This window comes from Vicia villosa, unplaced genomic scaffold (genome assembly GCF_029867415.1).
Source record: "Vicia villosa cultivar HV-30 ecotype Madison, WI unplaced genomic scaffold, Vvil1.0 ctg.003004F_1_1, whole genome shotgun sequence".
In the NCBI taxonomy this organism is placed as follows: domain Eukaryota; kingdom Viridiplantae; phylum Streptophyta; class Magnoliopsida; order Fabales; family Fabaceae; genus Vicia; species Vicia villosa.
The window spans coordinates 104,567-176,655 of NW_026706089.1; the positions used below are offsets into that span (position 1 = coordinate 104,567).

The 72,089-nt window shown below is 35.4% G+C and overlaps 3 protein-coding genes across 4 annotated transcripts; all 3 read right to left on the reverse strand.

Moving 5' to 3' along the window:
* Positions 1-34,628: 34,628 nt before the first annotated feature.
* On the reverse strand, positions 34,629-38,673 carry LOC131640223 (uncharacterized). Its single transcript, XM_058910635.1, has 6 exons — positions 38,102-38,673; positions 37,896-38,022; positions 37,507-37,797; positions 37,325-37,426; positions 36,728-37,209; positions 34,629-34,764 (listed from the first exon to the last, which is right to left on the reverse strand). Exons 1-6 carry the CDS (start codon positions 38,671-38,673, stop codon positions 34,629-34,631), a joined length of 1,710 nt encoding a protein of 569 aa, XP_058766618.1.
* A 201-nt stretch (positions 38,674-38,874) lies between these two features.
* On the reverse strand, positions 38,875-41,997 carry LOC131640224 (uncharacterized). Its single transcript, XM_058910636.1, has 2 exons — positions 39,772-41,997; positions 38,875-39,691 (listed from the first exon to the last, which is right to left on the reverse strand). The coding sequence occupies exons 1-2, from the start codon at positions 41,865-41,867 to the stop codon at positions 38,875-38,877; spliced, it is 2,913 nt and encodes a 970-aa protein (XP_058766619.1). The 5' UTR covers positions 41,868-41,997.
* A 4,286-nt stretch (positions 41,998-46,283) lies between these two features.
* LOC131640221 (putative disease resistance protein RGA4) lies at positions 46,284-52,392 on the reverse strand. Of its 2 annotated transcripts, none has more exons than XM_058910632.1 (2): positions 52,256-52,392; positions 46,284-51,372 (listed from the first exon to the last, which is right to left on the reverse strand). In XM_058910632.1, exon 2 carries the CDS (start codon positions 51,369-51,371, stop codon positions 48,846-48,848), a length of 2,526 nt encoding a protein of 841 aa, XP_058766615.1. In that variant the 5' UTR covers position 51,372; positions 52,256-52,392; the 3' UTR covers positions 46,284-48,845. The 2 variants fall into 2 exon arrangements, with proteins under 2 accessions (XP_058766615.1, XP_058766614.1); XM_058910631.1 differs by lacking the exon at positions 52,256-52,392 and having other exon boundaries at positions 46,284-48,696; positions 48,819-52,235.
* Between the last annotated feature and the right edge of the window lie 19,697 nt (positions 52,393-72,089).

The window sequence follows — 72,089 nt, forward strand, 5'->3', positions numbered from 1 at the left end:
TGATGATTTGTAATACGTGATGTTATATATATTTGTGATGTTGATTTTGTGACTAAATGAAGGTGAAATATTATAGTGACGTGAATTACCTCGAATAAATGGTAATGTGATTGTGATATAGGCTTATGCCTCGTGACGATATGTGATTTTGATGAGTATGCTGTGTTGTCTTGTTTATCGAGTCACATTCCATATGCATACTCTGTGGCGGCCTGAAAACTATGGCAAACATGACGGCCTGAAAACTATGGCAAACATGACGGGCCAAATGGCAATTGGTGACGGGGGCTGAAGCTCAGATTGGTACCACATGCATATACATGAGTCATGTCCCATGTGTCATATGTGATTTATAGTTGTGATGTTTTGTGGCTATGTCGTGATTGTATTTCGTGACTTGCTAAATGATGGATGTATGTGAAAATGTGAATTGATGATTATGTGAATTGTATGAGGATATCAATACTTGGGAATGCGATTAACTGAACATGTCTTAAGTGAATTATATGTGATGTTTTGTGACTAGATGCGTGACTTATATGCAATGTTTTGTGACTATATGTATGACTTATATGCGGTGATGTTTTAGGACTAGAATTGTGATTCATACATGTGATGTATCGTGAGTTGGCTTGCAAAGTAAATGAATGAGATATATTTATAATTGATGTGAATATGCCGTGTTGTGACTTGTAGTAAGATGAAAAGTACGTGAGATTTGTGATTTGGTGAAAGTATGAAGGGTATGGCGATATTAATGCTTGCGATGTGATAACTATATATGCCTGAATCCTAATATACAATTTATCATGCACTCACTTATATGATTTGATATCTCACCCTTCTCTCTTGTTCGCCGTTGCTTTTATATAGGTAACGTGCAGGTGTTCGAGTATGAAGATTTAGTTGCTGTTAATCGAGTCGGTTGTCGCTCTGATACGTAGCAATCGGGGGGATGATTTATGCTGTTTATGATTGTTGTTGTTTATTATTTTATCTTAGCTGAATGAGATGTTATTGATTTTAAATATTGAGAATTATGATTCCGTCATGTTCTAATGAAATAAGTTATTATGTTTTAGAAAGTGCTATGTATCCGCTAAATGCGATGAAGTGATTTATTGTTGAAGTGAATATGTGACGCCTCATTTATTTGTTGAGAAATTTTTAAATACTCTGATATTTTCTGCATTATAATTGCCGGGTAGAAATGGGGTGTTATATATATATATATATATATATATATATATATATATATATATATATATATATATATATATATATATATATATATATATATATATATATAATGTAAATAATCTAAATTCCAATATTTTTATCTATAATAGGGGATCAAACCCCTGCTTTTAAAAATAAAATTAAAAAAAATTAAAAATTATTTTTCTTTCAACTCAATTATTTCTCTTATTTTTCATTCCCTTCTTTTCAATTATTTTTCAGAGTTTGTCACTTCTTCTCTTTCATTTTGTACGTTTTATGTTACTTTTTTTTACCATTTAAGGTTTGTAAAAAAAATATTATTCTTTTTCTGTGTGGTTGTAATGAAAATTTTTGTTTTTTTTTTTCTTTGTGCTTGTAATGAAATATTTTAAATTGATTCTTTAGACTTTAATTATTAATTTTGTGGGTTTCTAGTGAAGTTTATGTTTCGTTACAAATAACCATCACGAGTCTAGAATCAATTCATAATAGTTGTTAGGATTGAACCATATTAACAAATAAAGTTTACAATTTTTTAAGTATACCTATATAAAGTGAGAGTAAGTATTGTATGGAAGAATTGAAACATGCAGAGCAATGAGAGCAATATGTAATATTGTAAGATTTACTATTAAATTTGTGGTTTTTGAGTCAAATTCAATAACTAAATTTCATTTTATCCAATTTAAAAGAATGAATGTTGGAAGCATTATGGCATTTTCTTCATTTGAGACAAGAGAGAGGTTATAGGGATTCTCTTAATTGAAAGATACCTTTAGCAATAAGAAATTTTAATTTGATGCTTGTTTGTTTGTCAATGGAAATGTTTCAATATAAACAAAACAGTGAAACACTATCAAATAGGAGCTCGAGTATCAAAGACTAAGTCAAACAACATTACACATATCACAGTAGATAGTGAGTATCATATTCTAAAAATAGTATGGATTTATAATTTAGTTATTATTTTTATATTTAACAATTTATTTATCTAATTAATTTTAACTCAATCATATTATGTTATATTATACAGTACTTTGATAACTTCAAGTTTTTTGCTTACTCGAAAGATAAATTGAATGAAATTAAGGATTGGAGTGAATACAGATAAGTGAAATAATAGTTACTTAGAGAAGTTTGTAAGTTATCAATTGTGATCCTAGAAGTTAAAGATTAATTAATAATTTTTTCAAAAAAAAAAAATATATTGATATAATATATGAGTGCCATTTTGCTTTCTTTCAAATGCTTTTTTCCACCACTTTAAGTGCAACCATTGAAAATATGCATTTTTGTGGACCAAAATTTTAAATTTATATATATAGAGTCTTCCTTCTCTAGATGAATGGCCATAATAGAGTCATCCTTCTCTATTTCATTCTCAAGAATATGCTTTATTATTCACTATGACATTTGCATATTATCATTAATGTATATAATCTACTTAGACATTTTAGATGTGTATCTTGTAGATTCTTTAATTAGAGACTTTCTCTATATTGTTGTCTTTTAACTTCCATCATTTATAGGTACTATGCCCAACAAATATTTATTGATCCCAAAAATGAGGTAAACTCTTGTTACAATTTAACAAAGAACACATAATTATTCAATTCCACCAAAATACGAACATGCAAAGTATCAAACAAGTCAAGTTCTATCACACGTCCAAAATGCCCCAATTTCTTTTATTGTAAACTCATCATATTATATTATAAAGGAGAGTTAATACCGAAAGCAATTGCAAATAAAGAAGTTGGTTCTCAATACTCTAAGAGCATACCACATATCCTCAGCCTTACTTGAGCATGTGAAATCTTCAAATTGAAAATGAAAAAAAAAAACTACTACTTATATTTTATTCAAATTGAAAAAAGGATTATTCAAATAATAAATTCCATTTTTGTCCTGAATTAAAAGAAAAAAATATTTTAATTAAATTATTTATCTTTTTAATAATTTCATTCTAAAAATTTAATTTAATAAATTTAAATTTGTTTCCATTTAAAATTATTCTATTTAACCAATTGTGTTCTAAAACTTGCTTTTTTATACAAACTTTAAGAATACCCTTAGTTCTCTATATTAATATATCCTTGCTTAAAAAAAAAATCAATAAAGATAAATAAATAAAGTTATTTACCTTTTTATAATATTGTTAATCTTTTCTGAAAAAAAACTAAAGATATTATTTGAGAATTCAATAATTAATATTGTATTGAATTTTGTATACTTAAGTTTTTCAAAGTTTGGTTTTTTTGTGCGGTGTAGGATAAAGCCGTAGTAGGCATACATATGACAACATCCCTAATGTATTGTCAACAATAACTGCACCTACCACTCTAATGCCCTTAAAAATCCACTATAAAACATGACTAGTATTCATATGTTTAACACACCAACACTAAAAACCACTAGTTAAAATGGCTTCTTTTTCTCTATCCTTTCTAGTGTTCTTCCTTGCATCTCTTCTTCTCATCTCTCAAGGTTTTGCTACTCGTGTTAACCCTACTGAATATACACGACCAACTCCTGTATTACCGCCACGTCGTGGCAGGCCACCACCAACCCCCACCCCGGTTTTACCTCCAAGAATTTACAGGCCACCGCATATCCCTCCGGTGTACACACCACCAAGTGAGAGCAAGCCTTGATTCATGATATCCATGTAAGATATGAGGCTTATGAACTACAATATATATCTATTGAATAAGTGGTTTACTGCTGGTTGTTTTTTATAGTAATGTATTTTGCTACTTTTGTAACTATGATATGATGTAATATCTAGCATTTCAACCTCAAGACTCGAGAGTATTATGATATATGTTTGACATGAATATAAAAAAATACTTGAGATTAGGTTTGTAATCTAGTTTATATATAAAAAAATATTTACTTTCTGGCACACCAAATTATAAATTTTTTTTATGATTGTGATGTGTTGATTGGTGAAATCGTGAATAATTTTCAATTTTTCACAACAAGAGAGATACAAGCACCCGATTGCTTCTTTTGATCAATCGATTTGTAGTGGAATATTAATTAAAATTTTGATATTTAAAAGATGAGACTTGAATGTATGTCATGCATAAATGTTAGGAAACATTTAGAATGGTTTATATGAAAATACTTTGAGCATCTAAAGCTTATACATAAATGAACTATTTATTGTACCTTAACACATGATCCAATCTTTTAATTTTTATAATAATCAAAGTTTATAAAATCTTGATACTTAATTTCAAACTTTTCCTTTGATATTTCTTTTATGATATTAATTTCCCATAAAATACTTTATCAGTTTGGTGGTTGAAGTCTGATTGTTTGTATTAAAAGTGCATGTGTTATGTAATGTTGTAATGAGTTTGAAGTATCATTAATAAATGTTTTTTAAAAAAAAAAAAAAGAAAAAGAGATTTACCATTAAATATATAATATAAAATACATCAAAGAGGGTAAGGTAATTTATATCTAAAAGCAAATTATTTTCCGTTTGAAAAAATATTTAAGAAAACAAACTTTGAACCCAGAAAATTTGCTACTATTAAAATCCATTATAGAATTTTTGTTCAATTGTCCTTAAATTTCAAGCACTTCATGTGTTTTATTTAAATTAGATTTTTAATATTCAACATGCTTTTATAATTGATTTTTATTGGATTTCTCGTAAATCACTAATGGCAGTGTCTTGACCGTTAATAATTATTAAATTGACGATAAAGATTTATTAAGGCCGGTGTATATAGTATAGAAAAAAATGCTTAACTATCACCTCAGTGATGACAAATCACAGAGATGAATGCGCATTTTATTTTTTTTAATTACATTGTTTTCACATAATATGAAAAATACATTGCATGCAACAAATCTTCGATGATATCAAGACTTAGATGCTAGAGGTCTCATGCAAGAAGCTAGAGATCTGTTTCTAGCTCCAATGGAAATTTTTAGTTTCTGCACTTGCAATTCATCCCATGGATATGTTGTAGCGGTGATAAATATTTTCTCTGTTTGAGAGGGCTTCATATTATTAAGGATTAGGGTAAAATATATTTTACGAGAGTTTTATAGTAAAATATGATTATTATACTCCTTAGCTAAACAATAAACCGAGGTAAATTATATCTCCTTTAAACTATCACCTCCTCGGTTTTTGATTAAAACAGAGGTGAATAATTCATTTTTAAAATATTAGATTTTTACACAAAAAATTAAGATAAATTATTTAAAGTAAATATTTTCAAAGGTTAAGCTCCCTTCTTTGTGTAAATAGAAGCTCCCTTCTCTGTTTAAGTTCCAACTTCTAAAAGAATGATGCTTGAATTTCATAAATTTGCATCCAAATTGATCATTTTTTAGCAGTCTATTTTTTAAGAGAGAGGAGTATACAAGAAATGCCGTACTATTTCTTTGGTTGGAAATGTACAATAAATTTTTAAGCAAGATTATTTTTTGCACTTCCAATCTATCAAATGAGCAAAAATACAACAACATCAACACCATTATGTGAGATATATTGCAAGGGCAGAAAAATGTTTTGTTCTAGATAGAAGAATATAGAGGATTTTTTTGGTTTGTAATATATTCATCCCATAGAATGATGCATGCGAGTTTTGGACGGCTTCATATAAGTAAGACTTATGCTAAAATCTGTTTGACGAGTGCTTTTATAGTGAAATTAGATCATTTGATCCCTTGGTTATATCAAAAAACCGAAGGGTTAGTTCATTTAGTTTACACTTATACACAAATAAAAACATAAAGTGAAAAAGTTGAGATTCGAAGCGGGTCCTGGTTTGTTTTTACCCTCGGGTTTCTTAACAACCAAGAGAATATGTTGTTTTTATTATTAACAAAATAAGACATGACGCTCCTAGGCATAATACCTTTTTTTAGCGGAGGTGAAAGCTTTGTGTGTTGTGAAATCTATGTCAAGAACAAAATATAAGAGGTTTACTTTCTTCTAAAGAACCCCACAAAGATAAGGAAAAGGGAGGCAATAAGAAAACAATGAAATTGGTACTAAACTATTATTCTTTACTTTTGAAACAAGATTACAAGTGTTACAGAGTAAAAAATAACCTCTGTCACCCTAATTAGGATTTGTAGTGTGTAATGATGAGAGATTAATAAGCTACTTATAATAAACCTAACATACTAAACTAATGGGGTTTTTTCACAAATACTCATTACAAGCTAACTCAGGATACAAGCTAACTTAAACAGTTGGGCTAAATAAATAGGCTCAATTCGATATGCTAACAAACCTAGCAATATTGACTAAAGCATGTTAGAACAACTTCGACTACAACACGCACTACTTCGATAACAGCATGCGAACAAACTTCGATCTCATGCTTATTCTCTATGGAACCAGAAGCACCCTTCAATATTAAAGTTCAATCTAATATCTCATATTCATGTTTATATGCAGTAGTGATTCTAAATAGTTCTTTACCTTATAATCTTTCTTTTTCTTTTTGAATTTTATTCCCTGACAATTAAGGGTGAATTGTCTTAGGCAGTTATAATTAGATATACAATTTTAATTAATATTTAAGTCATATATTAAAAAAAAATTAGGGACGTGCCATCTTAGATTAATGAATCTAAACATTTCCACACTATCAAAATAAATCTGAAAATAGAATGGTCAGACCATAATTCAAAATATTAAAATACATAAAATATTAAAAGCAATAAACCAAAATGCAGGTTTGTCAAATAAGGCGACCAAAGTTTTATTATTTTTTAAAGGATAAATATGTTTATCATCCCCTATTTTGTTGTTCTTAATCTTTCAAAATAATTTTTTAAAGAATGTTCCTTTTAAATTTTGCATTCACATTTTTCCGAAATCCTAAAATTATCGCTTAATAATAAACTGTCACAAATTCTATTGTGAAGTTGGAAAACTGCTGTTAAATTACAATAAGGACATAATAAAATTGATTATAAATTGTGATTGTTTATTTTCTCTTTGAAACAAGATTACAAGTGTTAAAAAATAACAAGTAACCTTTTTCAATCTAATTAGGATTTGTAGTGTGCAAATATGAGAGATTAGTATAATATTTATAATAAATCTAACATACTAAACTAATGAGCTTTATATCAAATATCCATTACAAGTTAACTTAAACAATTGAACTTAATAAATAGGCCAAATTCGACATACTAACAAACCTAGCAATATCGATTATAAATTTTAGAAAAACTTTGACTCAACACGCACTACCTTGACAGCAAAATACGAACAAGCTTCGACCTCATACTTATTCTCCATCGAACCAGAAACATCCTTCGACCATATTAAAATTCGATCCAATATCTCATATATTATATATATTAGTAGTGATTCTAAATAGTTTTTTACATTATAATGTTTTTTTTTTTTTTCTTTTTGTTCCCCAACTCAATTAAGGGTGAATTGTCTTGAGGCGGTTATGACTAGATGTACTATTATAATTAATATTTAAGTCATATATTAAAAACAATTTAGTGACGTGCCATCTTATATTAATGAATCTAAACACTTCCACACTATCAAAATAAATCTGAAAATAGAATGGTCCTTATATATTAATGTGAGTATATTAATGAGACCATATTACATAAAATATTAAAAGCAATAAACCAAAATGCAGGTTGGTCAAATAAAGCGATCAAAGTTTTATTATTTATAAGTTTATCATCCTCCTAACTATCTTAAATTTTATAAATAATCTTTTAAATTTATTTTTTTAAAAAATAAACCTTATAAAATTTTGCATCCACACTTTTGGTTCTGAATTCTAAAATTGTCGTTTAATAACAAACTATCACAAATTTTATTGCTAAATTGTAAAACCGCTACTAAATTGCAAGAAGAACTTAAAATATAGATAAAATTTTTTAAGAGAATCATTCTTTAAAAAAATATTTAAAAGAATAAAAAAAATTATAAATTTAAAACGATCATAATTATATTTAACTTTTTTTAAAATCAAAAAACAAAAAATATATTTAATCTTCAAAAAAATATAAATCAAACATTTTCAATGCGGTCCCGAAAAAGATAACACTCACTTTCATAGTATACAGAGAGGCTTTTGATTTTGAACTAAATATCAAGTAAGTGTGGTCCAAAGTAATATATTCATCTAATTCGTAGGTGAATTTAATTTTAGTGTTTTTTAAATTTTTTTCTTTCTTATTGTGAATTTATTCGATTTGAAAATTGACTATCAAGCCAATATCAAAATAAAGAAATTATATATATATATATATATATATATATATATATATATATATATATATATATATATATATATATATATATATATATATATATATGATATCAAATAACACAAAGGTGTCAAAGTTTATTTTGACACCAAATCTCAACCGTTAAAAGAATTAATCAAATTGATATTTTAAATAAAACTAAATATTAAAAATAAAAACAAATTATTTTTTTTTTCCTAAAAAAATGATATATATATATATATATATATATATATATATATATATATATATATATATATATATATATATATATATATATATATATATATATATATATATATATATATATATATATATGATTTTCTAGAGGGTTCAAAATGATATAATCTACTAGATTATAGGGTTCAAAATGACCGAATCTTCAAATGGCAAGGTTGGTTTTAAAAACAAATATTGTACAAGGTTTAAAACGAGATAATCTTCAAATCTTAGGGGAATTCTTGCAACTTTTTTTTTTGTAGGGGAATTTTTCAAACCAACTCCATATGGCAGGGGTGAAAATAGGTATTAACCCTATATATATATATATATATATATATATATATATATATATATATATATATATATATATATATATATATATATATATATATATGAGGAGGGATACTCCTCATCATGATAATTGATTATTTTCGATCTAGTGGTTAAAATTAATCAGTATTATTTTTCTCTCTCCACATTTAATTACTTATATATAATGCAGGATCCGATGACATCATGTGTAAGTTTAAAAGATTAAATCGCAATCGTTAAAAGAATTAATCAAACGATCTTATTAAATGAAGTTAAATAAAAAAGTGGCATATTCTTTCTCCTTAAAAATAAACATTTTTTAAGATTGTTTGATTGAATGTATTTAACAGTATAGAGATTTGGTGTAAGTCTTAGACTTACAGCTAGTGTCAATGGATCATATATATATATATATATATATATATATATATATATATATATATATATATATATATATATATATATATATATATATATGATCCATTAACACTAGCTGTAAATCTAAAAGACTTACATCAAATCTCAACCGTTAAAAAGATTAACCAATGGTCATATTAAATCAACTAAAAAAATAAACGGTGTTCTGAACTAGCCCAATTGTTCTAATTGGGCCAATCAGCTCATAGGTATAAAACGACCCAAGAAGCATTGGCGAAATCCATAAGGGCCAGCAGGAGGAAACCTCCCCCTCAACCGGACACGGCTAATCAGTGGGTCTCCCACAGCTAAGGGTTATGCTAGCATGTAGGGCATTCGTCCCCGCCAACGGCTAGTTCCTTCTGCTCGGCTAGCCAAGACCTAGTCAACGGTTTCCTCTATTACGCTCAGGCCCACAAATATAGCTTGACTCAATCCTCACAGAAGAGAACACTATAAATAGCCCTCTACCTCTAGAGGGCAAGGTAGTCCAAACTTTGTCCAAAACTTAATACTCTTTGTATTAAGTTTTGGACAAAGTAAAATCGGTGACGGAGGAGACACTCCTTTTTGGCACGGCTGCTGGGCTTCTTCTCAGCCCCTCATGGTCGCTTTTCCGGAGCTCTACGTGGCTGCAACAAATGACGGTATGTCCGTGGCAGATGCAAGTTTTTTCGAGGGCTCCGTTTGGAGGTGGAACAGGGAGGCAGTGCTGTTTAAATCCGACAGCAGCAGCGTGTTAAGTGCCAAATTGTAGTTATTTTGTGTATGTAAATAGTGGCACTTATCGATACTTTTTGTTAATACTGTTTGAATAATTCCCCGTTTTTGTGTATATTTGTATAGTTTGTGTTTTGTTACGTTTTCGTGTAAATATATACCATTTGATAGTTTTGTTGTCTTTTTGTAGGTATTTATGCGTGTTCGAAGCTATGAGAAATAAAGTGTCGAAGACACGGCGGCGAATGCGTTTTTGAAGAAATAAAAGTTGCTGTTCTGTTGAGCCCGCTTAGCGCGCTTTTTGGCGCTAAGCGCGGTCTGGAAATTTTGAAGACCAAGTCTGGCAGAGATTTGGGCGCTTAGCGCGGGTATATGGCGCTAAGCGCGCTCTTGCGGTTTGAGAAAAATAAAGGGCAGCTCGCTTAGCGCGGTGGGCGCGCTTAGCGCGGTCTGCGACTTTCAGACTTGCATATATGTTGTAAAATCACATTTTTTTAGTTTTTTTATCACCTCTTCTTGACAAGTTGAGCTCTGACCCATTTTTGATAGTTTAGAGATTTAGGAAACACCATTGGATGCGACGTCATGTGGATTGATCATGGATCTGTCTCGATTTCATTGTACCGGTGAGATCTTTCCGGTTCATCTTCTCTCTTCCCTTTGTTTCATTCCAATGGTGGGTGTTGTATGTATATTTCTACTCTGATTGTATGTATATTTGTGGATCTTGGGATCGTTTATATATTTGCTTTACAAATCATCATTGTTGTTGTTCTTGATCTTTTTGTTTAAATGCTCTGGATTTGTGTTGTTGTAGACATGGACACCATAGATCTTGATTAGGAATGATAAATGTTAGTTTCTGGGTTGCAGACATGGATTTAGGACTAACAATCGTAGTGGGTATCGAGTCTAATGCCTCCGTGTTGTTTGTGTCGGTGGAGAAATCGCTGATGTGAATAGTGCGGTTGAGCTTTCGTCGGTGTTGCAGACATGGGCACCGATGTGGCGTCTCGAGTGATGCCCGGTGATGTTGATGCGTATTGTGAGTGTCGAGCGATAGATCTTCGGATTTAAGTATTAGACGGGTAGAACAAAATAAAATTCCATAACTCTTTCTCTTAGACTATTGAGAATGTTTATCTGCTTTTATTTATGTTTCCCGCATTTACCTTTCCGCAACCAATCATGAAACTTAGAACGTGAGATAGTCGAACGGCAGTTTTTCTCAACCAATCTCTGTGGACACGATAATTCCCGGATAACTATTTCCAAATCTTTTGTTGCTTGCCCTATACCGCTTCAACAAAATGGCGTCGTTGCCGGGGATTGGTTTTGAGATTAATCGCATTGCGATGGTTTTGTGTTTTAAGTTTCGTAAATATGTGTATATCGTATATTTTGTGCATAGACGCATACTTGTATAGTTATACTTGTTTCGTTTTGTTTGGTGAACTTACTAAACAAGTTGAACTCGGATTAGCTCTTAAATTACATATCTTCACTTTTCAACTTGTTTAGTCAATTTCACCATTCCGTTGTAAATTTGTGTTTTTACACATACTTGTATATACTTTTGCTTTTGATTTGTTTGTTAAGTGTTTGGGCAGGACATTTTCTTTAGGTGGCGTTTGAGGCGAAAGCATTGGCGTACCGCGAGGAAGTTTCTTACCATTCGCGAAAAAAATAAGAGGCGTCGAGCTAACGACGTAAAACGAGCGCTTGTTGGGAGGCACCCCAACGATTTTGTTTTTCTGTTTTTCTGTAAATGAGTAGTGTAGGTGTTAAGTGGAGGCACACTGGAATTTCTATTTTGTTGCACTGTTTTTTATCTTTCTGGTGTAGCGCGCTTAGGGCGCTATACCGCGCTTAGCGCGGTCTGTAGCTTTTGGCTAATGAATTCTTTTTAATGATTCATTTGACTCGCCTTTTTCCCACTTACACCAAGGCTTTATAGTATGTATTTTATAGTTATAATTTTAATTCTTTTGTTGTTGTTTAGACTCAAATTTTGGCTCGATTACTTGAAGTCGCATTTGGTAATTCTTCAATTTTGATTGATTCAACATGCCAATTGTGCGGTAATGATTGTTCGAATTTGTACATAGCAAGGTACTCGTTTATCGCTTTCTATAGCATAAAATGTTTAGGAGACTTTTCATTTGTACAATTTTCATATTATTCATTCTTTTTGCATAACTTGCTCATGACTTGAATCACATTAGTTTCCCCTTTTTACCATAAATGTGAGGTGGCTTTCCATTGTATATATATGTGAGTGACCGACATTTCTTGTTTTAACTGGATACTATTATGTTTAATCTTTCGTCTGTATTGATTTTGTGAATGCACGAAAGTGATCAAGGCACTTGTTTGATGTTGAGCACAACTACCATAGCTAAATATCAATTCACCTTGTGAGTGTGTGAGCATTAGTAACCCCCTTTGATCCTTTTTGTCAATATCCATATTGTTTTTGCTTAATGCTTGTCTATGATCGTTTGGTTTTCAATTGTGTTTGGATGTTGATTCTTTGTTTCTTGAACTCTCAACTATGATTTATAGTTTGAATTTTTACCTTGCCTTAGAAGGTAGGGAGTATTCTTATTATGATGATAGTTGTATTTAAGTTGGGGAGAGGATGTTTGCTTACTTATATTGTGGTTGGTGTGAGGTTGTGAAAAGAACAAAAGAAAAAAAATTGTGAAAAAGAAAGAAAAGAAAAAGAAAGAAAAAAAAATTGGAAAAAGAAAAGAACAAAAAGAGTTTGGAATAAGATTTGTGTTAATAAGTATTGTGTTTGGTGTGAAACATGCGGTTAAGGAAGAAGTTTGATTGAAATTCCTTTGTTTGAAACTTTGTGGAAGTAATTACTCCCTTCGGTTTAGGCAAGTTTTTGTTTCGATTAGCTTTAGGACTTATCACTTGTTTGTTAACCAAGCCACATTACAACCTTTAAAGCCCTTGTGATTCGTGTGGTTGCGTTTTCGATACTATTTTTGGATGAATGCATAATTTGGTATATTGTTTGCAAGTTTGTCGGGTGTGTGTCAAAGTCCTCACCTTTTGGTGTTTTTCATCTACCGATGAATTTTTGCTAGGCGTGATTCGTGACTGAGCTTGTTTTGTTTTAGAATGTTTTGTATGATTTTTGTACTTATGATTCGTTTCTTTTTCATGTTGTCGTTGTAGGATAGTGGTAAGTATTTACTTTGTTGGTATGTTTTTGTTTGAATCGTACAATTGTTTCGTTTTTCCAAATCTTGTTGATTCTTGATTCGTTGGATTTTTACTTTTGCGATTTGAGTGTTTGGCCTTGTTTGAGGACAAACAAATTAAAGTTGGGGAGAGTTGTTAAGTGCCAAATTGTAGTTATTTTGTGTATGTAAATAGTGGCACTTATCGATACTTTTTGTTAATATCGTTTGAATAATTCCCCGTTTTTGTGTATATTTGTATCGTTTGTGTTTTGTTACGTTTTCGTGTAAATATATACCATTTGATAGTTTTGTTGTCTTTTTGTAGGTATTTATGCGTGTTCGAAGCTATGAGAAATAAAGTGTCGAAGACACGGCGGCGAATGCGTTTTTGAAGAAATAAAAGTTGCTGTTCTGTTGAGCCCGCTTATCGCGCTTTTTGGCGCTAAGCGCGGTATGGAAATTTTGAAGACCAAGTCTGGCAGAGAGTTGGGCGTTTAGCGCGGGTATGTGGCGCTAAGCGCGCTCTGGCGGTTTGAGAAAAATAAAGGGCAGCCCGCTTAGCGCGGTGGGTGCGCTTAGCGCGGTCTGCGACTTTCAGACTTGCATATATGTTGTAAAATCACATTTTTTAGTTTTTTTATCACCTCTTCTTGACAAGTTGAGCTCTGATCCATTTTTGATAGTTTAGAGGTTTAGGAAACACCATTGGATGCGACGTCATGTGGATTGATCATGGATCTGTCTCGATTTCATTGTACCGGTGAGATCTTTCCGGTTCATCATCTCTCTTCCCTTTGTTTCATTCCAATGGTGGGTGTTGTATGTATATTTCTACTCTGATTGTATGTATATTTGTGGATCTTGGGATCGTTTATATATTTGCTTTACAAATCATCATTGTTGTTGTTCTTGATCTTTTTGCTTAAATGCTCTGGATTTGTGTTGTTACAGACATGGACACCATAGATCTTGATTAGGAATGATAACTGTTAGTTTCTGGGTTGCAGACATGGATTTAGGACTAACAATCGTAGTGGGTATCGAGTCTAATGCCTATGTGTTGTTTGTGTCGGTGGAGAAATCGCTGATGTGAATAGTGCGGTTGAGCTTTCGTCGGTGTTGCAGACATGGGCACCGATGTGGCGTCTCGAGTGATGCCCAGTGATGTTGATGCGTATTGTGAGTGTCGAGCGATAGATCTTCGGATTTAAGTATTAGACGGGTAGAACGAAATACAATTCCATAACTCTTTCTCTTAGACTATTGAGAACGTTTATCTGCTTTTATTTATGTTTCCCGCATTTACCTTTCCGCAACCAATCATGAAACTTGGAACGCGAGATAGTCGAACGGCAGTTTTTCTCAACCAATCTCTGTGGACACAATAATTCCCGGATAAATATTTCCAAATCTTTTGTTGCTTGCCCTATACCGCTTCAACACAGCGTCACAGTTTCTTGGCAGCATCTCGTGGATTACGTGGAGCACATAGTGCCTTTGGCCGGCACGAAGGATATGTTCAGCTGGAATCTTTCTGAGGATGAAGCATTCACGGTTAAATCTTGTTTCCATATGTTTTATGACAAGCTGTCCGGGTTACCTCTTCCCGAACCGGTGGTAAAGGCTACAACTTTTCTGTGGAAAGTTAATGCTCCATCCAAATACCTGTTTTTTGGCTGGAAAATTATTCACAATAGGAGTGTAACCAAAGACCAATTGCATAAAAGAGGGGTTTTAGATGCTAACGAATTACTCTGTGTTTTCTGCTCGTCGGCGGAAGAAAATCTAGAGCATCTTCTTGGAGGCTGCACGGTTTTGAATGCACTATGGCAGCAGGTTCTGGTTTGGATCGGCGACCTTATGGATGTGTTGTTGGAAGATTTTTCGCACTTCCCTTTCTTCTACAACAAGGTGAGAAATTTAACCGAGAGAGATAGCGGGGGTCATTTGGTTAGCCTCATGCTGGACCATTTGAGTGAGCCGTAACAATATCATCTTCAACAATGCTAGCTTTAGTTTTTTGGAGTGCAAGTCCGAGGTGGTCTTCCGGTCTTGGTTGTGGTTGGATTTGAGCCTTAAGAGAGCTCCGCTTTGTAATTTCAATACTTGGCATATTAAACCGCTTTGTTGTTTTGTTTAGCGGTTCTTTTGCTTTGTGTTTTTGTATTTGAGTAGAGCAACCCTTTTGCTCTAGTTAAATTCAATTTGCCTATTAAAAAAAAAACTTAATACTTTTTGTTGTATCTTTGTTTTCTATCTTAATTTGGCATCGAAGTGCCTTCCACAACGCCCTTTTTTCCAACCCTCACAAGAAGACCAATCATGTTGTGCTGGCCCACCGATTCTGATCAGGTATGATCAAATAGCATATTATTTCTCTTAAAAAATAGGTTATTTATAAGACCGTTTGATCGAATGCTATTAACGGTTTAGAATTGTTGTAAGTATTTTAGACTTACATCTGGTAGTAACGGACCCTCTCTCATATTTCTCTAACGATCATATTAAATGAAATTGAAATATAAAAATATATATGATCTATTATTTCTTTAAAAAATGACCGTATAATCAAATGCTATAAACAATTGAGAATTGATATAAACTTTTTAAACTTTCAATAACTGGTGTTAATGGATGCTGGTCTTACACTAAATCTTAACAATTAATAGGAATGAATCACGTTGTGCCTTCTGCTACACGATGTGCCTTCTGCTACAGGCGTGGTTGTGAAAATGTTAGCAAACACATATTTTGCCATTCAAAAAATTAATAACCATCCAGAATAATTGTTCACTTTTAACACCATTGATAATCAAACTCTGGTTGTTAGTCTCTCCACGTATGGTCAGTGACTAGTCAAAGCTGGTTACGCATGCATAAGAATAATACTCCTTTAAATATTGTGCTCTTCATGCACAAGTCAAATTTCGCAGCAAATAATTTCAATCACGGCATCACGCTGTGCATAATTACAAGACCATGCAATCATGATTGATTACAAGACCAAATTCTTTGTACAAAAGTGACGATAATTTATCATAGTTTTCAAACCACACGTTAATTCTAGTCCAACTGCAAATTCTATTATTTAAAAAAAATAAAACCTTTATTTTATATTTTTAAATTATTTTAAAAATACTTTTTATTAAAATTTATAAAATTCTTAATAATTTTTACAAGATCTTAATTAGATTGATATCCAAAATTATTCTGGATTGGACATGTCGCTGACCCATCGTCGAGCACAACCCAGCCCATTTTATCATCGAGGATGGTCCAAAATGCTGGTTCAATCCGTTAAGACCAGTGGAGAACGCATTCCCCACGTGCTCCTCATCCGGGAACATGTCATCAACTGCACCTTTATGCTTCGCGTGACTTACAAAACCGTCTTGCCCTTTGTAACGGGAAATTCCATTGATCTGGGAATTGCGAGGCAGTTGGTCCATGACGATGAGCACGAGCTGCCCATCCTTACTTTCACGTGGAAATCCTGATAGTCATTCATTATAGGCCTCGACACTCGGCCCTTTATGGAGACCATTGGCCCAACGTTGTAGCTCAATATAAATACAATCCTCTGCAGGAGGGTCAGTTACTCAATTCCTTATCCTTTCTCACTACCTATTCACCTGAGCTGAATTAGGCATCAGAGTGTCTGCAGGTACACCCCTTCCTCCGTTGATCTTTCAAGCCTACAACGTTTTGCTGGCCACTCAAACTTTCCGATCACCGGTAAGATCAGTTGGGTCGTCTATGGGAACATTGTTTCCCCGTCTTTTCTTTCCCTGAAACCAAAAGATTAAACAAAAACCTCAGTAACAAGTCATGGCCGGTCAAGACGTTGACAACACCGGCGCTCACGAAACTGTCATATATCCTATCCGAAACGCTAACATTGGCACTGATGCCATTTTGGAGGATGGCACCCCAATGAGGAGAGACGGGTAAACTGATTTCTTCTCATCGGATGACGCAATAGATAATGATGTCCAATACAATGATTCTTGCAAAGGTCCAAAGAAGATGCCAGAGAAATTCCAGCCGATTCTGGTGCTGCCCAACACCAACTCAACCATGGTAGCCATGTTCGCGAAACTTAACCATAACAACACATTGATCTACCAACAAAATGAAAGGATCGGAGCATTGGAGAAGGATCGTCGTTGACGCTCTCCCCCGCGGAGACATTAGCAGTATGAGTTCTAAAGCCCTTCGAAGCGACAACTGGGCGCCACACACCGTTAGAGAAGTCGCTACCCTTGATGATCAAAAAGTGCAACCTTTCTCCTCCTCCGGAGGATTGACGGTCCTGGGTGCCAAGAAAAATAAGGACAATCGACGATCAGAAAATCTTCGTCTGCCTCCGCACAAATCAAATGGACGACTAAAGAACTCACCACCACGTTGCGATGACAGCCCTCAACGAGAGCGGTACGACTATTCTCTGTCACGGTCGCTGATTTGGAATGACGAAGCGACACTCACGAGCCTTTATCTCGAGGCACTTCACCGCTTCTCGTCACCATCTAATGTCTGAGACAACACTCAAAATATTCATGCAGGGGAAAGACAACTCCCTCTGAGCCTACATCGAGAGGTTCAATCAGGAAGTCGTCCAGGTCTCTATGACTAATGACATGAAGAAGTATTTGCTTGAGTAAGGACTGCACCCCCACAGTGACTTCCCCAAAGCAATCGACATTGAAACATACGCCTTGTTAGATGCCCTCCTTGTCAAGGCCCAGGCCAATATTCAATACGAGGAGAAGATATCCGCCAAGTGCTCGGGACTCACGGCACCAAGAAAACGCTAGAGTTTTGAGGCATGATGACCACAAAACATCTCACAACGAAGGGAAATAAAAGAAGAGAATATAAGCCTTGGGAGTCTCAAGAACACAAAGGACCTGCTGGCTGCGTCACTGAGTACACATCGCTGGCCGCTTCTCCCGAACATATTTTGTCCGAGTGCGTGAACTCAAAATAAAGGTAGAGAAAAACACAAGAAATGGGGGTTTGAATTTGGTTTTAAAAACTTCTCCCTTTAAAAGTTCTATTCATTCAGATGATGAAAAGTAGAAAGTGTTATTAAGATAAATATGACATATTCACTTTATACAAGTTCACCTTTAAAATGGTTAATCCTATCCACCCATCAAGGTGATTTTGCCTTATACAAGAATTTAATCCACTATAACCAAACTACTTACAAATGCACATTCTAACCGCTGGTGACTAACAATCAAATCAATTATCAACCTGTTAGTGATCTCTTAAGAATTTTAACATACCTGTCCCCTTAAGAAATTTAACGATCATTGACTCCTTAAGGATTCTGACCTATCCGATCCCTTGAAGGAGATTTCTCCACAATGACATCCTGTCAAATTCTTCTTGAGTCTTCGGAATAACACTTAGTCACTCAAGGAACAATCAATATTAGTTTATTAATAGTTTGTGTTTACATGATTCCCTCTTACAAGTGGATTACACAATTGTTAAATGCAAGAGATGTCAACACAAAAGTGTTGAGCAAGTTATGAGCAACAACTCCTTGCTTCTACATAATTTACAATGATGTATATGATCAGAATTTGGGTAGCATCTTGTAGTGTTTTTTTTCTTTCTCTTTTTATTCTTTATCTCTCCTACATAGGGTTTGGTTCAACTGGCATAACTTCAGCATCTTGAATTGAATTCTTTGATATTCTTTTATAGCCTTCAAAAGCGACGTTGTGAGGATAGAAAGGTCTTTTCCAATATAATCAGTTACTTCCCAATGGATAGTATTAAGTGTAGGTGTTGGATAGTACGACACGTCACTTTCCTTAGCCTGCAACTTGCAACGTTATCAAGAGATTGTGGGAGACAACCTCCGAAAAATGTCTTTGTCATAGTAGAATGTTTAGCGTATTGTTGTACTGAAACTTCTTGAGAAAGTTTTTTGATCTTATCTTCAAATGATGTACTTCTGTTCTCAAGTAATGAGCCTAAAAGAAATCAACTTCTTATCTTCGTCATTCTAATGAATTTTCTTATGAGTAGTTCAGAAACTACTTTGTTATGATGTATAAGAACATTATAGTCGTTAGAATCAGAACCTTGTGCTTGACAAACTAAAGAAACAAATTTTTTGAAATACAAAGCTTGTCTTCTGATCAGAAACAGAATTTTATCTAAAAGGTATATGAGATATCTAATTTGAGAAATGAGAATGGTCCAAATGATCTTTTATGCAATAGTGTCAAAGTCTTTCAGAAATAGGACAATCTCTTCAAATATAAAGAGCAATAATTTATCTGAGGAACAAGTATCAATATATGAGCTTCGAGTCTTAACTTTTGATCTGCATACCTGATATCTTGATTTCTGATCTTCTAACCAAAAGCTTTTTTCTGGTGCATTCTTGTTTTATGGTCTTGGAACAAAGACTCTAAAAAGCTTCTTTCTTCTAGAGACACTTGTGACTTATGAAGCAGCAACTTATTAAGAAGTACACAGGAGTTCATCTTTCTATAGAATATTTAGCATTCCTCAGAACTACTGATGTTACTTCAAAAGTGGATGTAAATAGTCTTTATGTCGTGCTAAGCATATTTCTAATGATTCTTAAGACAACAGTCCTGAATCAATTAGAACTTCTAATCTGCACACTTAAGAAAATATTATAAATAAAATTGGTTACAAATTCGCGCCTATCACATGATAAGGCCACACATTCGATTATTTAACCCTATGACTTAATCTATAAACTTTGTTCTTACATCCAACATCAATCGAGCAATTGACTCTCACGCACACTCACTTACAGTGTGTTTGGTTTGAGAGAGATATAGGCGAGAGAGATAGCGACGAGAGAGACACGCGAGAAATGGAAACTTTTTCTGTTTGGAGCACCAATGAAATACAGAAGAGAGACAAATTTACGGTGGATCCCACCACCTTTTTGTTTCTTTGCAAATTAGCGAAGAAAGTAGCATCATCTCAATTTTTTTAAACCTTCCCATTTGTACCCTCTGTTTTTTGTAACAAAATTCATTGTCATAGTTTCAAAACTATAGCACAGCGTTACTTTACTATTGTATTACTAGATTTTTTCAATTTTATAATAATAATAATAACTATTATTATATAAATGGCTAAACAATAGGTAACTAGAAAATTTATAAAATGAATAAACAAATAGTTGGTTTAATTAAATTATTAATTAATTTCCATTAAAATATACAAATACATTAAATATTTAAATAAGGTGTAAATATTTAAATAAAGTGTGCAGTAAATTAGTTAGAGTTTAATTAATTCAAATAAAAAATATAATTAATTGATATTTTATTTGTTAATTTTCGTAAGGTCATTTTTGTCATTTACATATTTATGCTACTTCTCTCTTCTCTATTTCTCTTTTCTTTCTACTATACCAAACAATAACACAAATCTCTCTTATTTCTTATCTATTTCTCTCTTCTCTTACTCTCTCTTATCTATTTCTCTCTTCACAACTTCATCTCATTGCCAAACAAAGCATTAATGATATGCATCACTTATGCATATGAATGTCAAGAGGTTCTAGTATGGTGGCCCCCCTTGATCAATCATATACTATCATGAAGGTTCCATATTTTATAAACTGACTAGGGTTCCCATATGTATTACTTATTGTTTGGGAATTTCTAAGTGAATTACATCTCAATTCCTTATACTACTCATACACATCCAAGTACACATAAACATGGGAGTGCATAGTCAATAAAAAAAGATCAAACATTCCCACAAGCATTATCAAATCTCACCATAAGATAGGGCTTAATCTAGCTTTGCAACGCACTAGAATGGGTCTCAATTGGGATTATGAAACTCATTTTATGAAGTTTTCAGGGTAAGTCACCGATTTACGCCATGCCCCTTTACATTTTCCAGTGACCTGTTACGGCCACCCGTAGTAGCTACTACGACTAGTAATAGAGCCCAGAATTTGGAGTTTCCTCTCATGAGTTCTTCCTCCTAAAAGTGTGCCAAATTATATCCCTATAAAGTCCATAATGATTATACGCGAAATTTGCAGTTAAATACACATTACCACACACATTTCATTTATAAGCATACACAAAAGAATGATTATTTCACATAATTTCTACTCATAATTATATATGAAGATGCAATGTTCTTAGCATGTTCTTCAAGGTATTCATCATATTCTCATGGCTATAAATCATGAAAGAGGTGTAGAAAATAGAGCACGCAATTAGAAAATATAATGTGTTCATATCTTCATGCATCATACAACAAAACATACAAGAATCATGCATATGATATCAATCACACAGCACCAATCCCTTTTCCCCAACATACATCAAACCATAACATGTGAGGCTAACACTATCAATGAACCCCATCTTCAATTAAACCTAAAATGAAGAGGAGAATGGGGGTTAGAGATGAGTTTGATGATCTTGGGATTATTCTTGAGCAGAACCTCACTTATAGGGAAACTATGATCTTTTTCCAAATCTTTACTACTCGTGTACCAGAGAATGGAGCTTTTTCCAGACTTTATCTCTTTTCTCCTTTTTTGAGTGCGTGTTCTCTCCCTCTCTAAGTTCTCAATCTAGTTTCAAAGGTTTAGAGAGAATAATTATTAGAAGAGAGAGGTTTGGAGGAAGGATTTTGGGTATAAATAGGTTCGATGCGAAATTCCAAGGATGCCCTACTCATTCGCCCAATTTATTAATGGTAGCCCTTATCCCATTTAACAATATTAATAGCTTAAGCTCTAAATTCCTCTAATTAACTAGTCTAAAGGAATGCCACCTAAGTAATCAATAAATAATGTGACAAGTACATGTAGAAGAATCGCGGTATTACACATCAAGGCTAGACTGATATGAAAATTCAAAGAACACCAACCTCTTTTCCATTTATTTTTCTCCACGGGCCCTTTTTGGTTATTTCCAATTGTAACATTAATATGTTATTTTCCTTTATAAATTTCCTCCTTGATTAAGGGCTTTGAATGATATCAAACTCCTTCTCACCATTAAATTTTTCCACAATCTACGATACATATGACTGGGTCTAAGAAAATTTTGATGCTTAAGGTAAACAGTCTTTTTCCATTCTTTAGTTGGTGGAAGCATGAATCATCTTCACATATAGAACACACTTTATATCCTTTAATGATGTACCAAAATAACTGACTGTATGCAAAAAAATCATTGATTGTAAAAAAAAAAACATGACACACATCTTGAAATTAAATCAAAATCCTACCTAAATTAATCATGTGATTTGAATGATAACTTTGCTAAGTTAAAACCTTTACTAAGTCACACTGCAATAATTCTATCCCTATATAACAACAACAACAATGAACATTCAATCTCAACAAAATAACAATAACGTTAAACCTTTAATCTCAAAATAACAACTACAACTACAAAACAACAACAATAAAAACATCAATAACAACAACAACAATAAACTCTCAGTCTCAAACAAACAATAACATTAAACCAAAAATATCTCAATGACAACATTATTGGTACAGATATGAAAACTTATTTATGTACCAGAAACGTGATGAGAGAGTCAAAGAAATGAGTTGGTTGAGTTTCAAATTCCTTTATTCCAACTTTGTCTGAGTTTGCTTCTTCTAGTTTCGTTCGTGTTTCCTTCCTCCTTTGTTTACTTTGCTTGACTTGGAAGATGTAGTCTAGTTAGATTTAGTGAGAAGATGAAGACTGGTGTTTTTGAGTTAATGGAAGACAATATTCTGTCTGTAGGGCGGAGAGGATGAAAAAGGTGCTTTGTTCACTAGGGCTAAAAAAATTATGAGAAATGCAAAAGTGAATGAGAACTAACCTTTTGATTTTGGAAAAAAAAATTGATTGATTTTCCTCTCGGTTGGAAATAAAAACTAAGGGAATATATTATTTATATTTTGATGAAAAATATAATAATATTAAGGGTGCCATTAGTTTTTCTCTCTGTTGGCATTAATAACAAGAAGAATATATTCATATTTTAATTAGAAAATACAATAAAATAAGGGTGTCATTTTAAAAGAAAGTTGCCACATATTGGTTTGTTGAGAGTAACACTAGGAGAGTTGGATTGGGCGTTCAAAATTCCTTTTAAAAGACCTTTTTTAAGGTCCATACCCTTAAAAACTAAGTTCTCTAGTATGTTCTCTAATTTTGTTTAGTGTGATGGGTTGGTGGAAGATCAGTTTGGTGGTTAATGGAAACCTGGTTTGGGATCTTAGGTGGAAAATACTCTTATTTAATAGGGAAAAACAATTGTACGAGGACATTCTCTCTCTGGTACAAGACATCACTCTTTCCCAAGATAGAGATAAGTGGATTTGGAAGCATACTAGAAAGAATACTTTCTCAGTTTCCTCAATTTACCATGTTCAGAGGGTTAGTTCTATTTCTACTTCAGCTTCTCTTTCTACTAAGAGTTTTACCATAACCCTTATTTTGGTTAGTTGTGCTCCTTCTAAAGTCTTCTATTAGAAGCTTTTCAAGACAAACTCCTTCAAGATAGAACTAGTCTAAAAGACGGGTGATTAGTTATCCTAATCGGATATATTGTCCCTTGTGTAGGAACTAGGTTGAGTCAGTTTTCTATATTTTTGCTACTTGTAAGTTAGTTTTGTCTGTGTTGTATAAGATCTTCCATTGTTTGGGTGGAAGATAGCTATTCCTAATGAACCTAGGGTTCTTATTTAGTCTTTATCTTTTTAGGGGGTGGGATTTGGTATTGGGGTGATTTTCTTATGATCTGATACGATATAGCATGGTCCATTTGAAAAGTCTATAATGACGTCAACTTTAAGAGAGTTACAAAAATAATGAAGGAGGTATAAGAGAGAGTTTTTTTTGCTGGAAGTGGTTTCTTGGTTGATCGGAGTGAACTCTTGCACTTCCTCTGTCTGGTTTAAAAATCATATCCTATTTCTAAACCAATAGTGAATCGAGTGATTGCTTTAGTTCTGAGGTAGATATTGACTTGTAACTTCGGTACTCTTTTGATCGGTACTAGTATGTTGATGGTGAAATTGACAATTAGAGATCTAGCTTGTTTCTAGTAAGGTTGGTTTTTAGTTATTTGGACCTTTATCTGGATGCGCTCTTTCGTTTGTTGTGTTTGTTGGGATGTTCTTATGGTCGTGAATTTTAATTTATTTATTTTTTAATGTCTTTTAGACACTGTGTTTGGTGATTATCCTTTTTATACTTTAGTGATTTTTAGACTTTATTAATATATTATTTTTTCCACTAATAACATAGTCAATAAAAAATTTATAAATAAAAGACATTTATAGTTACGGTTTTTAGACTGACACTAAAAACTAAAAATATGTATAGATTAAAGATTGAACACATTATAGATATTATAATTTAGAAAAAAAATTGTATTTTGAAAACACAAAACATAAAGCATTTTTTTAATGGTGGCTTCTAAGGTGAGGGCTCAATTGATCCCTCACCGGTGAAACCAATTGTCTATACCATAAGATTAGATAAATGGTTTAGATTTAGTATAAAACAAATTGAGAACATGAAAAAACTGTTGCACACAATTGATTTCCTCTCTCTTCTCTTTCGGTTTCTCTTCCATGTGACCATGTCACTGCTCCAATACGAGAAGTGTTCATAATGTTAACAATAAAATTAAAAAACTGAGTAAATTTCTTATAAAAGTGATTCTTTCAATTACCTCCTTTTTCTTTCATTTAACTACAAATTTATGTTTATTAGGTCACTGTAAAAAGAGTTAGATTTGTACACACATTCATTCACTTCTTTATCTTCCATTTCTATTCCATCAAAATTCTAGTTTATGTCTGTGCCGCTTGAACACTAACAATGTCAACTGCCCCCTAAAACTATCATAAATATAGCTCTTCACGAGTAACTTATTTGTCCGCTACTTAACTTTTCATTCTATTGTCTTTGTTTTCTTTAATTTTGTTGGAATTCACTTGTTAAAGTTGGAATTCACTTATTTGCCCCCTTAAGCTTTTGTTCGATAGCTTGAGTGAGTCATCCATAAAATTGAGTTCTCGGAGAGTTTGATTGTTCAATTGCATAGTTTATTTACATGATTGCAAAATTTTCAATTTTGAAGTTGCGTGTAAGTTGTTGGGTTGCGTCAACGTTTATGAGAGGAACTTTGATGTGAAGGTTCTTTATGTTTTGTCTAGCATGGATTATTTTCCCCTTTGTGTCCTGATGAGGAAGTTACATCTTTTTGTAATTCTGTTTAATTTTGGAGAAAGAACAAAGGGTGAAAGATGCTGTGAAACATTGACCGAGTAAAAAATGTTCAAATTTTTTATGATAGTGTATGATCAAATATACATGTTCCATTTTAAAATTTGACAAATCCTGTCTATTGATATAATCAGACGGTTTAATTTAAAGTTTTTTCTTTACCCACTGTGGGGTCACCTCCAGCGAAATCCCCAACTTACCCCTGCTTCGGAGATTCATCTCCGAAGTAAATTCTTTTTTTAGATTTTTTAGACTTCGGAAATGCATTTTCGAAAACACTAAAAAATTGGTGTTTTCGGAGATGCTTTTCCGAAATGCATGAAAAATCAGTTATTTTTTACAATCAGGTAAGAAAACCATTACAGAACAAAAATTGTAATTGCATTAATAGTAAATTGGGAAGTCTCTTAATTATTCACCATTAAAGGACAAAAATTGTAATCGCATTGATAGTAAATTGGGAAGTCTCTTAAATGATAGTAAATGTAGAACGAGTTGTAATCAACCTGATTTGAAATTTCAAAGTGCCTTTTCTTTCTCCCCCACCACTCTCAGACGGTTACCTTCTAAGAAATATGGTAACACTTTCCTACTTAAAAGCTTGCTCTCTCACCCATTTTTCTTCCAATCACATCCAAAATCATTTTCGATCTTTACTCTTTTCCTCTACTCACACATTTTCTCTCTCTTGTAACCGCTTTCATCACAATGTCTCGCCGCGGTCAAGAAAACCATCCCGAAAATTGCCGGAGTCAACCATCTCCTGTACATTCTCAATAATCACCCGTCAATGCTGCAGGATCAGGCCGTGGTAGTGGTGGTCGTGGCTCTCGCGGTGGACGTACCGTCAGTTCTTCCTCCTCCGGACATCCACCTCCTCTGAACATCCACCTCCTGCGTCATATGCTTCGCCATAGGTCACCCCTACTCCTACTCCTACATATGTTGCAGCTTCGGTTGTTCGTCTACCTGTTGCAGCGCCGTTTGTTCCATCTGTTGCAGCGCCGGTTGTTACTCTATCTGTTGCTGCGCCGGTTGCTTCCATGAGTTCGACTCTGATTTCCATCGAGAGCCTGACTGCCGAAGTTAAACATAAGGCTACTCTAGAGTCGGCTCCGTCGTCTCAGAAGGCGGTTAGGTTCCCTAACCGACCTGGTTACAGTCAATTGCGAAAGAAAATTCAAGTTCGTGCTAATCATTTTCAGTTGCGAGTGTCTGATAAGGATCTACACCAATATGATGTAAGTATAGTTTGCTCATAAGTTTTTTGAACTTTAAGTGTATAGTTTTTGTTGTTGTTTATTATGTTGGTAAGTTACAATGTGGTATGGATTTCTAGAGGATCGGGACTTTCTAACCTGTTGCAGCGGCTCCTCCATCGTCTTTCTAACCTCATTCTTTTATCATCAGGATCGGGACTTTTCAAATTCTCACTCATATGAGAGTCAATCGGGTTAAAGTTGACTAAAGCACACTTCATATATATGAATGTACTAGTACTCATTAACTGCACTCATACAGTATCCTACAAGATATTTTACAACATGTTTAAATGATAACAACTGTGTTAACAAAAGGACAACAATTTCTACACCTCTTGGTAAAAACATTGGATGAATAATCAAAACAAACCCTAAATTAGGTGTATTTTCTCATTAGGGTTTCATGATCATGAGAGTAATGTGAGGGTTTCATGATCATGAGAGTAATGTGAGTGGAATGTAAGAACAAAAAAACATTAAAAGTAAAGAAATTGTAATTACCGGGAATATGAAAAGGAGGAGGTAGGTGAACAAGGGTTGGGTTTGGTTCAGTGATGTTGAGTTCAAAGATCGGGGGCCGACGTTATCAAAATGTTGACTCATCCTCACCTACCCGTGTTTAACAATATGTAACTTTAATCTTATGTAATGTGATTGATGTAATCTTCATCCGATTAAATAAAGCGAATTGTTCTTATTTGTTATTTTTCTTCTGTCCAGACCTTATTTCGGAAGTGCATTTTCGAATTTCTCCAAGGGGGGTTGAATTCGGAGATGCACTTCCGAATACACCAATTTTCTGAAAAACAACTTTATTTCGGAGAAGCATCTCCGAAATCAATATTTTTCATTAAAATATTCACCTTTTCGGAGATGCATTTCCGAAAACACCTTTTTTTCCAATAAAAGTACGTTTTTGGAAATGAACTTCCGAAACAAGGGGTATTTTTGTAAATTCGTCAGAGGTGACCAAGAAGATTAGGAGGTGGGTAAAGAAATTTTCTAATTTAATGACTCACCCATGAGGGATTTAATAGATGGTGCACTTTAGATTTCACGTTTTTTTTTAATTATTTTTATAAGAGTGAAGATCCAATTTGGTCTCTCACAAAAACTACAGAACCCAAATTAGTCCTCCACAAAAAATAGGACCCGATTTAATCCCTTACAAAATATAACCGGGTCATATTAGTCCTTCTGGGGATATTTTTTTCAAACCGGTTTTTTCTTCTACTTTTAAACCGTGACTGGACCGCCAAGTTGTATTTTATTTTTCATTTTTCATATTTTAAATACTAAATTGATTTTTATTTTTAATTTTGATTTTATTTTTAAACAATTCAGATTTTAAAATACAAAAAAGATAAGATTTGTTCTGAAAAGGAATCAAACTTAAGACATTTTGGTCACATCCTATGCCTTTACCACTATGCCAACGTACACTTGTGACAAATAATTCGCATGATTTATAGTAATATTAAACAATTCTAAATTTAAAATATAAAATACAAAATTTGTACCCATGAGGTCTCAAACTCAAGTCCCTTCAAATTTAATGATAGTCACTTCACTGTACTGTAAATATGAAAAGTGATTTAAGAGCGGGTGAATCAGTTAGATTAATCGGTATTAGTGAATTTTTCTCGATTATGAATGTTAGCAATATTGTTCTAATTTTTTCGAAATTGTTATAATAGTTTCAAAAAAATCAAAACATTGTTAACATTCATTATCGAGAAAAATTCACTAATATCAATTAATCTAATTCATGCAACCCCTCTTAGATTACTTTTCATATTTACAATAAAGTGACTACCATTTAATTTGAAGGGACTTGGGTTTGAGACTCCGTAGGTATCAAAATTTATATTTTTTGTTTTAAATTCAGAATTGTTTAATATTACTATAAATCATGTCAATTATTTGTCATCAATGTATGTTGACATAGTGGTAAAGGCATAGGATGTGACCTAAATGTCTTGAGTTCTATTACTTCTTAAAACAAATCTTATCTTTTTTTATATTTTAAAATCTGAATTGTTTAAAAATAAAATCAAAATTAAAAATAAAAATCTATTTAGTATTTAAAAAATAATAATGAAAAATAAAATACGACTTGGCGGTCCAGTCACGGTTTAAAAGTAGAAGAAAAAACCGGTTTGAAAAAAATATTCCTAGAAGGACTAATATGACCCGGTTATATTTTGTAAGGGATTAAATCGGGTCCTATTTTTTGTGGAGGACTAATTTAGGTTCTGTAGTTTTTGTGAGGGACCAAAATGGGTCTTCACTCTTTCTTTTTATAATAAAACAATTATTTAAAAGAAAAAGATATACAACACGTGGTTACAAATAGTACCCAAAACAAATCAACTATTTTTCAAACATTTTCAAAACTGAAAGTGGTAAAGTCGATTAAAGATTTTGATTTGGATAGTAAATAATAGATCACATGACATCAATTCATTAATTTATTAACAAATAATTAAAAACTCTTTGAGTCAGGTCTAACCCTTTCAATTTCAATATTTTTTTTTTATATAATTTAGGTTTATTTTATTTTAAAAATAACTAAAAACTCTTTTAAAATCTAACTAAATTCATCTAATCAACATAAAATTTATACAATATATTTTGATCCCAAAAAAAAATTATTCAATATATTTGTTACTATATTTCCAATAGACATCGGTGTATTAATATATATTACTACCTAACACTAGGCCACATTCTATATATCCCAATGAATGTTGAAAAGCCACAGAATTGAAATTGCTTAACCCTATCTGACCTCCAATTTTCATACCTTTCTCCAATAATGATGGAGGTTCTCATAGTAAAAGTTGCTAAATGATGGCAGGCCCACTCGTTCTAGATCAAAGCCCAAGTGGATGAATGATTACAAAACTTATTAGACTTTTATTTCAGCTTTTATTTTCGGTTTGTATGTTTTGTTGGGCCTGGCCCTTTTGTCTAACCCACTAGGGTTTTTTATAAACAACTACCAGCCTCCTTGAGAGGCAGAAAATTAATGAAATCAGTTTTATTTCCTTTATCTTCTTCTTTACGTTTTGTGCTTGCTCTCTTCCATTAACATAGATCAATTTATTATATAGTTGTTGAAACCATCTTATCAATTTGGTGCTTTCATCTCTTGTGCTCATGCCCCCCCCCCCCCCCCCCCCCAAAACCCCCAACTCTAAGGAAATCATAGATGAGGCTGTGCAAGCAGCAGGTTTACACCTTGATTCTGCGATCCAAGACACTCAGCAGCAACTCGATGAGCGATTTGCCCTTGCTGCCTCCGATTTACAGCAGCAAGTCGGACAACTCAACACACGTATGGACAAGGATAAACATACGGCTGACTTCCGATATGACACGATGATGTCAATCCTTACCAAACTTGTAGCGCAAAAAGATCCTGCAGTTGCTGCCACCAATCTTGCCGCAGGTTCTTCTTCAGGTACGGTAAAACAACCCTCCTCCACCATTGTTAATTCCATACCTTTTACACAAACCCTAACACCCACCAGCACCCCCCTCCGTAATTCCTCTCAACTCACCCAACCACCCTTTACATCTACCATACCCACCCTCCACCGTGTCGCTACAACCCAACCTCCCTTTACTGCCTCAATGTTCACCGCCTTTAGTAATGTAAACAGCCCTTTCTCACACGTCAACAGCTACACTATTCCTTTCCCCACACCAGGCCTATCACCTAACACGAATATCCCTTTTTCGTATCAACCCCAAATTCCATATACACCTCTACCACACACCAACCCATTACCTACTTTTCGAACCCCCAAATTAGAACTTGTTGCTTTCGATGGCTCTAATCCCTTAGAATGGCTTTTCCAAGCCGAACAGTACTTCAATTTCTATCAACAACCACCTGAAAATCGCTTAGCTATGGTATCCTTTTACATGAAGGGAGATGCCCTTTGCTGGTACAAGTGGATGCATCAGAGTCAGCTCCTCACGGATTGGATTTCGTTTACTAAAGCGTTGGAGTTACGCTTTGGTCCCTCAACCTATACGAACCACGAGGCAGAACTTTTCAAACTTAAACAAACAGGGACTATTGTTGACTATCAGACTGCTTTTGAAAAATTGGAAACCCAAGTTGTGGGTTTATCACTGGATGCAATTTTAAATTGCTTCATTTCAAGTTTGGTTCAAGAAATTCAAAATGAAATTGCTATTATTAAACCTACCTCCATTTCACAAGCTATAGGCCTAGCAAAACTTATTGAATCAAAGATCAAAGACTCCAAACCCAAATTCCAAAAATCCTTCTCCACTTTTTAACCCAAAACCACATCGACCCAATCCACACCCAGCACCCTGTCACCACCCCCTAAACCCATTTCCTACCCACAAGACACTAAGTTCCCCATTCGAAAACTCTCCAATAGTCAACTCCAAGAGCGCCGTGCTCAAGGATTGTGTTTCAATTGTGACGAAAAATTCGTCCCAGGTCATAAGTGTTCTACTGGAAAATTCCTATTACTATTATGTGATGATGACTCTACAAGCGATGCTGAAATTTTGGAGATACAAGATACTATTCCAGATACTGTTTCAGCTCCTGATGATACTTATTTTCAGTTATCTCCTCAAGAAGTCAGTGGCCAGTTTTCCCCAAAAACATTAAAATTTAGCGCCTTCATACAGGGCTTAATGGTAACAGTTTTGATCGACACCAAAAGTACCCACAACATCTTACAACCCCGCATTGCCCAACACCTGAAACTACCCACCAAACCAATTCCGAATTTTAATGTCATGGTGGGCAATGGCTCAAAACTCTCCTGTTCAGGAATCTTCCCACAAGTCCATATCACACTCCAAAACCACCTATTTAGAATTCCCTTCCATTTAATTCCTATTGAAGGAGCTGACGTCGTCCTAGGCATGGAATGTTTACGAACACTTGGCCCCCTCCTAGCAGATTTTTCTATTCCTAAAATCTCTTTTACTCACCACAACACAGAAATTACAATTACGGGAGACCCAAAAACCTTGCCTGCCCACTACTCATTTAACCAACTTTGCCACCTCATTCATACCGACTCCATTGCATCCATACACCTATTGCTATACCAACCTGTTGATACTACCACTGTCAACCCATCATTGACCCATAAACAGCAATTAGAAACTTTAACCACATCCCTTCCCAAACAAATCACAACAGTTTTGAAGTCACACGCTACTGTTTTCTCCCTGCCCCATGGCCTTCCCCCCAATCGACCCCATGACCACCACATTCCCCTTTTACCTAATACACCCGCCATTAATGTTAAACCCTACCGTTACCCCCACTCCCAAAAAGAGGCAATGTCTACTATCATTCAAGACATGCTGCACGAAGGCATTATTAAACCAAGTCATAGCCTTTACTCCTCTCCAGTTTTATTGGTACGAAAAAAAGACGGTTCATGGCGTTTTTGTGTTGACTACCGTGCGCTAAATGCAGTTACGGTCCGAGACCGTTTCCCAATACCCACGATTGATGAACTCTTTTATGAGTTGGGGTCAGCAACTATATTTTCTAAAATTGATCTACGATCTAGTTATCACCAAATCCGAGTTAAGCAAGAGGACACGCACAAAACCGCATTCAGAACGTTTGACAGACACTATGAGTTCTTAGTTATGCCCTTTGGGCTTACTAACGCTCCTAGTTCTTTTCAATCAGCAATGAATGACCTTCTTCGTCCCTATCTACGTCGGTTCGTTTTAGTTTTTTTTTATGACATTTTAATTTACAGTTCTGACCTAGATGAACATGCTTTTCATTTAAAGTTAAATTTAGACTTACTTGTCTCTAACCAATTTTATGCTAAGTTGTCAAAATGCAATTTTGCTGTTCCTACTGTGGATTACCTAGGTCACATTATCTCAGCGCAAGGTGTTACCCCGGACCCGGAAAAGATTCAAGCAATTATGGATTGGCCAAAGCCACGTTCACTCACGACTCTCCGGGGATTTTGGGGCCTTACCGGTTTTTATAGACGATTCGTTCGTCATTATGCCTCTCTCGCCACTCCCCTCACCGATCAGGTAAAATCCACTAAATTGGTTTGGAATACAACAGCCGAGTCGGCTTTTACAAGTTTGAAAACCAAAATGACAGAAACTCATGTGCTTCGCCTTCCTGATTTTCCTCAACTCTTCATTCTGGAAACAGATGCTTCTGCCATTGCTGTTGGTGCGGTTCTGTCTCAACAAGGCCACCCTCTTGCCTTTTTCAGCAAGAAACTCTGCAATCGTCTACAGGCTTCATCCGTTTATGTCAGGGAGATGTACGCCATCACAGAAGCTGTTAAGAAGTGGCGTCAATATTTAATTGGTAGAAAATTCCACATATATACAGACCAGAAAAGTTTAAAGAATTTATTGGTTCAGACCATACAAACTCATGAACAACAGAAGTGGGCTTCAAAATTAGAAGGTTTCCATTTCGAAATTTTTTACAAACCTGGAAGTTCTAACCAAGTGGCCGATGCACTAAGCCGCCGTTTTTCTGAAGAAGAGGCTACACTTCTCACTATCTCGTCACCTATCCCATTATTGCTCTCTCAACTCCAGGATTACTACAAAAAAGCGAATGAGGGAAAAGTGTTACTTCAAAACATCAAGACAGACCCAAACTCTAATCCTTTTTTTCAGATACGAAATGACATTGTGTACTATAAAGACAAGATTTTCATACTGCCGGAGACTGAACTTCGTCAACAGATCCTGAAGGAATTTCACGCCACCCCTATTGCTGGCCACTCTGGGTTTCAGCCTACCTTAGCTCGTCTGTCTTCCTCCTTTCTGTGGCCAGGGGTCTACAAGGATACAAAACTATTTGTCAAAAATTGTGTCACTTGCCAGCAGAACAAATATTTAACAACAAAGAAATACGGTTTGCTCAATCCCTTACCCACCCCAAACCAGGTGTGGGAAGATTTGACTATGGACTTCATAACTCACTTACCTGTTTCTTTTGGCCATACGGTGATCTGGGTTGTCTGCGACAGATTGACAAAGTTCTGCCACTTCATAGCCCTCCCAACCAAGTTTATTGCTAAAGATCTCGCTTTACGTTTCACCGTGGAAATTTGTCGACTACACGGTACTCCAAAGTCCATCATATCTGACCGCGACCCATTGTTCCTCAGCACATTCTGGAAGGAACTCTTTAAAGCTCAAGGCACCACCTTGCGGTATAGTACGACGTACCACCCTGAAACTGATGGACAAACGGAAGTTGTTAATAGATGTTTAGAGACCTACCTACGCTGCTTTGCGAGCGAACAACCCAAACAGTGGATGAAATACTTACATCTCGCAGAACTTTGGCACATCACCGCTTTTCACACTGCCATCAATATGTCACCATTTGAAGCTCTTTACGGCCGTCCTCCACCAGCTTTTCCCCTCTACGACGCCGGCTCTTCAACAAATGTTGATGTTGACACTTCCTTGCAACAAAGAAACGAGTTACTCAATCTGGTCAAACGAAATTTAATACGGAGTAGAAGGACTATGGAACAATAAAGTAACAAGCACAGAAGTGATATTACCTTCTCTGAAGGGGATCTTTTCTTGCTTCGATTAAAACCGTACCGCCAATCTTCTGTTTCCCGACGTGTTTCGAACAAACTCGCAAAGCGCTTTTATGGTCTTTTTCGTATAGTCCGCCGCATCGGTCAGGTGGCGTATCATCTTGACCTCCCTCCATATTCGAAGATACACCCCGTTTTCCATGTCTCCCAGCTTCGGCCCTTCCATGGCGTCGCTCCTTTTAAACCCATTCCCCATAGTTTTGAACACCAAGAAGATGAACTACCAGACACACTGCCACAAGAACTGAAACAAAGTGAGACACAGAAGCCACCGGCTACTTTGGAGGGAGTTGTTTTAGGTAAGGACAAAGAACAAAGAATTAGGAAAGACAATGTTTTGGAAGATGTTACAAAAGCCACTCAGAGAGAGAAAGGAAGGACGTTAAATGACTTACACTTCCAAAGTGATAAGTCTTTAACCAAGGCGTGTGGGAAACTCCAACTTGGGACCGTTCGATGATGTGGATTCTCGTGCCACTCAATCTCATCCACTCAACCAGACTGACACGTTACCCCATGCGCCTAACCGAATTGATGTTCCTCTGCCCACACCTGTCCCACTTAATGTACCTCAAGTGCCAGCTGCATCCAACTCACTCCCCCCCCCCCCCCCACCGACAGTTTCAAAAACCAAATTGGACTTCTGCATTTCATCACCCAACTACCAGCTCTGGACCCAACCTTGAGGACAAGGTTGTTGTTGAGCCGGATAGTATTGATGGCAGGCCCACTCGTTCTAGATCAAAGCCCAAGTGGATGAATGATTACAAAACTTATTAGACTTTTATTTCAGCTTTTATTTTCGGCTTGTATGTTTTGTTGGGCCTGGCCCTTTTGTCTAACCCACTAGGGTTTTATTTATAAACAACTACCAGCCTCCTTGAGAGGCAGAAAATTAATGAAATCAGTTTTATTTCCTTTATCTTCTTCTTTACGGTTTGTGCTTGCTCTCTTCCATTAACATAGATCAATTTATTATATAGTTGTTGAAACCATCTTATCACTAAACTTCAACACTCTTTGGATATAGGCAACATATAACAAAATCATATTTTATTATATTTTAATAAACAAATCATTGGCATTTCTATTTACATATGATGTAGAAGGAAAAACTAAAAAATCAAAAGAATATTAACATCGTTTGAAAATGTTAAAGAGGTATATTTTTGAAACACTAGTTGACTGAAATACTACGATTATGTTTTCAAAGTTTCAAGAGGGAAATTAATAAGATATTATGCTGTCAATTGAGAATTCATTATAAATGTCTTTAAATCTAAACCGAGGAGAAAATTAATCAAAGTAAACTTTAAATTGTACTGAGGTGATTATCATAAAATATATTTAAATATAATTTTTTTACGATCATCCAGATCATATATGGATTAAATTTAAATTTAAAGATAATTTATATACACTACAAGAAATACTGCAATTTGTCAGGGGTTAAACCCCTCACTAAAGGCAAAAACCCCTCACAAATGCACAATTTGCGAGGGGACAGCTTCCCTAGCAAAACAGGGGGTCGCAAATCCATTACCGAGGGGATAAACACTTCGCTAATTTGCCAGGGGTTATCCCCCTCGCTAAATGCAAACTCAAAATTCTACTCTGCAGGCTACAGCAATAGCCACCAGCTAGCAGTCTGCACATGGGCAGACTGCGTCAGATATTTTGCTTGGGGATAAGCCCCTCGCAAAATGCAGGATAAATTTTTTTGCTTGGGGATTAGCCCCTCGCAAATAGTTTATATTTAAAAAAGAAATAGTTTTCAATATCGTACATAATAAATATATATATATATATATATATAATTATATATATATATATATATATATATATATATATATATAATTATAATATAATTTAAATTAAAATATATATATATATATATATATATATATATATAATAATAATTCAAATTAAAACAAAATTATTATAATACATATAATAATTAATATTTAAGCAAATATATTAAAAATTAAACTCCATACAAAATTACAATAATATTTAAAAATAAGTTCAAAATAATTAACACAAATTGTTCCATACAAATAAAAATAAACTTAAATATGTAAATTTAATTATTTCCCCCATCTTGTTCCTCCTCTTCTTCATCAGCTCCTCCATATCCACTAGTTCCTCCAAATCCACCACCACTCATATTTTGTGAAGCAAAAAATTGATCAAACCTTTGTGACCGTTCATTTGCAATTCGCATTGCTTCTTGATATTCCTGTGCCTGCCTCCTCATTTCTTCCTGAAATTCTCTCCTCATTTCTTCCCGTAATTCTCTTTCTCTTCTTTGCATTTCCACCTGCATCTCTAATTGTTTTCTCTTCATCTCTTCAATTTCCAAATTTCTTGCTGCTACTTGTTGTGCTGCCTCAGTATTTGCCAAGTTTCTCACAGTTTCAAGCATTTCGGCGGTTAATATAGGTGGAGTGGATGATCCTTCTCCATCAGCATATCTCATTTTGAAATCTCTACTACGCCGCTTGATATTTTTGGAATACCCTCCAGTACAATACACTCTCCCATTTTTCTTCTTTCCACCTGAAACCTTATACCAAGTCTGAAAACCAATACTGGGGTCAACAGGATACCCTGGTGGTGGTTGGGGTATTTCAGGATGCTCTGACAACTTTATGGCAAGTTCTTTATCAAAATTCTCCTATAAAAAAATTAAATGTTATCATGATTCAAATAAACTATTACATATAAAAGAAATAAAACTATGTACATATAAAAGAAATAAATAAAATATCTTTGATATAAAAATAACTTACTTGAGTGATTTTTGCGCGCTCGTCAATAAACTCTCCATTTCTCTTGAGATGAGTCTCCATGTGGAGCTCATTAAGAAGTGGAGTTCTGCCTAATTCTTCACGCTAAATAAGTAAAAAAAATTAATGCAATGTAATGAAACATTTAAATAATAGTTTAATAAAAAATTAATAAATTTATGTACCATCCTTCGCGCAACTTCAGCCACACTAATACTTCCCGCTGCGTAGTTGCAGCCACCAACTTCAGATGCTCTATTTTTCTTTGCCTGCTCAAATATTTCCTTAAACTTATCAGAATTCCAATGATCAATAAGCTTTGGGAATATATTTTCTCCTATCCAACGTGGACGTGTCCCTTTTGCTTCCCATTTAAGTCTAACATTCCTCATGGTATCAGAAAATCGAGCAGCACATTTTGTGTGAAAGTTTTCTTTAATCGCGGCCTCATCTCTAACATCCCAAACACAATGCTCCTACATTGTTGTATGAATTTAAAAATATTAAATAAAGTAGAATCATGAATATCACAAAAATTAAAAAGGAAATGTCAAAATGAATAAGTAAATTATACCTGAAATGCCTGAAACCATTTTTCCTTTTCATCTTCATGTACAGCTCCATAAGACGGCCAGAATTGTGTGTACTTCTCTTTTATAATATTTGTTATGATCGATACTGCCTGATGTGAGGGAACAATTCTAAACAACAAAATCTTGAGTTAGTATTGATTAAATAAAACTCATATTTAAAATATAATATAAAAACACAAAAACTTACGATCCTGCATCGGGATAAATGATTAGTCTGCCCTCATGATACTTAATTTTTTGAGTCGTATTTTTTTTCAAAATACGCTTCCTCTTCGTTTGCTCCTCAGCACTAGTATCTCCAGGAGCACTGGTATCATCCTCTGAAGGGATGGGTAATGGCATGCTAGATCCACCTGTCTCCATATGCATGGGTAATGGCATGCTACCAGATCCACCTGTCCCCATATGCATGGGTAATGGCATGCTAGATCCACCTGTCTCCGTAGGAAAATATGTGGGGTAAGAGTATCCAGGAGGACAAAAAAAACCTGATCCAGGGGGCATGGATAGTAATCCAGTGAAAGATCCAGACATGGGCGGTGTAGGATGCATAGGCGGTGTAGGATGCATAGGCGGTGTAGGATGCATAGACGGTGTAGGATGCATAGGCGGTGTAGGATGCATAGGCGGTGTAGTAGAGCGTGGAGTAGAGCGTGGCATAGGAACGAACATATCTGAGTTAGGAACCTCCTCTACAATGAATCTAGTGCGACGAGGCTTTTGTTGACCCTTACCTTTTTCATCTTTTTTGGGTGGCATTTTTTCCTGTTACACAAGATAATATTTGAAAGATAATTGCACAAGATAATATTATCAAGTTAATATTACATAAGATGATATTTGAAAGTTAATATTACACAAGATAATATTTGAAATTTAATATTACACAAGATAATATTTAAAAGTTAATATTACACAAGATAATATGTGAAATACTCAAGATAATATTACATATTCAATTTATTCATCATCATAATCTCCGTTGTCTTCATCGCATCTGATATTATTGTCTTCAGACTCTCCTAGCTCTTCATGCTCTTCTTCCATAGGATTTGTTGACAACAAGATACTTGCATCAACTTGTTGACCATCAACTGCAGTATCACACAAACTTACAATCTCTTCGGTTTCAATTACCTCATTAACAGGTGAAATCTCATCATGTTGGTATGCAACATCTTCCATTAACTCATCAGTCTCAATGTGACCCATTGGGTTGGACTTGATTACAACACACCATTCTCGTTTCCGTGGGGTAATTGAAGGATAAGGTACATAATAAACTTGCGTAACATTATGTGCCATAATGAAAGGGTCATACTCTTTGTACTTTCTATCTCTTCGGATCTCAACAATGTTATACTTTTTATCAATTTTTGTTCCTCTAGAAGATGGATCATACCAATCACAATAAAATAAGACAACTTTATTTTCCGAGTCCATATAATTATAAACCAACTCGTAAATATGTGTGATAACCCCATAGAAGTCGTCCTCACCACCCTCTGTAACTCCTTTTACGACTACACCACTGTTTACGGTTTTCTTCCCTACACTCCATTCCTCAGTGTGAAATTTGTAACCGTTTACAAAATATGTGTGCCATTCATTTACACGTTGACTAGGGCCTTCAGACAAATTTCGCAAATGTATTAAGTCAGGACTTAGTGTAACAATACATGATAATTGTTGCTTAAACCATGTTGGAAAATAGGCATGTGTGTAACCAGTCGATGGTTGTTCGCCTGTGCTTTGATAATAGTAGGTACCAAATGCCCTATTTCGAAAAGAAAAAAAGGTTAGAGAAGGTAAATCTTAACCAATTAAACATATACACTTAATTTAAAATATACTTACTCAAGATATGGTTTAACTTCAACGCAGTTAATCAGCACATGAACATGAGCAGATTGCATTTCTTTTTGTGAAAGCCAATGCTCACTTTTCTTCCCTGCGGGACGGCCTGGACGACCGAAAACTGATAAGGTAAATTGACTTCTTTCACTGAAGTGAACTTCGTTCCTTATGATTCTTGGAGACAACATCATGTGATTGAAATAATGAGAGCAAAAATGTGATGTTTCGCGATGTATATAATGTGCACAAATTGATCCCTCAACTCGTGCCTTATTTTTAACTGATCGCTTTGAATCACCCATGAATCGTTCAAATGGATACATCCATCTATATTGAACAGGTCCACCTAGAAAAGCTTCATAAACAAGATGCACAGGGAGATGCTCCATAGAATCAAAGAAACCTGGCGGGAATATTTGCTCCAACTTGAAAAGAATGACAGGAATATTTCGGTCCAATTTAATGATGTCGTCTACTCTTAAAGTTGAAGCACAAATGTCTTTAAAAAATTGACTGATCTCAGTAAGTGGATTAAGCACATTCTTGGGCAGTGAACTGAATGCAATTGGAAGTAATCGTTCCATGAAAATATGACAATCGTGACTTTTCATTCCATGCAATTTCCCAGTGTTGGCGTCAGCATATCTTGCCAGGTTAGAAGAATAACCATCAGGCATCCTCAATTCATTTAACCACCGACATACAGCTTTTGCTTCTTGGGGAGTAAGAGTGTAACAAGCCTTGGGTTTTAATAATTTTCCGTTTGGTCGAGGTTTCAACTCCAATTCGTTTCGATTACAATAAAGTTCCATGTCTTTCCTAGCCTTCTCATTGTCTTTTGTCTTCTCATTATCCATCACCGTGTTAAGCACATTATCAAAAAAGTTCTTCTCAATATGCATAACATCAAGATTATGACGCAACAAATTATCCTTCCAATATGGGAGGTCCCAAAAGATACTTCTTTTTGTCCAATTATGGTCAACCCCATATCCTTTAATTCTACGTGCTTCACCATAGTCTGTGAATTTTGGTAGGTCACAAACATTATTCCATACTTGAGTCGATGACAATCGAGGGGGAGATAGATCTTTTACTTTTATTCCTTTTCTAAAAGCATCTTTATTCCTTCTAAATTCATGGTTGGTAGGTAAGAACCTACGATGACAGTCAAACCACGAACTTTTCCCACCAAAGTCCAAAGTAAACGCTTTTGTGTGATTCATGCAATGCGGACATCCCATTTTACCATGTGTACCCCATCCAGACAACATGCCATATGCAGGAAAGTCATTAATTGTCCACATCAAAGCCGCTCGCATATTAAAATTTTGTTTACGAGACACATCATAAGTCCACGCTCCCACCCACAGCCTCTTGAGATCATCAATTAAAGGTTGCAAATAAACATCGATTCCCGCCTTTGGACTCGACGGTCCCGGAATGATGCATGTCAAAAACATGTAAGGTTTCGTCATGCACATCTCAGGAGGGAGATTGTACGGGGTAACAATAACTGGCCAACAAGAATATGCATTTCCTGAAAAATTATAAGGAGTGAAACCATCTGAGCATAATCCAAGTCGGACATTCCTAGGTTCAAGTGCAAATTCAGGATGAACTCTATCAAAGTGTTTCCATGCCTCGCCATCAGATGGATGTCGCATCATGCCTGAACTAATTCTGTTTGTATGGTGCCATGCCATTTGGCTTGCACTGTGCATTGATGCAAACATTCTTTGCAACCTAGGTATTATTGGTAGATAGAACATAGATTTCACTGCAATGCGATTTTTCCTTTGGTCAACTCCTTTACTGCTAACTAAATACCTCGGACTCTCGCAAAACTTACATTCCTCCAATTCCCCATCATTTGTACCAAATTCGTTGTCATAAAACAACATGCAACCTCTAATGCAACAATCAATCTTTTTTACTTCTAATCCCAACTTCGACACCATCCTCTTTGCATCATAATAACTTGTAGGCAAGTTTTCTTTCATAGGAGTCGCGTCCAATATCAATCTCGCAAAGAATTCTAAACACTGATCAGGAACATTCCAATTTGACTTCGCAGCCAAAAGTCTCACACACATTGATAGCTTAGAGTCAGAAGACCCCTCAAACAATGGTATATTTATTTCTTTCAACAACTAATAAAACCTTTGAGCTTTCTCATTCGGGAGCTCTTCTCCATCTAAGTCTTGTGGTTCATCATACGCCACATTCACCCCCAATGCGTCAGTGAACATCTCCTCGACGAGATTAAATTGCTCTTGATATTGCATTTGTGATGAACTACTCCCTGGATCAACACTATTTATATCTGGTTCTATATGTATTTGACTGCTAGAAGCCTCACTACTCATCTCCTGCATTGTTTCCCCATTAGATGTCCAAACCCAGTAATTTGGCCTAAAACCCACTCTTTCCAAGTGACGTTTCACTTCACTAGGATCACTAATAATATTTCTGCAACCACACTTTAAACACGGACACCTTACCCCTCCTTCCCTGCGACAACATTCTTGAGCAAACGCAAACGAGAGAAACGCGGCAACTCCTTCCATAAAAAGTGGTTTAAGCCCACGTCGTCCAGGAAACATTCTATCGTACATCCAACTACGATAGAATTGGTAATGTTCCATACTGCACATGTGAATCATGTTTAATTATATTCAATATTTGTCTTTTTCTAAACATATATAAACTATATATATATATATATATATATATATATATATATATATATATATATATATATATATATATATATATATATATATATATATATATACACTAGTTTTTAGTCCTAAACATACATACTTGCTTTTAAAATATTTATATACCGTTTTAATAAATATATTGTTTTTATATACTATTTTTTATTACATACAATAAACTATCAAATATATATATATTAAATATAATATAAACTATCAAATAGAATTTTAATTTTAAAAGTACAAAATTAATTTTTTAAACTATCATAATATATTATTTTTATACACTACTTTTTATTACATACAATAAACTATGAAATATATATATAAACTATCAAATATAATCATTCTTTTTAAAAACACATAGTTTATTTTTAATCATTGTTTTTTATATATTATTTTAAACTATTTAAAATATATAAGATATTGTTTAAAAAATATTATTTTTATATACTGTTTTTTATTTATTTTAATATATTATTTTTTAAATTATTTAATATATACTTTTTTAAATAAACTGTTTTATATAAAGAAATATGTTTACAGTATATAAAGAAATATGTTTATAGTATAAAAAGATATCATTTTTTGAAATTAATAAATAGACAATCTTAAAATCAACACAATAAATCTATTGTTTTAATTTTAAAAGAAGTACAAAATTAATTTTTTAAACTATCATAATATATTATTTTTATACACTATTTTTTATTACATATATATATAAAAACTATCAAATATAATCATTGTTTTTAAAAACACATAGTTTATTTTTAATCATTGTTTTTTATATATTATTTTAAACTATTTAAAATATATAAGATATTGTTTAAAAAATATTATTTTTATATACTGTTTTTTATTTTTTTTAATATACTATTTTTTAAATTATTTAATATATACTTTTTTAAATAAACTGTTTTATATAAAGAAATATGTTTACAGTATATAAAGAAATATGTTTATAGTATAAAAAGATATCAATTTTTGAAATTAATAAATAGACAATCTTAAAATCAACACAATATACACACTTTAATATCAACACAATAAATCTAACTTTAAAAAATTAAATTTTATTTACAGCTTTTATTTAACAGTTAATCAACACAACATACACACTTCAATATCAACACAATATACAGCTTTTATTTATCAGTTAATATCATATAAATATCTAATAATTAACAATTATTTCGAAATTAACTTTAAAAAAATAGTTTATATTATTATTATACAAACAAAAAAAAACACCCAAAATCAAATATATAAACACCAAATATATATCTAACATATCTACTGTACCTTTCAAATATACACACAAAATATATAAAAGGTTTATTAATGTGTACCTGGAATTGATGAACAAATTGTTGTGTTCTTGATGCCTTTAATCCCAAAATATTGCTCTCTTTAACTAAATCAGTTGATACATGAAACACAAGAAATAAAACCAAAATTTAGCTTACAAATTAACTTTAAAAATAAAATTATCATATACAAAATAATTAAGAAGAAGAAATAAATTTATACCTGATTTTCAGTTTTTGCTGAGTGGAAGAACATGAAATATAGTTTTAAGGAAGGGAAGAAGAAGAGAGTATAAAGGGAGAGAATTCTGAGAGAGTGTGAAGAAGATGAAACCAGCAGAAATAAATAAATAGTAATACATGGAGCGGTGAGTTGTTGTGTAATAATTAATGTTGCAGATATTTCCGAGGGGGGACCCGTCGCTAATTAAACGGTAAACTGTAGCTTGGGGCTGCCCCTCGCTAAAAAGTTGCATGGGAAAGACAAACTGGCACGCGTAGTCTGCAAGAGCAGGAGTGGTTCAGTTTGCGTGGGGTATCCCCTCGCTAAATTCCTACTGTTGTTTTGGGAGGAGTGACCCCTCGCTAATCTCTGCCTCAGATTTGACTTTTTTGCGCCAATTTCTTTTGCCAGGGGTTGCCCCTCGGAAAAAGCTTTTTTCAAATTTCAAATTTTCCTTTTTCTTTTTTGCGAGGGGTTACCCCAAGCTAATGTTTTTTTCTTTCTGCTTTTCTGAATTTCGCTTTGCGAGGGGCTTTACCCCACACAACGTTAAATATTTGTGAAGTGTTTTACCCCTGGCTAAATTCCCTGGCAAATTCAACAATTTCTTGTAGTGATACAACATTCATACATGTCAATCTAACGAGACATCTTTTTAAAAAGACAAAGTTGTGAAGATTATCACATCCAAAACAGACAATATCTATTAGGAAGAATATGAACTTAAAGTCGACTGAAATATTGATGTAGTCTTTAAGAACTTGAAGTGTGCAATGTGCCCCCATTCAATTCGGCGTAACTGTTTTGGGCAAGTCAAAATTAATAGTCTCATATTGTTTTGCTTCGACTAGAAGCAGACTAGTAATTAGACTGTTTTCCCATAACAAATAATTATGCTTGATAGCACATTTCTTAGGGTTTGATCTAATCGAATGACAAATGACAAACCGTATAAAACACAAAATTACAGGTGAATCATTTTAACCGTCCATATTATATAACAATTAGTATGCACCAATATGTTTTTTTTCCTGTTTTTTTCTACAAAGAGTGTGACATGAAGGAAAAATATATGTTCTTTTACCTCTTTCTTTTGAGGCTAACTCTTTTCGTATGTCCATCTCCACCATGTCTAAACGAGCAATCTAACCATCTTTTATCTTGCCTTGAAATTTAAAAAGTGTTCCAAATGGATACAATATGTATTAAATCCTATAATTTATAATAGGCCCGTTTGTTTTGGCTTTTTTTAAAATGATTTTTATAGTGTTACATAATTTTGTATAAAAAAAATTTATAAATTTTTTTTATATAAAAGCTTCAAATAAAAATTTGGTTTGAATGGTTATTCTTAAAATGTGATTTTAGGTATTTCATCTATTTATAGAAAAAAATTGAATATCAAAAGTTTAAAAAATCACTTAATTTTGAAGCTATTTCAAATAGTTTTTCTTAAAAATTATTTTTGAAAAAACACTTTATGAAAAAATTGAGATTTTGATTAAGTTTTGGTCTTCAATAATATATGTTTATGTTATAGAATGTCAAAATTAGTGTTTCATTTTAGAAAAAACAAATATAAAAAAATTTGTAATATTTTAAAAAACAATTTTAAAAAATCTATTTTCAAAAATACAAAAAAAAAATCCATTTTTTAAAACTGAAACAAACAAACCCAATTTAAAATTAATTTTCATGTTATATTCAAATAAACACTATAACAAATATACTCATTTTACCTCTTACACACAAAAAAAATTTACATCGATTAAAAAAACAATATAATAAAGAGCGATTTGAAAATTTGTCATCTAATCCCTTGATATCTGAATATAGAAGTTTACAAAAGATGAGCATATACTTTTAACTTTTAAACAGAATTTTAATGCAACGTAAACTATTAGACTTAGTTGATATTGTTATCTCATCATTACTATAAAAGCTCACCAGTTTGTATTATCAACTACGAAACTCTTTAAAACTTTAAGATATCTTTTTTAGGAAATTTCTCTATAGACCTCCTAACCTTCTAGTCCACCTCTGGTGAAAAACCCAAACTACTCCTGACTTCGGAAGTTCATTTCCGAAATGCAAGAAAAAGGCGTTTTCGGAGATGCATCTCCGAAAGCGCCTTTTTTTTTTTATGAAAAAATAGTCTTATTTCGGAAGTTCATTTCCGAAAACACTTTCGGAAATGAACTTCCGAAATACTGTGCGTTTTGCAGATTTAGCAAAACAGCCCCCTCCCCCAATTCATTTACCCTAAATCAACTTAATACTTAACCCCTCTTCAAATTTTCTGCCAAAATCAAGTGTAAGATCAAAGAGCATTCCCAAGTCTTCTTCCAAACTCATCATCAAACACTAATTGGTAAGTTCTACATTGTTTTTTCAAGTTTTAGATCTATTTGAATAAACTCCAATAGGGTGTTTAGAAACTGAAAAAATCACATTAATATAGGTTAGTACTAATATTAGGATGTTTAGTAGGCATAAAAGTAGTTTTGGTTTAGGTTTTTTGGGTCTGCCATTGGAGGCTGAATTGAAGGTCTGCGCAGGGGTGTTTCGGAAGTTCATTTCCGAAAACACCTCCATCCAAGTTTTCGGAAATGAACTTCCGAACTGTACCAGAAGTTCATTTTTTTTTGTTTTTTCATTTGTCTCGCATATTAATCGATTTCGATTGTTTACAGGAACATGTCAGGCAACCAACCAGCACGCATCAGACAGTGGAGAGAGTCCCAGACTGCGTCGGCTAGACGCGAGCGGGCGGCGGCGCAACTGGTTCTACCGGGTGTCCCATCCTCTGCTGAGACCCGACGTTCCCGGCGCTCCTAGGCCAGCACATGAGGAGATCCTGGAGAACTAGCAGGCCGAGGATGACCACGCCATTGATCTCCTGTCGATCTGCCAGCGGATAGAGATGCTTGGGCGGGACGCCTTGGATCGGGGTGTCGTTCTTCAGGGCGGTCCAGATGCAGTCGCCGTGATGGAGACGATCGTCACTGATTCCAGCCGTGCGGCGGGGTACAGGCAGCAGAGGAGGGCTCAGGGTGAGAGGGTTAGGCACACCCAGTAGTGGTCGGGTTTATTTATTTTTTGTTTTCGGTTTGTATCTTGCGCACACTATTACTATTTGGTTCGGCTTGTATATATTATTTGGATTTTATTTATCGTATTAGTATTTTCTGTTTATATGTCGCTTATTTTATTTGGCGTTTGCGTTTAATTAAAATGCGAGACTGTTTAAGAAAAAACATTAAAAAAAAACACAGTTTCTGCATAATTCGGAAATGAACTTCCGAATTCACCCCCCATGAGGTGTTTTCGGAAGTTCATCTCCGAAGACACCCCCCATGAGGTGTTTTCTGAGATGCACTTCTGAATTATGGAAATTTTAAAAAAAAAAAAAAACGTTTCGGAAGTTCATTTCCGAAGCATTGGTAGTTTGGGATTTTCGCTGGGGGTGACCCCATAGAGAGGTGGCTAAAGAAATTTTTCGTTTTTTATATACCTCTTAAATGTTTTTTTTATATATCTCTTTAAAAAAAATTCTTAAATAATATAGAATTTAACCACTCACAAGATATCAGTTTTGTCTTACAAGATGTAAGAATGTTGATACATTGTTGAATAATATTCTACACATTTTTTTTTTAAATTAGTGGACCGATTATTCAGTTATAATAAATTACTTCATTTGAGACCTTCCACTTCCAATGAAGACCCTTCCTTCTATAAAACCTTGTTATTTCCTTTATGTTATTCACACCAACTAAAATCACTACTGAAAATGGCTTCCTTTTTCTTGTCCTCACTAATTTTCTTCCTTGCTGCACTTATCCTTGTTCCTCAAGGACTTGCTCAATATCACCTTAATCCAGTTTATGAACCACCAGTGAACGGGCCACCGGTGAATAAGCCACCGCAAAAAGAGACACCGGTGCATAAACCACCCCAGAAAGAGCCACCGGTGCATAAATCGCCACGAAAAGAGCCACCGAGACATAAACCACCACACAAGAAGTCACATTTGCACGTGACAAAACCATCTTATGGTAAACAACATCCTACGGCAAAACATAATTAACATCCATTTCTAAAGCATTCTAGTTTCAATGTTGTATTTTATTTGTACCTTTTGTAACATGTGTGGCCAAGTTGTTTTTTCCGTTATGTATTATGGTCTCAAGTTGTGTTTTTTCCCTTATATGTATGATGGCCAAGTTAAGAGGTACTTCTTGCTAGTGCAGTGATTTGTAATCTTCTAGTTCTATCCAGACACATTATTGTGTTTGGGTGTAAGTGTTTAAGAAAATTTTCAATTAAAAAAAGTATTTGATTGTGTTGGTAAATGATTAATCTATTGGTTCATTATTTAAGTAATTGTGTTGATATTGATTGATCCATTGAATACCCTAACTAGATTTGTAATGTTTTCTAATGTATTAAAAGAAGCACAACACATAAAGTGAAATACTGAAATCATTAGCAAGCAATTGCAAGAAGCCTAACATTTGTGATTTTCATATTCAACAAATTATATTCATCATGATGAAGCAAACTATAACATAGAATGAGTAATCAGTAAAAAACCAAAACCTCTAGGTGAAAGAAGAGACCATAATCGATCGAGCATAGCCACAGCTTCAGTGGAGGAAGATTTCAGCTACAATCAGATTTAAAAGTTAGGCATAAAGGCCTAGAGAAAGTTACCGCAATCATGAAAATTTGCACTATCATCCTAATCTCAAAATGTTGATTGAAATAAGAGAGTAGATTCAGAAGCACCTGCATGAATGAGGAAAGACTTTTGACTCATGTAAAATACTTGAGTAGCGATGGTATCACAGGACGGATCACAACTTCACGGATGCCAGATATTTTTTCCCAGTCTTCGCCATAGGGTCTTGCACATCTTTCCTCCAACGGTAAGCAGTTATACATGCAAAGTTTCTGTAAAGAAACAAGATTACACATTTCTTCGGGTAGTGATGTCAAACCATTGCAGTTGTGGAACTCAAGAACCATGAGCGACGAGAGAGACCATATCCAGTCTGGTAACCTTTTGCCACAAAATCCGTCTATAACTAGTTTTTGAAGTGAGCAGTGTGGCTGCAGGGCTTCTAGAATCATCTCATCTTCCAACCATGATTCGTCCCTAATCGTCTGTGGTGAAGATATATTAAAATCATAATCATACCTCCACCGCAATTCCAATTGTTGAAGGTGTCGCTTCTCAAGAAGTACCTTAGCCGATTCAATCTCTGCAGCGCTCTTTCTCAGGAAATCCAAGCATTTTATTTCTAATCTCCCTCGAAGGTTATTTAGCTCGCCGAGCTCATTTACATTTGTACTTGTTTTGTGCAGAACAAAAAGTGTTAGTGTTTGAAGATTATTCAACTGTCCTATCCCTTGTGGCATACGTCTCAATTTCACACAACCATTCAACTCAAGATGCCTGAGACTTTTATTGAAATTTTTTGGTAATAATTTGAGCTCAGAACATTGAGAAAGTTTTAGAGTTTGCAAGTTCTGCAGGTTGGTAATGCCCGACGGAAGATTTTGAAGTACATTATTCTGTGACAGATCAATATATCTTAAATGCTTCATCTCTTCAATACTATTTGGGATTGCGGCAATATTCAATCCACAAAGTGTTAACACACGCAACAACTTTAGGCCTAAGAAGGAAACAAAATATGACTGACGCATATAATTGCTTGCATTCATTTGTGGATGCAAAAGAAATGTTCTTAACTTGTAAGAAGATGATGATGTCTGTGCAACCGGTAATGAAGTAGGAGACGACACATAACGCGTTCGGTTTACAATATTTGCTTCTTCTCCTTCAAGCACTACATATTCATTCCCAGCTATTAACCGTGCAAGATCATGCATAAGGTCATGCATTTTACAAGTACTTATGCCGCCACATTCGTCTATAATGACATCTTGAAAGAAGGACATTGACAGCAAACTCATGAAGTACTCATGACCAACATCTTCTACAAATCTAACATCATTCGATTGTTGAATGAACCCCTCAGCTACCCATAACTGAATGAGAGTCTTCTTTCCGAACACAAAACCTTTTGGAAACAACGAACAATAAGCAAAGCATTTTTTTAGAAACGAGGGAAGATGGTCATAACTCAGTTTAAGGATTGAAAATATTTTGTCGCTGTGTTGATCTATCTTCGAAAACTCAACGTCCTTGAAATATAGCCAATCACTCCTTCCCAAATTTCGAGAAAACAAAAGGCTTCCAATAGTCCTGATAGCAAGAGGGATGCCAGCACATTTTTTAACAATGTCCCTCCCTATACCTAACAATTCCAAATCATTTTGTTCTTTTAACTCGCCGAATGCCACTCGAGAGAACAGCTCCATAGATTTCTGTGAATCCAGACCTTCTAAGAAAAGAGGCGGATGTGTGCCCGCTATTTTTGCCACAGTCTGACTACGCGTTGTAACAATTACCATACTCCCTTTTCCTCCTTCCGTGAACAAGCTCTTCAATTTAAGCCACAGTTCACGATCCTCGTTCCACATGTCATCTAACACAAGCAAAAACTTCTTCCCTCGAATTTTGTCTCTAAGTTGTTGTTGCACTTGCTCCATCAGACTATTCTTTTCCTCTCCAATGATCTCCTGAGCTATTTTCTTTATATCGAATTCATCAGAAACATACGCCCACATTTTTAGCTCAAAATGCTTATGAACGTCATTATCATTGTAGACCAGTTGGGCAAGAGCGGTCTTACCTAATCCTCCAATCCCGACTATGGGAATTACAGAAACATTATCGGTTGCATAGATATCTAGTAGATAACGCTTAATACGTTTCTTTTCATCTTCTCTTCCAATAACTTCATTTTTACTCACAAAAGAGTAAGTTTGTCTCTGCTCCCTATATACAATTCGATTCTCCATAGGGCGGTCAGTTAGTTGCAGTGCATGCTTATTTTTAGCAATGTCATCTAGCCTCTTCTGAATTGCTTTCATTCGATGGCCCAATTTAAGACCATAGGCAATACTGTTTGATTTAGAGAAGAAAATTCGTACTTTTTTGTTTCCAGACATCGTTTTTCTTCTCAAAGCTTCAATGGAAAAATCATCAAGTAAATCATCTGCATCATAAAGTACATCTTTCAGCTCCTCCAACCAATTACGAACTTGATGATTATTGGCCTTGATCTCTGCATCGAGGAGCACGGATTTTATCATAGATACTGTGTTCTTCATTTTTTCAATGTCCTTTTTTAGATTCCAAACGATCCAAAGCTCTTTGTAAGCTGAAGAGCCCAACTTTTGCAAGACTGTAACAGCAAGGGCTTCCATCCTTTGGCAAATTGAGTTTAACAATAGCATGAGTAAAACTAATATATTGGCAAAGTAATGACAATAGTAAGTAGTCTCAAATATGTAAAATTTAGCTTGGTTAAATTCTACTAAAATCTCAGAGATTTGATATCGTATACTTTCAAATCGCTCAACCTAAGACCACGAATTGTACTTCAAGCCGCTCAACCTAAACAAGCAACGGTGTTCGAGTTCCTATTAGAGAAAGCCATGGCAAAGTGCGCTAGTGCGCTTGACTTGGAGGATCAGTCATTCATCCTCTTGTTGAAAGAAGAACAAGCTTTCTCAATGTCAACTTTCTCGCTTGTTAGTCAAGATTTGAAGCCCGTATTTTCTTGAATTAAGTTGTGTAAGTACACATATTGTTGGAGAAACTTAGGTATTTACTCTAGAATTAAGTCTATGTTTGGTTCCACGTTTAAAGTAGCTAAAATTGATTCTGAAAGTGTAAAATTAATTTTGAATTATATTGATTTTATCTTCCAAATTGATCTAAATTGAAGATAAAATTTATATCATTTGAGTCTAAAATTGATGATTTTTAAACTGAAATTTATTATTCTAGCTTACTTTCAAGAAAATGTAATCAAACATAAAATCACTATAGATTCACTTTCAAGTAAAACAATTGTTTCCAAATCAACTAAATTCACCTTAGAACCAAGCATGCACAATATATAAACACTTGAGCAAATAAATTGGAGATTTACTCTATAACTGATTATTAGAACATCAGAATACAAATACTGTGTCTAAGAGTATAAACTAGACACAGAAACCAAATAAAATGCATCAAAATTGGGATGCTGAAGAATCATTTTATGATAATTAATCCAAAAAGAGCACTGAATAAAGAAAATTACCTGGTTTGGAAAGCGGAATGAAGTAACAGAATGAACAAGTGAAAACTTGAGTAGCGTGAGCAGAGAGATAAAGTGAAGTCAACTCAGGCTGAACAGGGAGAAAACAGTAATACCGAAAAAAGCAAGAAATTTCCACAACTGACACGTTATTTCAATGACTTGTAGAGGAACTTTTGAAATAAGTATGCAACAAATTTACTGAGTTGGTTTCGCAATCCAAAAAAAAATATTAAAGGAGGTAACTCGAATTTCGCCTATGGTAGGGGTAACTTATATTTATCCCAATTTTTTTTATTTAGATGTTCATTCACAACATAATTGGCTATGTGATAATCCAATAAGATTGATGCATCTCATACCTAAGCTCACATATTAAGTCTTTATAAGTAGAGTCTAACCTATATGACATACAAACAATGCATAATGCACTAACACAAAAACGATATTAATGAATGCTAGAAAATTAAATAAGATAAGGGAAGAAGGAAAAGATATATATATATATATATATATATATATATATATATATATATATATATATATATATATATATATATATATATATATATATATATATATATATATATATATATATATATATAATGGTTTGACATTCATTCGTGCTTTGCCTACTCCACTCTTCAATAGTAATAAAAATCATTGAAAAATAATCACGATCTTCCACTATTTGATAAGTTTGATACAAGCATTTTAATGACAACTATATCACATAGTAATTCTCTTTGTTGATGCAAACACTCAAACTGCTAACAAAAAACAAGATCCCCAAAGATCTTGATCCATTAACCTATATGTCCACAATAATCCGCTCCAAGTATTCATGTGTGACAATCCAACTGATCCCATCGATTTTTTGTCTGAGCGATTGTCATTAGTTATTGATTGGACAACTCCTAACTTTGTCTGCTACAATCCTTTCTACAATCTCACCAAAGTTGGACATCTTCGAACTCCTCCTTGCGAAAAATTTGTACTATGCTTCGCCAATGTCTTCCATGGAGTGTACTAAAACTCTCTTCTTGATGGATAACAATAAAGATCAAATTGCTTTCAAGAAATAATACCTACACCTGTTACAAACAACAAACTTCACACAAAAAATTTTAGATACCCTAATATACCACTAGTCTCCCTCAATACTCAATCTTTAGAGGTGAAGGTCCACAACAATGAAAAATGGGTGAAGATGATGAACAGGGTCAGAGAATCTCACAAACACTCAAAATCACAGGGTGTTAGTCCAGAGACTAGATGTATGTGAGAGAAACACACACATATACACACAAGGTTCTCACTAACTTCTAGATGAATGAGTCTTGGTTCTTGATTGATATCATGAGCTTGATTAATTATGAAAAACACTACAAGATTATTCTACCCACTCTCTCTAATTTATTCAAACAACAACAAATTACACAAGATCAAAGTGCAACAAAAATTAGTGAATCTGACATGGATTAACACTCAAAAAGTTGTTCTATAGAAAAAGAGAAAGATTAAATGTACTAGGAATAGACACACTAAAGAAGAGAAGACAATTTTTCATTTTTATCCCTATGAGTTTCACCAACACTGATGGGCCTCATATATAGAGAGTTGAAGATTCAAAAATATTTAGCTAGAAAAATAGGGTTTGCTCTTAGAAATTTGGGTGACTATTTTTTTATAACTCATTTGCAATGCTTTGAAACAAATTTTAGAAGTATAATGAATCAAATAAATGCTCTTTCCTCCAGAGTAGATTATTTGATCGAACTTGATAAACAAGTTATTATATTTCTGGTCTTTTATCTTTTTCTGCCTTGTTATAAATTTGCTTTCACTTTTGACAGCTTATTTTGTTGCTTTATACCATTACTTGATTATCATTGTTCTTCGTCTCCACACATCAAAAAAATTTAGTGTGTTTAAAATTCTGAATAATTTTTCTAAAATGCATTGAATTATTCTACCAACTTTCACAACAATAAGGTAATCTATAAATCCCTAAGATTTAGAATGGGGATATCTTAATTTGTATTCCTTAGGTTTGCCATACTCAAACAATTCTAAAAGTTGCAAAAAAGAATGATGGAATAATGGAGGTAGGGTTCTAACGAGACAATCCAAAACTCCAAAGTTTCAACAACAATCAATTTTTTTTATAAACAAATTCAGATTATAATTAATATTGAGGACAAGGGATACTCAATCCGATACATAATATACGATCAACAAAACTTACACAACATTGACAAAATCTAAAGGAGTTTGGAGCAAATTATAAAATGAAGAACATCTTCCCCGCCCTCTCGTGCCAATAGCTTGTCAAATCCACGACACTGCTTTGATACTTGAAATAATGTCGTCTAAGACACACAACTCATGATCATCGTTGAATATTATTTTGTTTCTCGTATTCCACACCGTCTATATCATTGTCAACCAAATAAGACACACCTTCTTTTTTTTAATCAACTCCAACATATTCTATAAATCCAACCACACAAAAATATCTCGCCATACTTTTAATGACACGCTGCACTTGAATAAATATGTGTGAATGTATATTGAAAATGGAGAAGTTATATATGCAAGACAATTTTTTTAGAAAATTTCTTTACCCACCTCCCTATGGGGGTCACCCCAGCGAAAACTCCAATTTTACCCCTGCTTCGGAAATGCGTTTCTGAAGTTTTTTTTTTATTTTTAATTTTCTCAGGCTTCAGAAGTGCATCTCCGAAAACACCAAATGGGGGGTGTTTTCGGAGATGCACTTCCGAAAACACCTTTTTTCAGAATTTGGGGGGTTTCGGCAATGAACTTCCGAATTATGTAAAAACTGTGTTTTTTTTTAATGTTTTTAGAAACAGTCTCGTATTTTTAATTAAAGGAAAACGCCAAATAAAATAAGCGACATATAAACAGAAAATACTAATATGATAAATCAAATCCAAATAATATATACAAGCCGACTCACATAGTAATAGTGTGCGAAAGATACAATCCGAAAACAAAAAAAAATAAACTCGACCATTACTGGATATGCCTAACCCTCTCTCCCTGGGATCTCCTCTGCCGCCTGTATGCCGCTGCACGGCCCGCATCACTGACGATCATCTCCATCACGGCGACTGCCTCTGGACCGCCCTGATGAGTGACACCTCGATCCAACGCGTCCCGCCCAAGCATCTCTATCCACTGGCAGATCGGAAGGAGATCAATAGCGTGGTCATCCTCGGCCTGCTGGTTCTCCAGGATCTCCTTGTGTGCTGGCCTAGGAGCGCCGGGAGCGTCGGGTCTCAGCAGAGGATGTGACACCTGATAGAACCATGTGACGTACCCCTCCATATTGTGCCAGTCCTGGGTGACCCGAATGCGACGATACTCCTCCGGTACCACATGATGCTCCCAATCCTCAAATATGCCAGTGAGCTGCACTCGAGTCACTGTGTCGGGAGCAGCCTCAAAAGGTGACCTGGGTATCATCTGCACATACCCAAATTGTCGCATGCACCGCTCAGGGAGATACCGGACCATGGTGCTGGTCCCGCATGACAACCAGCCAGAATATAAAGATATGCTGTCAAAGGGGACAACATGAGTGTAGTCGCTGAATGGCCTCCAAGTGACGTCATCGTGCATCGTGCGGTCGAGGTACCCATGGTATGTGTCATACCCCAATTTTTGACCTAAGATACCACCTCATATCATTTTCATATGCATCATTTGCATCTCTAACAAATTGCATAGCCTGTGTTTGCTATTTGTGCTCAGCAGGGTTTAATCAAGAAATCACTCATCAGTACAAGTAACAATCAATTAGGGTTTTGTTCTCCCTTCATCTCAAATGAATCATCTTCATCAAACAATCAATATCTGGTCCTCAAAGATTCATTTCAACAAGCTCAGAGGCTTTGAATCAACCAGATTAGGGTTTTGACTGAAGATAGCATACTCCTGACTTTTGCTCAGGATTTGACCTAATGACTTGGGACATGACCTCAATACCCCAAGTACATCATTTTGACCTAATCCATTGGCTCAGAACATCTCCTACACAAGGATTGATCAACAGTGAAATTTCAAATCATCAGATTAGGGTTTTTGAACTATCAGGGACTGAAATCATGGATCACATTTGGGAAACCCTAAAAATCCCCAGGAAGTCAATCAAAGGCCTCAATCATCTTCAAATAATCCCTATGACAATATACAATGGAAATTGTATCTCAATTCAAGACCTACAGTCATCAATTTCATCTGGTCAACAATTAGGGTTTTTGACCTAATTCATCTGAACAACTGACTTTTTAATCAGGACATGGTGTCACAACTCAAACTATGATTCAATATCCTCCAATACCTCAATATGATCCATTCATACCACTCATTTGATGAGGATAGCTTGATTCATTTGAAATCTCCAGAAACGCGATTCGTCTGAAAAAGTCAACTGTACAAGATCACCATTGACTTTTGGGGAATTTTGGTCAACCATGACTTTTGAAGTTTCAAATCATCAATATATGATATATGAAGTCATTTGATCAAGAAAAATCAAGAAAATCAATCAAGAATCAAAAAGTCAAAAGTTTGACTTTCATACTTAGAAAATTTTCTAAGTGTTTTTCAATGGTTTTTTCCAAACTTTGGAAGGGAATAACTCAAAATTTCACCTACAAATTGAAAAAAACTTCCAACATGAAAGTTTTAGATTTTGATCCAATGAACAACTTTGTCACATATAATTTTTTTTCCATAAGATCAACCATTTAAGAGATATGGAGCTTCAAAGTTGGTATCTTTTGAAAATTTCACTTAAAATCTCATTTTCTTCAAAGTTCATGGATCTTTTTCACCCATTTCCTTAAAGGTCTTGAAGAAACTTTCAACTAGGGTTTTGAAGTACATAACATGAGCTTTCCAAAATTTCCAAGAGCATGAAAAAATATGGAGTGTAGCCATGGTTTTGAATTTTGTCATTAGAGGTCATTATGCATGAAATTTCAAGCCATTTTCACTAAGTTTCAATACTACATGATCTATAATCCAAGTGATGACACACCAATGCAATAATTGGAAGATATTTTTCTGGTTTGAGATCATAATGGAAGAGGATAAGAAGCTTGAAATTTAACCATTGTTTAGTCACTTTTAACCATTTGCATTTAATGTGAAAGATTCCATTTTATCTCTTAAGCCAAATCATCACTTCTTGATCAACTTGCAAAGGTCCCACCTATTTCACAAGAACCTCTCAATAACATGGAATGAAAAACATAGAAAAGAAACCTATAGAGTACTATAGATACGTTGGGTGCTAATACCTTCCCTTCGTATAACCAACCCTCTTACCCAAAGATCTCTCCCCCACTTTTAAGGTTATTGCAGCTTTTTTCCTTTTCCTACTTTGGAAACAATAAAAAGTTTGGTCGGAACAAAAGAAAAATCATTTTTTTTGAGCACTCGAGCCCAAATAAGGCATCAGGTGTCTCATCCCGAAAAAAGATAATGATTTTTCCCCGCGACAGAAAAATGGCGACTTCACTGGGGACCATCTTTTTATTGTTTCCAAAGGAAGGGTTAATTCTATTTTCTATATTTTTCATTTCATTTTTTGTTACATGTGTGGTTCTGGTTCTGTTACTTGTGTGGTTCTGTTACAAGTGATACATTATGGACAAATCCTAACCCGGATTAAGTACACATAAAAATTAGGTGGAGGGTATAGTCATGTACAGGCGTACGTGAGAATCCTTCCGCTCAGTGGAGGTTCCTTGTTGGTAATATATGTTTAGCATGTTTCGTAGAGAAGACATTATTACCTTCATTGACCTGTAGAAGCTGAGTTGGCCGTAGAACCCCAACCCATCCTGGCCTTATTAGGTTGTGGTGCAGAAACTATTCAGGTGAAGATTTGGATTAGTTGTCATGCGGAGAACCACACTCAGACGAGTTTTTCTTGAGAATATTGCTGGCTCACAAGTTTAATTGCGCAAGCCGGTAATATCCGAAAGAAAAATGTAGACTCTGACGTATCAGTAGAACATGTTGTGCAGGTGATTAACTAGAACTATCCCATTTTTGATTCTCTAACCTCATGCTCGTGACGCCGGACCTTTGAACCTATGTGTACCATGTTGGTTAACATGTTTGTGTACCATGTTTGTAGTACCATGTTTGCGTTACCATGTTTGCGCTACCATGTTTGCTTTACCATGTTTGAATATGTGGCATCCATGCATCCATGCATTCATACATTCATTAAAAAACCCATCTTTTTCCATAAAAACATGATTTTTCCAAAGATTTAGAGAATTTTCCTTGCAAACATTATAGGATTAAGTTATGGAAGGGGTAAAAAGGTATACCAAAAAATACGGTTTCAAAGCACCTGATGTGGAAAAACTGAAAGAGTTGGCATCTTTTGTACAAGATCCTCCCGATTTTAGGAAAAGTTATGGAAAGCTTTTGCCTATCCTGAACACTCATGTTGATGAAGGACTTCTCAAAACTCTGGTTCAGTTCTATGATCCCGTCTACCGGTGTTTTACCTTTCCAGACTACCAGTTGGTACCGACCTTGGAAGAATATGCCAATCTTTTGGGTATTCCTGTGTCTGACAAAATACCCTTCAATGGTTTGGAAGCCATTCCTAAGTCACACGTCATTGCAGCAAGTATCCACTTGAAGAAATCTAAAGTAGAGAGTAATTGGACTACCAAAGGAAACCTCCCGGGTTTAACTTCACACTTCTTAATAAAGAAAGCCTTTGATTTCATCGAGACTGTTAGCATGATAGCTTTTGAAGCTATACTAGCCTTGCTCATCTATGGGTTAGTTCTGTTTCCCAACGTTAACGATTTTGTTGATATCAATGCCATAAAGATCTTTTTGAATGGAAATCCTGTTCCGACTTTGCTTGGTGACATGTATTTCTCTGTCCATCATAGGAATCGCCAAGGCGGTGGAATCATTGTATGTTGTGCACCTCTGTTGTTCAAATGGATTGTTTCACACTTACCTGAGTCTCCTATCTTCACGGAAAACCGAGAAGGCTTACGTTGGCCTCGAAGACTTATGTCTCTTACTAATCATGATATTCATTGGTATACCTTGGCTCGCTGTGGTACAGAAACCATTGACAGTTGCGGAGAATTCGCCAACGTACCCCTCATTGGTACACAAGGAGGAATTAACTACAACCCAGTCCTAGCGCGACGACAACTCGGGTATGCAAATTCAACTAAACCCATTGGTCCCTCAGTGGAAGGCTACTTCTAACGAGAAGGGGATAATCCTCAAAGGTTGAAAGCAAGAATGGTGAGAGCTTGGTACGACGTCCGATGGAAAGAAAAAGGTGAGGCAAGAAATTGCATTGCCATGGACGCCTATACCTGCTGGGTAAAGAAAAGAGCAAAAGAGTTCCAAATGCCTTATGCTTATGAAAAACCCATGTTTCCTGCAGTGTCTCAACGACCCAACATTCCCACTATGGAGGAATACCAAGACACTTTGGCTAAGATGAGGGTAGAAAAAGACGCTTGGGAAGAAAAGTTTCGTAGAACTGATGTGGAAAATAGAAAGTTGAAGAAAAGAGTGAAAGATCACGAAGAAACTCTCTATTATCAAGATGGATGGCTCATGAGTAAAGATGAGAAGATTCGTCAGAAAGACGCTGCAATCAAGAGGTACATCAAAGAAAGCAAGAAGAATCTTGAAGGCTCAACAAGCAACGCTCCGACTTCTGATGATTGGAAGAATGTTGTTGACAAACTGAGGACCGAAAAGGCCGAATTGAAAGCTCACTATGGGAAAGAAATCATGAAGCTCAAGCTGCACAATGCATTTGGTTCTTCGTCTGATGAAGATGCTTAGGATTGTTTAGCTTTTTATTTATCATTTGCTTTTGTAAGGAGCTACGCTCCAATGTTGTAACATTTCCCATTTATTCAATAAAAGAATAGTTTGTGCTCAAATGTTTGCAAGGAAATAATCTTTAAAATATTTGGAAAAAATCATAAATTTCTTTTTGCATACATCATTCTGCATATCGAGTCCGTTGTATAGAGTCTCATCTTTTGGATCTTTCTCCAATAGATCGTCAAGCTGTCGCGTCTCAAAGTTTCTCGACCGCGCTCGCAATCAGATCACAAATACAATACTCGTTCAAGCAGAAGAAGAGTAATGGAACACTCTGAACAAGAGAATATTGAGCTTCGTGGTACAGTGACCACCCTTCAGGAAAAGTTGGAAAGTCTCACTACTCTGGTTGACTCCTTAATGGCCGCACAGAATCAGCCGCCGCCGCCAAACAGTCAAGCAACAGTGACATCTGAAGTCACTACTCCAGTTTCTACAGTTGCATTCAGCATTCCATCTTTCTCCATGCCAGAAGGTTGGGGGCACGCCTTTCAGCTTTGGTGCGGGTTTTCGCCACAATTTCTCTGGGGTTCAAACAACCACAACTGAAGCGCCTGCTACACAAGGTTCGGCGTTTATTCCAAATCAGGGGGTAACTTTTTCCCAAATCACTATGGCACTTTCTCAACCCACTATGACAGTTCCGACCCCTACGGTTCACACAGTTCCTTATGGTGGCAATGAGATTTATCATGATCAGGATGATAGCATAAATCAGCGTAATCTTGTGGGAGATCTCCAAGAGCAGTTTAACAAGATGCAGCTGGAAGTTAAAGCTATCCGTGGAAAAGATTTGTTTGGAAAGAATGCCCAGGAACTATGTTTGGTTCCCAGTGTACAAATACCTGCTAAATTCAAGGTCCCTGACTTTGAGAAGTACAAAGGTAGTTCTTGTCCAGAAAGCCATCTTGTGATGTATGCTAGAAAGATGTCTACTTATGCAGATAATCATCAATTGCTTATCCATTACTTTCAAGACAGTTTGACTGGTGCCGCACTGAAGTGGTACACAGGCTTGGATAGCACTAATATTCGAACATTCAATGACCTAGGTGAGGCCTTTGTCCGACAATACAAGTATAACTCGGATATGGCTCCAGACAGAGATCAGCTTCGATCCATGGCTCAGAAAGACCATGAAGTTTTCAAAGAATATGCCCAACGATGGAGAGAAACTGCTGCTCAGATTAATCCACCGTTAAAAGAGAAAGAGATGACAAAGATCTTCTTGAATACTCTTGGCCCGTTTTATTATGAACGCATGATTGCTAGTGCTCCAAGTAATTTCACCGAAATGGTAAACATGGGGATGTGTCTAGAAGAAGGGGTCCGAACCGGACGTCTAACTAAAGAAGGTGGATCTTCAAGCGGAACCAAAAAGTTCGGAAGTGGTTTCCCAAAGAAGAAGGAACAAAGTGTTGACATGGTATCCCAAGGGAGGCCATGAGGAAATGTCAATCGTCAATGACAGGTAGCTGCTATTGCACCAGCCGTTAATACAGCACCAAATCCGGGATTTACCCCGCAGTTTCAACAACAACAGGCTCAACAGTTTAACAATAATCAGAATCGTGTACAAAGAGCTCCACAGTTTGATCCGATTCCAATGACCTACACAGAATTGTACCCTGCTTTGATTGAAAGAGGTCTTGTTCAAACTAAAGCACCACCACCCGTACCTGAGAAACTCCCATGGTGGTACAAAGCTGAGGTCTCACGCCCTTATCATCAAGGAGCACCTGGCCATGATCTTGAGCATTGCATAGCCTTGAAATATGAAGTTCAGAGGTTGGTTAGATCTAATCTCCTCTCTTTCAGAAATTTGAATCCAAATGTGCAAGCAAATCCGCTGCCCAATCATGGAGGGCATGTTGTAAACATGGTGTATGGATGTCCTGGTCCATACCGAGTCTATAATATCAATTTCTCAAGAGCAGATTTGGTACAAATGCACGCTACTCTCTGTCAAGGGCAGAATTTTCGCCAGCATCACTACGGTTCCTGTAGCATATGTTGTGTAGATCCTCACGGATGTTCGATTGTGAGAAGAGATCTCCAAGTTCTGTTGGATAATGGTACTATTCAGATCTACAGAAATAGGAATGAAAATGAAGTTAACATGATAGGATGTTATCCGCATGAGCTTTTAGTCTCAGATATCAACTCGAAAATGCCTAAAGTTAACGTCATCGTTCCTCATTTCAACATGCCCGAGCGCATGGAAGTTACTTACAACAAGCCAAAGGTTCCTGTTGCTCCTTTGATCATTTGTCTACCTGGACCTGTTCCCTATGACTTTGACAAGGCAGTTCCATACAACTACAATGCTACAATGATAAAGAATGGACAGGAAGTTCCTTTACCTACTCTTTCATCTGTCGTGAATATCGCTGATGTGAGTCGAGTAACAAGAAGTCAACCTTCCCATGACAATTGGTCCACTTACATTTCAAATCACATTCCAGGTCATGGACATTCAAGCTGCTTATAGTTGTCTGTTAGGACGGCCATGGATCCATGAAGCAGGGGCAGTAACTTCTACGCTCCATCAAAAGTTAAAATTTGTAACAAATGGAAAATTGGTAACGATAAGTGGAGAACAAGCCTTAATGGTGAGTCATTTATCCAATTTCTCTTTCATTGGTGCTGATGATGTGGAAGGAACTCAGTTCCAAGGTCTCTCTTTAGAAGACGAATATTCCAAGAAGAAAGCATCAATCTCTTCTTACAAAGAGGCGGTAAAAGTAGTGAAAGATGGAACTACCACTGGCTGGGGGCAAGTTGTGATCCCGACCAAGAATGAAACCAGAGCAGGACTCGGATGTTCACCAATGTTCTCAAACTGCACCAATAAGGATGAAACCCTTCGTCCGATCAAAGAAACATTCATTAGTGGAGGTTTCCTTAACCCAATTCCTCAAGAGGTTAATGTCCTTATCGAAGAATGCATCGAAGAAGGCCTCTCCGATACTGAAGAAGAATGGAAATTTTATCTCAATGACTCAGGATACATATCTCAGGAAGAACCATATCCTCCTTCAGAGAAATCCAAAGGCAAAGAAACTGAGCCTGTTCCTGCAGAAATCTGAGACACCTTGGGATAACCAAGTGGAAAATATGATTATATGGTGAAATATACTGCACCTGAAAGTTCAAAGATTGCGATTGAAGATATCCAACCAACTGGATGGGGAGATTCCTTTGAATATAGTAGTCAACCAGAAGAGGCTTATCAGCCCTGTCAATTTTCTCAGCAGCCTGAAATTACTGAAGATTTCGGCTTCAATGCATCTGCCAAGATTTATAATCCTGAAGATGGTTATTATCACATAAATGCCATTTTTGAAGATGAAGGGGAAGATGGCCCCGCAGTTGACTCGGAAAGTGTCTCTAACAATGAGTCTCTTCATCCTGAAGACTGGGAAATACATCCTGAAAATTCTGAAGATTGTGACTCGTCTTATGCTCTTCAAGAAGTAGAAGAAGACCGTTTCAACTCTACAAAGAATAAGGGTGACAAACCAGGACCTTCAAATCCTGCTCGACCAGCGGTCAATGTCAATACTGAAGATAATTCTGGGGATAATTTTCCTGAATACATAATACACAGAGGAGTTCGTTGCTACTGGAAAGCTGTTGACGTTCCGAATGTTGTTTGCCGCTCAAAGTAATCACCTCGCTGTTATTTTGACCTCCTGCCTTGCCCAAAGCAGAGAGATGTTTTATAGGGCTTTGCTTTAAATGTTCCGCCCAAATAACTTTGTGTATAGGGCTTTGTTTTAAAAGTTTCCCTCTTTGTCCTGCCCAAGACAAATGAGTTTGTGTTTAGGGCTTTGTTTCAAAAATGAATCATAAATAAAGTGTCATTTTGAATTCCCTACATTATATGTTTTATTTTTTGCTTTTTTCTGGAAGTGGTAATCCTAAAAAACCAAGATAAAAGAAAAAAAAACTTTTTCAAAAAAAATCTGCATACACTCTTGCATTCATAAATTTTCTGAAATAAATATAAATCATATGTGCAGATTTACTATTGATAAACCCATTGAATGCAATAACCCTATGCCCTCTCCCAACTTTGAGTTTCCTGTGTTCGAAGCCGAAGAAGAGGAAGAAGAAGAGATTCCGGACGAGATCTCTCCATTACTTAAGCACGAGGAAAGAGCCATTCTGCCTCACAAAGAGCCTTTAGAAAAGATCAACTTGGGTTCTGAAGAAGACAAAAAAGAAGTGACCATTGGATCGCTGCTTGATGCTGATATCAAGAGTAAGTTGACAGACCTTCTCAAAGAATATGTTGACGTGTTTGCCTGGTCCTACCAAGACATGCCTGGGTTGGATACCAATATTGTTCAGCATTACTTGCCATTGAAGCCAGAATGTCCGCCAGTTAAGCAGAAATTGCGAAGGACTCACCCTGATATGGCTAACAAGATCAAAGTGGAAGTTCAGAAACAGCTCAACGCAGGTTTTCTTGTCACCTAAGAATATCCTCAATGGTTGGCCAACATAGTGCCAGTTCCGAAGAAAGATGGAAAAGTCAGAATGTGTGTTGACTACCGTGACTTGAACAAGGCCAGTCCAAAAGATGACTTTCCATTACCACATATTGACATGTTGGTTGATAACACCGCTAAGTTCAACGTCTTTTCTTTCATGGACGGGTTCTCTGGTTATAATCACATCAAGATGGCTCCTGAAGACATGGAGAAGACATCTTTCATCACCCCATGGGGTACCTTTTGCTACAAAGTGATGCCGTTTGGATTGAAGAATGCAGGCGCAACTTACCAAAGGGCAATGACTACTCTCTTTCATGACATGATGCATAAAGAAATTGAAGTTTATGTGGACGACATGATAGCCAAGTCCAGCACAGAAGAAGAACATATTGAATACCTTTTGAAGTTGTTTCAACGACTAAGGAAATATCAGCTTCGCTTGAATCCTAACAAATGTACTTTTGGGGTTAGATCTGGAAAACTCTTGGGTTTCATTGTCAGCCAAAGAGGTATTGAAGTAGATCCCGACAAAGTCAGAGCTATTCAAGAGATTCCTGCACCAAAAACTGAAAAGCAAGTAAGAGGATTTCTTGGACGATTGAACTATATCTCCAGATTTATCTCTCAGATGACTGCTACTTGTGGGCCAATTTTCAAGCTTCTCCGCAAAGATCAAGGGGTTGTATGGTCTGAAGATTGCCAGAAAGCGTTCGACAGTATCAAGGAATACCTGTTAGAACCACCATTATTGATTTCTCCGATTGAAGGAAGACCACTAATCATGTACCTTACCGTGTTGGAAGAATCCATGGGTTGTATGCTTGGACAACAAGATGAAACCGGTAAGAAGGAGCATGCCATCTATTACCTGAGTAAGAAATTCACAGATTGTGAGTCTCGTTACTCCATGCTCGAAAAAACATGTTGCGCTTTGGCATGGGCTTCAAAACGTCTCCGCCAATACATGGTCAACAATACTACTTGGTTAATCTCCAAAATGGATCGGATCAAGTATGTCTTTGAAAAACCTGCATTAACAGGAAGGATTGCCCGATGGCAAATGCTGTTATCTGAGTATGACATTGAGTACCGTGCTCAAAAAGCGGTCAAAGGAAGCATTCTCGCCGATCATTTGGCGCATCAGCCAATTAATGAATATCAATCTCTCAAGTTTGACTTTCCTGATGAAGATGTCTTGTACTTGAAAATGAAAGATTGTGACGAACCGTTACCTGAAGAAGGTCCTGATCCTGGATCAAGATGGGGCCTAATTTTTGATGGAGCAGTAAACGCTTTTGGCAATGGAATTGGGGCAATCATCATCACTCCCAAGGGTACTCATATCCCGTTCTCCGCCAGATTACTATTTGATTGCACCAACAACATCGTAGAATATGAAGCTTGTATCATGGGTCTCGAAGAAGCCATTGACTTAAGGATCAAGATCCTAGACATATATGGAGATTCAGCCCTCGTGATCAACCAAATCAAAGACAAGTGGGAAACTTACCACCCTCGATTGATTCCTTACAGAGATTATGCAAGACGTCTGTTGACTTTCTTCAACAAGGTTGAATTGCATCATATACCTCGAGATCAGAATCGAATGGAAGACGCCTTGGCTACTCTATCTTCCATGTTCAAAGTCAATCATTGGAACGATATGCCTACAGTCAGAATTACGCGCCTTGAAAGGCCCGCCTATGTGTTTGCAACTGAAGCCGTCATCGATGATAAACCGTGGTTCCACGACATCAAGTGCTTCCTTCAAACTCAAGAGTACCCACTTGGGGCATCAAACAAAGATAAGAAAACTCTAAGGAGGCTTTCTGGCAGTTTCTTCCTGAACGGAGATGTGCTATACAAAAGAAACTTCGAAATGGTTTTGCTCAGATGCGTGGACAGACACGAAGCAAACATGTTAATGCATGAAGTGCATGAAGGGTCCTTTGGAACTCATTCAAATGGGCATGCAATGTCCAAGAAAATGTTAAGAGCTGGATACTATTGGTTGACAATGGAATCTGACTGTTATAAACACGTGAAGAGATGTCACAAGTGCCAGATCTACACAGATAAGATCCATGTGCCACCGAATCTACTCAACGTTCTCTCATCTCCATGGCCTTCCTCCATGTGGGGTATTGACATGATTGGAATGATCGAACCAAAAGCTTCAAACGGTCATCGTTTTATCTTAGTGGCTATTGATTACTTCACCAAATGGGTCGAAGCAGCATCTTACGCCAACGTTACAAGACAAGTGGTTGTGAGGTTTATCAAGAACAACCTCATTTGCCGATATGGTGTTCCCAGCAAGATCATTACTGACAATGGTTCAAACTTGAACAACAAGATGATGAAAGAATTGTGTGAGGAATTCAAGATTGAGCATCATAACTCTTCTCCTTACAGACCAAAAATGAATGGCGCCGTCGAAGCCGCCAACAAGAACATTTAGAAGATCGTCCAGAAAATGGTCGTCACTTACAAAGACTGGCACGAAATGCTGCCATTTGCTTTACATGGGTACCGTACTTCAGTGCGTACTTCAACAGGGGCAACCCCTTTCTCTCTAGTATACGGCATGGAAGCTGTGCTCCCCGTAGAAGTTGAAATACCATCAATGAGAGTCCTCATGGAGACTAAGTTATCAGAGGCTGAATGGTGTCAAAGCAGATACGATCAGTTGAACTTAATTGAAGAAAAACGTATGACTGCTCTATGCCATGGACAGTTATACCAAGCAAGGATGAAACAAGCTTTCAACAAAAAGGTTCGACCTCGTGAATTTCGAGAAGGTGACCTCGTGCTTAAAAAGATCTTGTCTTTTCAACCAGATTCTAGGGGCAAATGGTCTCCTAATTACGAAGGCCTGTATGTTGTCAAAAGAACATTTTCTGGCGGCGCCATGACTCTTGCAACCATGGATGGTGATGAACTCCCACATCCTGTGAATGCTGATGCAGTCAAGAAATACTTTGTCTAAAAAAGAACAAAAGAACAGCTCGGTAAGTCGAAAACCCGCAAAGGGCGACTTAGGCAAAAATGAGCGTCTCGGTGGACTGAAAACCCGAAAGGGCGGTCCAGGAAAAAATTAGAGACAATAAACAGAAAAAATTCATCCTGGTAGATTGAAAACCTGAAAGGGCAATTTAGGCAAAAATTAGGGATTTATGACAAAGTAACTGCATCAGTCCGTACTTCGTCACCTGAGGAGTCTTTTTCATCAAAGGATCTTCAATCAAATCATCGCCAATCTGAAGCGACAGGCACAGTTGGAAGTCAAAGTTGTTAAGAGGAATAGTGGTTATTGCTTTCAATGTAGCCTTTTCCGCATAATTACCATTTCCAACTTTTGTAAATACTCCATGGAATCACGCCTTTAGCTGATTACCATCCTATTAAATAAATTTGAGCCTTGTGCCCATTTGTTTGCAATCTCTAATTTCTTTTAGCTTGCAAAATGACGCTTTAATTGTGTTATTCACTTTTGAAAGAAAAAAAAAAGAAAAAAAGAAGTTTTAAATGAATTTACTTTTCTTTTTCAAAATAAAAGCGAAACTTTCCTTTGAGTTGTGAACAACAGAAGGAACATCAACAGCTATCTCCATAGGATGAATCAAAGATTATGATAGGAAAAGCTCTTCTATCCCCAGTGAAGAAGGTCTTTTATCCCCAGTGAAGAGGGTCTTTTATTCCCAGTGACGAAGATTTTCCATCTCCAGTGAAGAGGTTCTTCCATCTCAATAAGAAAAGATGCTTATCATCCCAAGAGAAGATTAAAGCACGCAACACCGTTCATCACCTGTGTTATCCACACCGTGTTGAAGAACATTTGCCAAGTATCTGGTTGTATTGCGACGTCGGTCCCTCTCCAGTATACTTCTTTGTCTGTCAGTATTGTTAGCATGCATGCGACATTCATGACATTCATCATTCATACATATTTGCATCATTTATGCATTCTTGCATTTTTCAATGTCTGCCTAAAATCACTTGTTCAAGATATATCTATCCCAAAAAAAAGAGAAAAAGCAAAAAAAAAAAGGAAAAAAAAAAGAAGAAGAAACAGGTACAGGCGTGTCATCTCTCCAGTAGGTTGTCACCCATAAGCAGAAAGAACATCTTCTTTCTCCAGTTCCCCACTGAGATCATTCCTCGTGGAAGAAGGTTGCTTTAGTTTCTCCTCTCAAAACAAAGGAGAAAATACCCATTCGAGTTCATTCCTCATTGGGTACAAAGTCTTGTTTGACTGTTTCCTTCCAATTCATTCATGGATAGAACCTTGTCTTTACCAGAGATTCAAAATACCAATTCCTCAAATAGAGTCGTGAAAAACAAACAATAAGCAATAGCCTCATCATCTGAGCAGCTTATGTCTCTTTCAAAAGACTTTTCCTCTCTAGGAAATCAATCATGAAGATCATTTGACAATCAGGGCCTTATTACTGTTCACAAGGCTGAATAACCAGTAATTTCCCTAGCAAAGTCTCCGGGATCATTTCATCACTCGGCTGATAATTGATCATGTCTTCAGAACCACTATCACGAGGCTGGTAGTCGGTAACCTTTTTGTTCTAGTTATATTATTAAACATGTCTATCACAAGGCTGATAGTCGGTAATATTAACCGAACCTTTGAAACTCTTTTTACCTTGTCAAGTCTATCACCGTGCTGATAGTCGGTAACACAGTTTCATACCTTTCACCTTCGCATTATTAAACAAGTATATCCCCATGCTGATAGTCGATAATGTCGATAGGCAAGCTTTTCTTACAAAGCTATCATTCCCCGGTGAAGCATACACTTGCTTTCCCGAAAAGAAAAAACGGATTCTCTTCCTAAAACGGATTGAGACATCCTTCTCGATCTCTTGTCCCCAGTGGAGTCAGTTTTGATATCCCTCGGTAAAGATATCCTTGCGTCATTCGCAATTTTGGTATCTTAGGTCCAAAATTTGCGTCTTCTGATATTTAAGTCTCTTCCACCCTATCAAGATGAAGATTTTCAATCTCCATATCTCAGGTTGAAGAAACTTAAATAGGGGCATCTGTCATACCCCAATTTTTGACCTAAGATACCACCTCATATCATTTGCATATGCATCATTTGCATCTCTAACAAATTGCATAGCCTGTGTTTGCTATTTGTGCTCAGCAGGGTTTAATCAAGAAATCACTCATCAGTACAAGTAACAATCAATTAGGGTTTTGTTCTCCCTTCATCTCAAATGAATCATCTTCATCAAACAATCAATATCTGGTCCTCAAAGATTCATTTCAACAAGCTTAGAGGCTTTGAATCAACCAGATTAGGGTTTTGACTGAAGATAGCATACTCCTGACTTTTGCTCAGGATTTGACCTAATGACTTGGGACATGACCTCAAGACCCCAAGTACATCATTTTGACCTAATCCATTGGCTCAGAACATCTCCTACACAAGGATTGATCAACAGTGAAATTTCAAATCATCAGATTAGGGTTTTTGAACTATCAGGGACTGAAATCAGGGATCACATTTGGGAAACCCTAAAAATCCCCAGGAAGTCAATCAAAGGCCTCAATCATCTTCAAATAATACCTATGACAATATACAATGGAAATTGTATCTCAATTCAAAACCTATAGTCATCAATTTCATCTGGTCAACAATTAGGGTTTTTGACCTAATTCATCTGAACAACTGACTTTTTAATCAGGACATGGTGTCACAACTCAAACTATGATTCAATATCCTCCAATACCTCAATATGATCCATTCATACCACTCATTTGATGAGGATAGCTTGATTCATTTGAAATCTCCAAAAACGCGATTCGTCTGAAAAAGTCAACTGTACAAGATCACCATTGACTTTTGGGGAATTTTGGTCAACCATGACTTTTGAAGTTTCAAATCATCAATATATGATATATGAAGTCATTTGATCAAGAAAAATCAAGAAAATCAATCAAGAATCAAAAAGTCAAAAGTTTGACTTTCATACTTAGAAAATTTTCTAAGTGTTTTTCAATGGTTTTTTCCAAACTTTGGAAGGGAATAACTCAAAATTTCACCTACAAATTGAAAAAAACTTCCAACATGAAAGTTTTAGATTTTGATCCAATGAACAACTTTGTCACATATAATTTTTTTCCATAAGATCAACCATTTAAGAGATATGGAGCTTCAAAGTTGGTATCTTTTGAAAATTTCACTTAAAATCTCATTTTCTTCAAAGTTCATGGATCTTTTTCACCCATTTCCTTAAAGGTCTTGAAGAAACTTTCAACTAGGGTTTTGAAGTACATAACATGAGCTTTCCAAAATTTCCAAGAGCATGAAAAAATATGGAGTGTAGCCATGGTTTTGAATTTTGTCATTAGAGGTCATTATGCATGAAATTTCAAGCCATTTTCACTAAGTTTCAATACTACATGATCTATAATCCAAGTGATGACACACCAATTGGAAGATATTTTTCTGGTTTGAGATCATAATGGAAGAGGATAAGAAGCTTGAAATTTAACCATGTTTTAGTCACTTTTAACCATTTGCATTTAATGTGAAAGATTCCATTTTATCTCTTAAGCCAAATCATCACTTCTTGATCAACTTGCAAAGGTCTGAGTTCAGAACTTTTGGCCTATAAATAGAGGTTCAAATCACTTCCAAAATCACACCAAAACCTCACAAATTATAGGTTTTCTCTTTCTTTCTTGAATTGCAAGTTTCTTAAGTTTCAAAGAGGTAGAAATCTCAACCTCTAAACCCTTGAAGTTCTGGCCAAAATAATGCTTCCCACAACTCATGAACATCAGATGGGATGTGCTTGATCCATTCATACACCCCAAAACACTTCAAATCTCAGAATCACTACCTCACTTCCATATGAACACATATTGAGCCTTATCATGCCAAATTTCACTCAGGCTCATTTCTGTCCAAACTAACACTTCAAACACCATCCATATACTTCATATGAACTATCCCAACACTCATCATCAACCAAAAACTTCAGAATCATCAAGCTCGATTCACACTCGGTCCTACAGCAGATCGGGTTCCATGGAATGATCCAGATGAATTCAATCATCCCAAGCATCCAGACACCTTCCCTAAGGTCCATTGAAGCTATCCAGATCATCAAACAACTTCTGTAACACCTCTACTGAAGAATTCGATTTCCAGTTGTGCCGTTTTTAAGGTAAGTGTTCATGAACTTCAAACTCTATTCTCCATGCATCATAAATGAAATATGAACATACCATCTTGTTTCTGCACCTATGAGGATCATTAACCCTCAATCAATTGCATCATATCATGATCATACACGATTTCACAATGATTTGTCATATTAGGGTTCTTCGTGTTCATCAGAGAATTAATGATCTTAGAGTGAAAATAAATAAAATTAAAT

What these genes read in the sequence shown, in the direction of transcription:
- LOC131640224 (XM_058910636.1), bottom strand. Translation starts at nt 41,867, where the DNA reads ATGTGTGTGAGACTTTTGGCTGCGAAGTCAAATTGGAATGTTCCTGAT. An exon ending in GAAGTTAAACCATATCTTGA is followed by an intron (nt 39,692 to 39,771) that starts GTAAGTATATTT and finishes TTTTCGAAATAG; the next exon opens with GGCATTTGGTACCTACTATT.
- LOC131640223 (XM_058910635.1), bottom strand. Translation starts at nt 38,673, where the DNA reads ATGCCACCCAAAAAAGATGAAAAAGGTAAGGGTCAACAAAAGCCTCGT. An exon ending in ATTTATCCCGATGCAGGATC is followed by an intron (nt 38,023 to 38,101) that starts GTAAGTTTTTGT and finishes TTTGTTGTTTAG; the next exon opens with AATTGTTCCCTCACATCAGG. An exon ending in AGCGCGCAAAAATCACTCAA is followed by an intron (nt 37,210 to 37,324) that starts GTAAGTTATTTT and finishes ATTTTTTTATAG; the next exon opens with GAGAATTTTGATAAAGAACT.
- LOC131640221 (XM_058910631.1), bottom strand. Translation starts at nt 51,401, where the DNA reads ATGCTATTGTTAAACTCAATTTGCCAAAGGATGGAAGCCCTTGCTGTT.